At 33.2% G+C, this 72,089-nt stretch overlaps 1 protein-coding gene across 1 annotated transcript; it reads right to left on the bottom strand.

The window, feature by feature from the left end:
• Window positions 1-17,966: 17,966 nt before the first annotated feature.
• On the bottom strand, window positions 17,967-20,443 carry LOC139857995 (transcription factor bHLH79-like). The gene is made up of 6 exons (XM_071846846.1): window positions 20,075-20,443; window positions 19,505-19,720; window positions 19,355-19,420; window positions 19,214-19,282; window positions 18,959-19,030; window positions 17,967-18,319 (listed from the first exon to the last, which is right to left on the bottom strand). Exons 1-6 carry the CDS (start codon window positions 20,342-20,344, stop codon window positions 18,191-18,193), a joined length of 822 nt encoding a protein of 273 aa, XP_071702947.1. The 5' UTR covers window positions 20,345-20,443; the 3' UTR covers window positions 17,967-18,190.
• Window positions 20,444-72,089: the final 51,646 nt, after the last annotated feature.

Below are 72,089 nucleotides of genomic sequence, written 5' to 3' on the forward strand. Positions count from 1 at the left end.
ATCTAATTGATCTCTCTCAAGTTCTATCTTCAAGTTCTAAGTGTTCTTCATAAATTCCAAAAGTTCTAGTTTCATAAAATCAAGAATACTTCCAAGATTGCAAGTTTACTTCCAAGTTTTCTAAATCCATTCCAAGTAATCATCCAAGATCAAGAAACCTTTGTTACTTACAGTAGGTTATCTTTCTAATACAAGGTAATAATCATATTCAAACTTTAATTCAATTTCTATAACTATAACAATCTTATTTCGAGTGGAAATCTTACTTGAAATTGTTTTCGTGTCATGATTTTGCTTCAAGAACTTTCAAACCATCCAAGGATCCTTTAAAGCTAGATCTATTTTTCTCATTTCCAGTAGGTTTATCCAAGGAACTTGAGGTAGTAATAATGTTCATAACATCATTCGATTCATACATATAAAGCTATCTTATTCGAAGGTTTAAACTTGTAATCACTAGAATATAGTTTAGTTAATTCTAAACTTGTTTGCAAATAAAAGTTAATCCCTCTAAATTTACTTTTAAAATCAACTAAACACATGTTCTATATCTATATGATATGCTAACTTAATGATTTAAAACCTGGAAACACGAAAAACACCGTAAAACCGGATTTACGCCGTCGTAGTAACATCGCGGGCTGTTTTGGGTTAGTTAATTAAAAACTATGATAAACTTTGATTTAAAAGTTATTATTCTGGGAAAATGATTTTTATTATGAACATGAAACTATATCCAAAAATTATGGTTAAACTCAAAGTGGAAGTATGTTTTCTAAAATGGTCATCTAGACGTCGTTCTTTCGACTGAAATGACTACCTTTACAAAAATGACTTGTAACTTATTTTTCTGACTATAAACCTATAATTTTTCTGTTTAGATTCATAAAATAGAGTTCAATATGAAACCATAGCAATTTGATTCACTCAAAACGGATTTAAAATGAAGGAGTTATGGGTAAAACAAGATTGGATAATTTTTCTCATTTTAGCTACGTGAAAATTGGTAACAAATCTATTCCAACCATAACTTAATCAACTTGTATTGTATATTATGTAATCTTGAGATACCATAGACACGTATACAATGTTTCGACCTATCATGTCGACACATCTATATATATTTCGGAACAACCATAGACACTCTATATGTGAATGTTGGAGTTAGCTATACAGGGTTGAGGTTGATTCCAAAATATATATAGTTTGAGTTGTGATCAATACTGAGATACGTATACACTGGGTCGTGGATTGATTTAAGATAATATTTATCGATTTATTTCTGTACATCTAACTGTGGACAACTAGTTGTAGGTTACTAACGAGGACAGCTGACTTAATAAACTTAAAATATCAAAATATATTAAAAGTGTTGTAAATATATTTTGAACATACTTTGATATATATGTATATATTGTTATAGGTTCGTGAATCAACCAGTGGCCAAGTCTTACTTCCCGACGAAGTAAAAATCTGTGAAAGTGAGTTATAGTCCCACTTTTAAAATCTAATATTTTTGGGATGAAAATACATGCTGGTTTTATAAATGATTTACAAAATAGACACAAGTATGTGAAACTACATTCTATGGTTGAATTATCGAAATCGAATATGCCCCTTTTTATTAAGTCTGGTAATCTAAGAATTAGGGAACAGACACCCTAATTGACGCGAATCCTAAAGATAGATCTATTGGGCCTAACAAACCCCATCCAAAGTACCGGATGCTTTAGTACTTCAAAATTTATATCATATCCGAAGGGTATCCCGGAATGATGGGGATATTCTTATATATGCATCTTGTTAATGTCGGTTACCAGGTGTTCACCATATGAATGATTTTTATCTCTATGTATGGGATGTGTATTGCAATATGAAATCTTGTGGTCTATTGTTACGATTTGATATATATAGGTTAAACCTATAACTCACCAACATTTTTGTTGACGTTTAAAGCATGTTTATTCTCAGGTAAATACTAAGAGCTTCCGCTGTTGCATACTAAAATAAGGACAAGATTTGGAGTCCATGTTTGTATGATATTGTGTAAAAACTGCATTCAAGAAACTGATTTCGATGTAACATATTTGTATGGTAAACCATTATGTAATGGTCATGTGTAAACAGGATATTTTAGATTATCATTATTTGATAATCTACGTGAAGCTTTTTAAACCTTTATTTATGAAATAAAGGTTATGGTTTGTTTTAAAAATGAATGCAGTCTTTGAAAAACGTCTCATATAGAGGTCAAAACCTCGCAACGAAATCAATTAATATGGAACGTTTTTAATCAATAAGAACGGGACATTTCAGTTTGCTCAATCTGTTTTTTTCAGTACCAAATTTTCTATCGAGCGTTCCTAACACTCCCTTCTTTATCATCAAACTTTTGGCCGTTTAGACCATCTACAATTTTTCTGTTTCCTCTGCATTTAATGCTACGATATCTGAATCATCGGTTATCAATCCGAGGAGGTTTCAGGAGAATTGTGTTTTTAGATGATTAAACGCTGATGGTAATATGGTGGAATATAAAAGGTTTCCCAGTAACAATAAAAGAGCACGCATATATATCAAGGTTATAATAAGGTTGTTTCGAACGAAAAGTCGAAGTTGACTTGCTGGAGCTGTGACAAAACTGGCTATCTCGATCAGGAGTTGCAAAGTTATTTTCGGTAATAATAACACTAAAGGAATTAGCAAAGCTATGTGTTAAACGTTTACTCAGGTTCCGAGTGTTTTTTTTAGGTGCAACACTATATGCATCGATCTTTTCTTCCTTAAATGAAGTGCGGTTGATTCATCCTCTCTATTGAGGTGTTTTTAAGAATCATGGAAGGATTGCACACAGATTGTAATTGTCAAGATACAAACGAGGTTTAAGATGAAATCAAGTGGCAAACTTGAAGAATAGTTTAGTTTCATATATTATAATCAATATTTTAATTCATTTTAATTGTCCAATGTTTGTAGTCCACAGTCGATAGTCCACAGTTAACAGTCCAATAATTCATATATAGTTTAATTTATAATATTCGAATTAATTAATACGTATCGTGACCCGTGTACATGTCTCAGACTCGATCACAACTCAAATTATATATATTATTGTAGAATCAACCTCAACCCTGTATAGAGAACTCGATCATTACTGCATATAGAGTGTCTATGGTTATTCCAAATAATATATATAAATGCGTCGATATGATATGTCAAAACCTTGTATACGTGTCCCGATATTTAAAGTGCGTAAAATAAATAACAGAAATTAAATAACGATAAATAAAGTTGCGAGAATTAAATTGCGATAAAATAAATTGCGATAAATAAATTGCGATAATTAAATTGCGATAACTAAATTATGATAACTAAATTGCGATAAAATAAAATGTAATACAGAATTAACAGTTAGCTAGGAACAGTTAGCTAGGATCTTATTAGCGTGGTTTCTTAACAAAATTTCATATTGTTAATTAGTCTGTTTCTAATCAATTTTTATTGTGTCCATTATTTCTTCATTATGCCACTTGTTGGATTCTGATAGGTCAAAATCCAAATATGAAATTAAATGAAAATGGTTATTCTGCGGTGAACGGATTCGTATATCTGTGGATGTAAGTAGGATAGTAAACGACTGTTGAATCAGATTGGAAGAATGTACAGTGTAACTTATTAATGTGAAATCTAAATATTTCTAGGGTATTACCTACCCGTTAAAATATTCTTACCATTAACAGTTTGTACAAAAGTATTTTTGATTACAATCTTTATGAAAATATATGTACATATATATTTTCTTCAGATATAATCGTGGATTTAATGAGTTAATATGATATTAATCTCATTTGATTTATCGTTAGAACTAGAACACATAATCTCTAAAACATTAGAAATTATATAATCGTCACGTAGAATGAAGATAATTGATGTAGAATGATTCGTAGAACGAAAATTAATCGATATAGAACAAGGTGTAAAACAAAGATTATGCTCGAGGTACAGAATGAGATGTTGAGGCATGGATTGTTGATGGTACTGGTGCTGTTACTGATGGTACTGTTGGTGTCGGTGATGTTGCTGAAACTGGTACGTTTTTGCAGCATATTTTTCCAAGGCTACAACTCGGGTGCGAAGCTCGTTGACTTCTTCCATTATTTCGGGATGATTGTCAGCCGGAACTAGCGGATGAATAAGGTTTAGAATTGTGGATAGAATATAATCATGGTGAGATATTCGGGAAATGAGGGTGAAAATAATGATTCGGACTGGTTCACTGATAAGTGCTTCAGGTTCATCGCCAAGAGGTAAATTCGGTTGGTGAAAAGGATCGCCTTCTTCGCGTCTCCATTAATTAAGTCGACTACGAACTCATCAGATGAATTGGGGATGGATGATTGGTTGATTCATTCTGGTGACACTGCTTTCGGAGCTTAGGTGAATATCCATGTCGGAATAGCTGTCGGAATAACTATCGGAATAGCTATCGAAATCTGAGGGACTCGAACTGGTTGAGGGATTCATATCGTACGATCAGATGAAGGATTTTCGATAAGAAATAGATTATAGGATATAGATTAGTACCCTGCAATAGATAATTTATATATGCATATATAATACTAAAATCCCATAAGTTACGGAGGAATCTACGGAAACTGTCAGGCAAAGGTAACAATAACAGATACGCTAAGATATGAATTTATCTATACACTGTCTATGCAATAGAGGCACTAAGACGTGTCTAGACTTTAAGGATGATAAGCAAATAATTTTCGACACTAATGATAAGCAAAACTTTTGACATGCAGACACGGTCGAAGTCCAGACTCACTAATGCATCCTAACAACTTATCAGTTATACACACTAATGCAGACCTGGTTTGCTAAGACCACCGCTCTGATACCAACTGTGATAACCCGTCCTAATCCATTCGGACGAATACATTACATTTGGTTACATCACGAGGTACTTGACCTCTATATGATACATTTTACAAACATTGAATTCGTTTTTAAAAGACAAACTTTCATTACATCAAAAGTTGACGGCATGCATACCATTTCCTAATATATCAAACTATAAATGACTTGATAATAATCTTGATGAACTCAATGACTCGAATGCAACGTCTTTTGAAATATGTAATGAATGACTCCAAGTAATATCTCTAAAATGAGCAAATGCACAGCGGAAGATTTCTTTCATACTTGAGAATAAACATGCTTAAAAGTGTCAACCAAAAGGTTGGTGAGTTCATAGGTTTATCATAACAATCATTTCAATATATTAATAGACCACAAGATTTCATAGTTATAAATATATGTACACTCGCAAGTGTATAAAAGTATTCTATAAGTTGTAGGCACCCGCTAACAAGCCTTAACGTTCATGTTTTACCCTCTAAAGTACACCAGATCAGGTGTGTTTAATATAACTTCGAAGTACTAAAGCATCCCATAGTCAGGATGGGGTTTGTCATGCCCAATAGATCTATCTTTAGGATTCGCGCCTACCGTACTTAGACAAGTAGTTTAATGTTACCAAGCTAAGGGTATATTTCTGGTTTAAACTCACATAGAATTAGTTTTAGTACTTGTGCCTATTTCGTAAAACATTTATAAAACATCGCATGTATTCTCAGCCCAAAATTATATTTTGCAAAAGCAATTAAAAAGAGAGCAAATGAAACTCACCATACTGTATTTTGTAGTAAAAATACATATGACGACATTTAACAAGTGTAGGGTTGGCCTCGAATTCACGAAACTATAACAATTGTATATCTATTAATACGTATAATGTAAATCATGAAATTTCATTTATTAATATGTATTATTTATATGTTTATAGTTATATAGAATTTATACTAAATTCCATTTTAAAACGTATACTTATATTATATCTGAAGTTATATTATATATATATATATATATATATATATATATATATATATATATATATATATATATATATATATTGATTTTGTGTATATATATTTATGACGATTAATATTTATATAACTAGTGATATTAATATATCTATGTACCTATATATGTGATTAGTATCGTATTTATGAAATATCATTAGTTTGTTATTAATAAAATCCAAGTTTATGTTATAAATATATATAGTGTACAAAAGAGTTATTTGTTAAAATGATAATTTAGATGATAATGATTTACTACTACTAATAATAATAACTTTATTAATAATGATAATACTAATAGTGAAAATGAAAATGAAAATTTTTAATGATACTAATAATAATATTTATGAAAATAGTAATAACTTGTATTATTTTCATGATATTAGTAAATATATTAACAATCATAACCATAATAATAATAATAATAATAATAATAATAATAATAATAATAATAATAATAATAATAATAATAATAATAATAATGATAATGATAATATTAATCATAAATTCAATATTAGTAACAATAATAATACTAATAATAATAATAATAATTAATATCATGATAATATGAATGAATAAAATTTATTTGCAAGTAAAAATAACAATAATAATAATAAAGATTTTTGGTTTTGAAAACTACCTCCAAAGAGCTTTAAAAAAAATAGTTGCCACCCGCAGGAATCGAACCCAAGACCTCCTGAACCCCCACACACATGTCAAACCAGCTGGGCTACTGCCCATTTTCTAATATTTCCGGATTGCATTTAATTTTAACCCATTCTTATATGTTTCCAATTATCTTCATCTTCTTCATGTTTTATATTACTCCAACCATCATCAATAACTTTTAATAACGAAATTATGATTTTAATTGCAACTTGTAAACGACCATAAACTTATCAAGGTGCTCTCAAAAAAAATATATAAAACGAAAAAAAAAATTATGCAGTTATGCTGCTGTCGGTATTTTTTTTAAAAAAAAATATATACTTTTTGAATTCGAGCTCTTTTTAGATAAATGTTTGAACACGAAATATGTTTAAAACTATTACTAGAAGCTTTACAAACCATTAATTTATCTGAAAACAAAACAGGAATTTCGAATTTTATCGATGAACAAATGTTGACTTTTTGAAAATAAAAGTTTGACTCGTAAAATTTAAATTTGTTAAAACGAATTGGAACTTATATTTTGCAGAAAGATTCACTAAAACATTCCTAACAAAATTGCATTTTCAGTTTTTGAAATAAAACTCTAATTTGAAATTTTCGAAAATTAAAAAGAAACAGAGATGTCGAGTTTGTTTAATGGATATTTCTGTTTCATTTTCTCAAATAATGGTAGTTTATAGCATGTGTGTAATTGGTAAAGATAGTAGAAGATCAAATGATTTTTTTACTAATTTGGATTGATCGATTTTTATATAATGAAAGTGTGTGGGTATCGAGTGTTCAACACAGACAAGAAGTAAGGACAAGAAAAAAAACATAAATAAAATAAAAGTAGATCTTAATAGATAACATAATTCAATTTTTGCTGTGGTTGAATTTGATTCTGTATCACAATTCAGGGACAATAAACAAATCAATTACAGTGGTGTTAGGTACGCTTTATTGAATTTGCTTTCGAATGGTTTTTGTCAACACTAGGAATTACTCGATTATATATATATATATACATAATTGAATCCCATCAACAACATAAATAATTCAGTGGAAAGAATAGATAGAGTGATAGGGATTTTAAACAGAATTTGGATGTTTATTGTGAATTAAGTCATGGTTCGTACAAGGTTTGGTGATAGAGATATAATCAGAGTAAGTATAAAAATTACATTTAATAAATTTTGAAATTCTTTACCGATTCTGTATCAATTTTTATGTATTTATTAATAAATATAATTATAAATATATTAATATCAATCAAGTACTAATAATAATAATAGTAATAGATTTAAAAATAATATTATTAATATTATCAATAATATAAATGATAAGAATAATATCAATGTCAATAATATTACTGATAATAATATTATAGTAAGAACAAAATAATAAGTTTAATAATAATTATTAGATATATATCAACATGAACATAACGACTATATTGTAATTTAAGATTAAATATGTTACTATTATAATTTATTAACTAGGTAATATTTATTAATATATATACATATATATGTATATATATATATATATTTATTTACAACAATGGTTCGTGAATCGTCGGGCATAGTCAAAGGTCAATTGAATATACAAACAGTTCAAAAAATTTGAGGTTCAACAGGTTCAACATAACAGAGTTTGCTTATCGTGCCAGAAAAATATAAAGATTAAGTTTAAATTTGGTCAGAAATTTCCGGGTCGTCACAGATATGTTGAGTCAAAATAGGTTTTTAACCCGTAGCGTAAAATTGCATTTGAGTTCCCCGTATTTAACGCTTTAAAGAAAACACGGCGTAACTTACGGTGTCCCCAATGTGATATATCCCATCTTTCAAATGAAATCCTTTTATAAACAAAGGCATGCCTGGAACGTTATTCAAATGTTCTACAAACTAATTTTACCATAAATAATTGTGCCGACGAATTCTGACCGACTTTAGACAAGATTTCATCAATCATGTCTCCGGGTAGGTCTTCTAAAATTTTTGGTTGTCTATCCTTAACGTCCATTGTGTTTTTATACTGTAAAACAGACGAGAATTAGATTCGTAAAAGATAATTATCAAATAATACAAGCAATTTTCACATACAACAAGAAAAGTACAAGCACACTTATTTTACATATTTTACACCTCATGATTACAACTCTTTATTCCGACTTACTAGTTTCTTCCTCTTCGGACCTGTTTCGTTTTGCTAATTTTCTAGGGATATATGATGTTCCTCTAATACGAGCCGTTGTTTTCACAAATGGTTTAGAAAAACCTGGTGGCTTAGAGGTTCCCGGGTTATTGTTACAACTTAAAAAATACGGGTGTTGACGATACATATAAAGTTCATCGGGGTTGGAATCAGGTTTCTCTATTTTGATGCCCTTTCCCTTATTATTTTCTTTTGCTTTTTCAAATTGGGTCGAAGTAATTTCTATAACATCATCGGAATCCTCATCGGGATCCGATTCATCGGAAAATTGGTAATCTTCCCAATATTTTGCTTCCTCGGTGGAAACACCATTGACCATTATTAATTTTGGTCCATTCGTTAACGGGTTTCTTTTACTTATATGTTTTTCTGTGGTTCCTAATATTTCCTCCTCCGGAACCTCTTCTTCTTCCGGTTCCTCTTCTTCCGGTTCCTCTTCGAGAATTTGTGAATCTTTCCAATATATATTCGACTCTTCATTATTATTAGGTGAGTCGATGAGATTTGTACTAGAGGTAGACATCTATCACACAATATCAAACATGTTAAGAGATTAATATATCACATAATATTTACATGTTACAATTTGTAGTTTTTAACAAAAAAATATTAAGCAATCATTTTTAAAGAAAACACGGTCGAAGTCCAGATTCACTAATGCATCCTAACAAACTCGATAAGACACACTAATGCAAATTTTCTGGTTCTCTAAGACCAACGATCGGATACCAACTGAAATGTCCCGTTCATATTGATTATAAACGTTCCATATTAATTGATTTCGTCGCGAGGTTTTGACCTCTATATGAGATGTTTTTCAAAGACTGCATTCATTTTTAAAACAACCATAACCTTTATTTTATCGATAAAGGTTTAAAAAGCATTACGTAGATTATCAAATAATGATAATCTAAAATATACCGTTTACACACGACCACTACATAATGGTTTACAATAAGAATATATTACATCAAAAATAAGTTTATTGAATGCAGTTTTTACACAATATCATACAAGCATGGACTCTAAATCTTGTCCTTATTTTAGTATGCAACAGCGGAAGCTCTTAATAATCACCTGAGAATAAACATGCTTAAAACGTCAACAAAAATGTTGGTGAGTTATAGGTTTAACCTATATATTATCAAATCATAATAATAGACCACAAGATTTTATTTTTATAACACATCTCATATCAGGCATTTCGCAAACTGCATAGAGATAAAAATCATTCATATGTTGAACACCTGGTAACCGACGTTAACTTAATGCATAGAATATCCCCAAAACAGAACCTCTCGTCTGTATAATAATCTCGAAATACTAAACCATCCATAACCTGAATGGGGGTTGTTAAGCTCAATAGATCTATCTTTAGGATTCGCGTCAATTAGGGGCCATTTCCCTAATTCTTAGGTTACCAGACTTGAAGGGAGATATTTGGTTTAATAATCCAACCATAAAATGTAGTTTCGCATACTTGTGTCTATTTTGTAAAACATTTATAAAACTGCATGTATTCTCATCTCAAAAATATTAGATTTTAAAAATGGGACTATAACTCACTTTCACAGATTTTTCCTTCGTTGGAAATAAGACTTGGCCACTAGTAGATTTACGAACCTATAACAAATATGTACATATATATCAAAGTATGATTTAAATATATTCACAACATTTTTTATTACGTTTTTATGATTTAAGTTTGTTAAGTTAGCAGTCCTCGTTAGTAACCTACAACTAGTTGTCCCAGTTAGATGTACTGAAATAAATCAATATATATATTATCTCGAATCAATCCACGACCCAGTGTATACAAGTCTCAGGCTAGATCACAACTTAAAGTATATATATTATTTTGGAATCAACCTCAACCCTGTATAGCTAACTCAAACATTACTGCATATAGAGTGTCTATGGTTGTTCCGAAATATATATATAGATGGGTCGATATGATATGTCAAAACATTGTATACGTGTCTATGGTATCCTAAGATTACATAATATGTATAATAAAATATAAATTAGTTAGGATATGTTTAGTCTAGATTTGTTACAAAATTTTCGTAGCTAAAACTAGCAAATTTATCAAATTTTGTTTTACCCGTCATTTCTTCGTTTCAAATCCGTTTTGAGTGATTCAAGTTGCTATGGTTTCATAATGAACTGAAATTTATGAAACTAAACAGAAAAAGTATAAGTTTATAGTCTGAAATACAGGTTACAAGTCATTTTTTAAAGAGGTAGTCATTTCCGTTGAAAGAACGACATCTTGATGACCATTTTGAAAAACATACTTCCACTTTGAGTTTAACCATGATTTTTGGATATAGTTTCATGTTCATAAGAAAAATCATTTTTCCCAGAAGAACAACTTTTAAATCAAAGTTTATCATAGTCTTTAATTATCAAACCCAAAACAGCCCGCGTTGTTACTACAACGGCGTATGTCCGGTTTTACGGTGTTTTACGTGTTTCCAGGTTTTAAATCATTAAGTTAGAATATCATATAGATATAGAACATATGTTTAGTTGATTTTAAAAGTCAAGTTAGAAGGATTAACTTTATTTGCGGACAAGTTTAGAATTAACTAAACTATGTTCTAGTGATTACAAGTTTAAATCTTCGAATAAGATAGCTTTATATGTAAGAATCGAATGATGTTATGAACATCATTACTACCTTAAGTTTAGTAGTTAAACCTACTGGAAGTGACAAGAAATGATCTAGCTTCAAAAGATTCTTGGATGGCTTGAAAGTTCTTGAAGTAGAATCATGACACGAAAACAAGTTCAAGTAAGATTTCTGCTCGAATTAAGATTGTTATAGTTATAGAAATTGAATCAAAGTTTGAATATAAGTATTACCTTGAATTAGAGAGATAACCTACTGTAAGTAACAAAGGTTTCTTGATCTTGGATGATTCCTTGGAATGGATAAGAAAGCTTGGAAGTAATCTTGCAAACTTGAAAGTGTTCTTGATTTTATGAAACTAGAACTTATAGAATATATGAAGAACACTTAGAACTTGAAGATAGAACTTGAAGATAGAACTTGAGAGAGATTAATTAGTTGAAGAAAATTGAAGAATGAAAGTGTTTGTAGGTGTTTTTGGTCGTTGGTATATGGATTAGATATAAAGGATGTGTAAGTTTGTTTTCATGTAAATAATTCATGAATGATTTATAATATTTTTTGTAATTTTGTGAGATATTTCATGCTAGTTGCCAAATGATGGTTCTCTCATGTTTAATGACTCACATGGGCTGCTAAGGGGCTGATCATTGAAGTGTATATACCAATAGTATATACATCTAGAAGCTGTGTATTGTACGAGTACGAATACGGGTGCATACGAGTAGAATTGTTGATGAAAATGGATGAGGATGTAATTGTAAGCATTTTTGTTAAGTAGAAGTACTTTGATATATGTCTTGAAGTCTTTCAAAAGTGTACTAATACATCTAAATACACTACATGTATATACATTTTAACTGAGTCGTTAAGTCATCGTTAGTCGTTACATGTAAGTGTTGTTTTGAAACCTTTAAGTTAACGATCTTGTTAAATGTAATTAATTCATTGTTATTATACTTAAATGAGATGTTAAATTATTACATTATAATGATATTATGATGTATGAATATATCTTAATATGATATATATACATTAAAATGTCGTTACAACGATAATCGTTACATATATGTCTCGTTTCGAAATTCTTAAGTTAGTAGTATTGTTTTACATATGTAGTTCATTGTTAATATACTTAATGATATATATAATTATCATTTTATCATGTTAAATATAGTGTAACAATATCTTAATATGATACATATGTATTTAGTAAGACGTTGTTATAACGATAATCGTTATATATATCGTTTCGAGTTTCTTAACTTAGTAGTCTCATTTTTATGTATATAACTCATTGTTAATATACCTAGTGATATACTTACTTATCATAATATAATGTTAACTATATATATATATATATATATATCATCATATAGTTTTTACAAGTTTTAACGTTCGTGAATCGCCGGTCAACTTGGGTGATCAATTGTCTACATGACACTCATTTCAAATAATCAAGTCTTAACAAGTTTGATTGCTTAACATGTTGGAAATATTTAATCATGTAAATATCAATTTCATTTAATATATATATAAACATGGAAAAGTTCGGGTCACTACATTTAGCCCCAAATTGTTTGCCATTAATCTTGCTTTTTTTGAGTGAAGTTTCATGTCCGACTACGTGGTTGATCTCGCTAGAAGTATCAAAGGCTTGAGATAAATCGGGTGATTCTTGAATCCAATTAAGATTAGATGTTTTATTGCTTGCTTTCTTTTGCTCTATGAAAGGTTCATCGATTTTGTTATTGAGTAGGCATCTTTTCTTAACTTTTTCACATGAACTTTGACACTCATCATTGCACTCATCATTGATACACAGGTCATGTGTGCCCTGATTATCATAAACAGAAACGTTTTTTGCAAAAGAGACGTTTTTGTTTAGGAATGTAGGGATTTTGACAGAGGGAGAAACATTGGAAGTTGAAGGTTTGGATTTGTTTTTTGGTGAAGTATTTGAGAGGGTATGATAGTCTTTTAAATTGTAATTAAAAGGTGTCTTACTCTTATTGGGTGGAAGGAAATTGGCATCTGACTTTTTGTTGGAAAAGGGTGTTTGTTTGTACTTTGCTTTTTTTTGGATACAAAAGGGTCATTTTTAATTCATTTGCCGCTTTGCTTTTCTCTTTGCTCAGAGCACTAGTTACCTTTTCAATTGATAGATGTAACTCTTTAGTTTCATCTGTAACTATTCTGGTTGACTTTTTGGGGGTTTCGAAAAGTGTACCCTGCAACCCAACGGTTTGATTTTTCTCTCTAGCAACGGTTTGATTTTGCTCAAACTCTTCAGGTGGAGATTCCGGTATGAATTGCTCCGATTCCGGCGATGACGACTCGCCATTACCTTGATTCGATTTTCGAGTGGGTGTGTCGATCAGTTTATTGTTGTGATCTTTAATTAACTCATCGGATATGATTTCAATTATTGATTGGTATTGTGGGGCAATGCTTGGTGATCGGATGGAGAACTCGGATGGAGGACACGGATGAAAACGTTGAGGATGCCGAAGAAAGTTCATCATTGGATTTAGAAGGCTTGCTTTGGGTTATGACGGGTTTAACTCAGTTCAAGAAGGCTTGATTGGTATTAGACTATTAGCCTTTAAAGAAAGATAAACAAGAGTTAAGAATAACACAGTTTGCTAATTTTCATTATTAACCAATAAGCAATTGGTATTTTAATAATGATTAATCATTTTCAATAGAAGCCGCATTTTTCATGTGAGACGTTTAACCATGATTCCAACATTATGTTAAGAAAATACGGAGTAATAAGATACCAACTCTTATAAGTTTTTTTTTTTTTTTTTTTTTTTTTTTTGGGTGTAAAAATATAATAAAAATCACCAAAGATTGCGGAGCATGGAGAAATAGAAACACAACAATACAACTCGACAAAAATATCAAACCACAAAAATCAAAACACGTTTTGAATCAAGCTGTCTCATCTTTCATGATACGCTAACACCAAAACGCCAAACCAAACACTCAATCGAATATCAATCAGCAAACGTACACCATTCCATTCGAGACTGTTAACATATACTACGTATACTATATGGTTAGATTCAAATAAAAAATAGAAAAAAAAAAACATATTGGATAATACAGAAAACGTACAGGAAAGACAAAAACTCTTGGAGTTATATAATTTAGATTGTAGTAAATGTTTTGTAATTCCAGTTGTTGGTTTTGAGCTGCTATATCTGCATCTCGCTATCCTACTGGTTGTTACGTCCATATTCATGTTCCTTTTGAGCTTATTTTGTCATTCCGTTGTTTCATTTGTGTCAACTATTTAGTTCTGTGTTTTAATTTCGTGCAACTAAGATGCAGCTGCCCTTCTTGTATGTAGGGATGGCACCCGCGGGTCGTGAGTGCGGATCCACTACATCCATCACCCGCACCCGCGAATTTTTTTGAGGATCCATTAGCCCCTGGATCTTGGTTAACGGATTTTTTTTAGATCCATGCCCGTACCCACGAATATTCGCGGGTCGCGGGTTTACCCGCGGATCTTATTCATGAAGTATATATGTAAATTAAAGTATTCAAAAAAACAAAAATAAATATCGTTATGCAATTCAAAGTGACATGAAAAATATCATCCAATCATATGCCCATGTTTATGATTTAATACAATGAGAAAACGTATATTAATTACGCTTTTTTTTTGGTAATATATGTGAAGTAACAATACTCCGTATTTAATAGTAGCAATCAAAATTTAGTTGCTAAAACTAATCATACAGTAGGTTGGACGAATTACTAAAGTGATAGGTAAAAATTATATTTATTAAGATAGTCTAATAAATGAAACAATCAACAACATGCTTTGATTATATAATACATGTGATGTGCAGTTGTGGGATGCTATAGTTACTAAAAAGTTCGATATCACAATCATATAAGGAATGTAAAAACTTATACGGAGTAAATTATTACCTATTATCCATTTATTCAAGGTGGCGTTTTTCACATTTAGAACAGGTATATCCGCGGATTATTCAAACGGGTATTACGGATTTTCGGATCGGATTTTACCCGCAACGGATATATTACATCCATCACCCACCCGCGACCCGTCAGCGGGTACAAGATTACATCCATCGCCCACCCGCGGGTAAATTTTTTTGATTTTATCCGCCCATCACGGGTGCGGGTACCCGCGAATCTCGGATCTTTTTAGATCCATTGTCATTCCTACTTGTATGTTGTATTTCATGCCTGTACATATATTATATCGGCTTATGTATATATCAATCAATTGACTTGCTTCTCAAAAAAATAAATAAATAATAATAATAATAATAAAAATATTGCTAATGTATGATGAAACATAAAGAGAGTAAAGTAATTACAGTCTACTTAATACAACAACAACAATACCCAATCCCGCATATGCGAGGGTATGGGGAGGTGAGATGTAGACAATCATTTCCTGTACCCTAAAATAGAAGAGAAATCGTTTCTCTAGCCACGAGTCGAGAAAAAATTCTCCACCCGCAGGAAGAGAAAGTCATCCCGCTCTTTACTCTAGAGTAGATAGATTGCTTCTGTAAGGACCCCCGGCCTAAAAAAATAGATAAATATATAATAGAATAAAATAAATACATAGCACTAAAAACGACGAGAATAGAGCATAAAAAATATTAATAAAATAAATATATAAATAGACAAAAAAGAAGGATAGTAAAAAAAAAAGGTTAATAAAAATAAAAATAAATAAAAATATAAAAGATATAAAAAAAGTCGCCATGAGAATGGTAGAAATCAAATTTTCATAGGTATTAAAGTCTGCCTGAAAATAAAAAAGAGTCGACTTAATATAAACTTTATTTATAATCAGTAGATCAATAGCAAAGCCTGAAAAGTAACATGTATCATTAGAGTACTGGAAGTGGTGACTGAGGTCACTTGACATGTCAGGCGTGACTTGTTGAGTCAGGAAAAGTGGGGAGTGGTGACCTATGTCAGTTAGTGTGTTAGTTAGTGTGTTAAAATAATATTTTATTGTATTTAATAATTTATTCCTTTGAAAAAAAAAGCAAAAAGAAAAAAAATGGGATAAACTTGCGTCGCCCCTGTGACTGACATGGGGTATATTTGGGAGACTGACATGGGGTAACATGGAGTGGGGAGTGGGGTGACTGGTGACTAGGTGGGGGACGGAGCAAGTGACGAGCTCCACTCCTATTGCTCTTAAGAATGGGAAAAAAATCATTTTCCTGATTATTTTTGTAACTTGGTTATGGTCAAAACTCAAATAAACCTACCAATACTATTTATATTAGTTAAGTAATTATGATTTTTCTAATAACAGTCCTAAAGACGGTCATTAACACGTTTGAATTCTATATAGCAGTTGGTTATTACTCCGTAATATTATGGTGGTGGTGGTAGTTATCTGAATGTACAATTTTTTATTCGTGTTAACGAGTTAGATAATTTATAAAGTGTCATTAAACTGGCCTTGTGCCTATTTTATTTTATTTATTTTATTTTTTGCGAATAAACATAGATTTTAATTGACACTAAAAAAACTGGCCCTCTGCTGCTACATAATTTACTAACAGCATAGCACTTGAGCAAGGCCATATGTATTACCTATTAACAGTTCAACAAACACATTTTGCTAATAATTTATTGAGTTTTTCTAAAGATAGCCCCCTAAGGCTATCTTTAAGACTTTATAACATGCTTAAATGGCACGTAACTTACTAGTAACTACCCAATTAACTTTTTCAATAACCATCTTCCGTCACTTACCTTCTGTCAGTTGATGTGGCAAAATTACCGAAAGTTGACGGAATATAACATGGCGTCAGTTAGTCAATTTGGGTACCGGCAGTTATGTATGTGACGATTTGAAACCGTTCATGACTTCCTTCAGCAACTAATCATTGATTTTTTTACTTATTAAATATATATTTTTAATTATTAATTTATTTTCCCACTCAATTTCTAATCAGATTTTACTACATCACTCTACCCAATATTTGACACATATAATGACACAACGGTTAAAAATGTCAGAAATTGACATTGTCATGTAACATGCACTTTTTGGCCAAAAAGTGAATAAACTGCTCGTGACGTCACATTCACGGTTAGAAATAGTCTAAGAGCTATGATTAGAAAAACTTAATTTATTAACTGCACAACAATGTTTTCTATATATAAGGTCAATTTTAAGTTTTTAACACATGATACTTTAAGAATTCTAGCACATGCGCATTATAATATCTTGTACCTAGTAAACAATTTGTAGTCATTAATATAAGTGACGATATAGTACTCTTCAAAATGCTTTAATTGTATGCTATTTAACTAAATGTAGAACCAACATGATATATGGTCAAATATAGTACATTTGTATCCATTAATGTTGAACGACCAAGATCGCGAAGTAGCATCCATTGATCCAAATCAATAGTAAGCCATGTGAAAAATATATGAACTCGTTTTAAGTACCATAATATTCAATTCAATTATGAGATTAATTTTAGAAAGTCCAAGTACACTTGATCTGCTAATAAGATAGATATAACTCTGAAATGCATATTTATACAGGTGGTATAGTACAAAGCCCTTATGTATATCAATAGTATTCTGATTCTGATATAACTTTTCTATATATATATATATATATAATATATATATATAAAGGAAGTACCTCAAGCAATCACACATGTTCATTAATACAAATGCTGTGGTTCCCTGATTCGCAAATAACGTGTACGGTGTTGGGCTTTCATGTCGTTCGACCAAAGCTATTGCCTAACTGCATATGAAGCCATTCGGGTTGGGACCCATGTCCATAATGTCTTGTTGCTTGTGGGCCAAATAAGAGTGCGGCTGCATCGAGTGGTGGTGGCCCAAGCTGCAACATAGGTTGTATCAGTTGAATGGCATGTATAGGGACCCCAATTTCATTTCATATATAGTTCAGAAAGAAAGTGCATTTGTATAAAAAGTTGAAAGAAGAACAAGGAATGAAGTTTTAAATATTAGGGGAACCTGTAGTCATGATTTTTTTTAGAACGGCTGTATTTGCATCATCCAGAGGGGACTTAACCACCTTCGCGATCATATGCCACCCACTCACACGTTAGAATGAAACTCCTCACACACCATTGCGCAATGCGTACCCGGTGTGCTTTGGGTTAAACCGAGTGACTTACGGCATGCACCTTGTCACCACAACAGAACCCTGGAGAAAACCTCCCCCTAAGGATTCGAACCTGCACCGGTTTTTTCACGGATACGGGCCCGCAAACAACATGAGGCTTTTTGCCACTCGGGTACTAGGTCGGTGGGCTACATGTAATCATGATTGAGATCAACGGACCAATATCTATTCACATTAGTTATATTTCAGGGTACCACAGTTTGGATTTCAAGTAGTGTCAAAAGACTAAAAAATAACATTTTCTTTTAGGAGATTTTCAACTTAATTAAAAATTCAGACTTCAAAAAGTTTTAAGGAATTGTATGTGAAAAAATATGCATCAAAACTTACATCTTTGGTAGGAAACCCGTCTACAGGCGAGTTCATTCTTGTATTTACAGCTTCAAGCTTCATAGACAAGAACTGCAAAAAAAGGGTGATGTGTCAAATGCATCATAGATTTGCATAGAATAGAATAAAAAGAAGGATTTACTAACGCCTTAAGGGCTGTTGTTAACGTGCATAAATGGATAGTACATGACGGTTATTATTGATTTGATTGACCTTAACGAGAGCCATAGTTAGAAAAACTCTAAAAAGAATTACCTCAACTTGATGTTGCAATGACTGGATGTAATTAATAATTTCATCAAGAACAAGTGCTTTTCCTATAACCTGATAAACAGTACCGAATCAATAACCTTCATTGCAAAACAGTATACCACACAATAACACTATTACGCGTACCTTGTTGCATCCCGGCACCAAATCTTGCAAAATTCTCATTCTTTCGCTGATCTTTTCTCTCCTAGCCTGTAAACAACGGTTACAAGTTATCAAAGAACTATAGAAAAAGGGGCTAAAAAATTTAGAATTTTGATAAGTGATGAGAATTACTCTCTCGGCTAGACTATGGCTATCAGTGGCTTGACCTCTTCTTGCTCTAACATGAATGTAGTCTTTAAGTGGTTCGGATTGTTTAGGGGCTTGACTTTGACCAACAGCAGGCTTGCTAATGCTAGCCAACCCTGACCTCCCGTCTCGATCTATTTTTGAACCACCCAATTCGTCTTTGGTACCCAATATCTTCACTCTTTTACCATTCACCTTGGTCTGCCAATTTGATTCATGCTTCTCATTTCAATACAAAAAGATTTATATCTCCCATGAATGCTTAAATTAAAATTCGTTATTATTCACCTAAGTTTTGATAATTCAATCATCATGAAAATACCTAATTTAAACAAATCACTCTTAAGATCAAATAGCAATTCATTACACTTTAATACACATCAAAAGCAAAAAAAGAACACCACAAAGCTCAACAGTCCTCCAATTCCATGGCTCAGAAATCAAAATTGAGCAAAAAAGATTAAAACTTTTCAATCAAAACGGCTCCAAATTCAAATTCAGAACATAATTTTTATATATTTACAAGAATAATTTAACACAGATATAAAAAATTACCAAATCATTGCAACAACTAGTAGACACAATCTTTGAACATTCACTTTCAAATTTAGCATCCTTCCTTTTCCGGTCACCGCCGCTATGCTCCGTTACCGACGATTCATCATCTTGGTAATTATTGGGTTCTCCAATTTGAGTTCCCATTTTGAGCCCTAAATTTTCAATTTTGCCTCCATTAACGGAAGAAAAGGGCCAAATCCCAGTTAAAGTGTAAGAAGAAGGATTGGCTGCTAAGAAAGAAGTTTCATTGATAATGGGTGGATCCATAAAGATTAAAGAACAATGTATGTGGGTGGGTGTGTATATAAAAGTGTAGTGAGGGAATTAATGGGGTGTTAGGTTTAAGGCTAAAGATGGATACTTTGATTTGGATTTTGAATAAGTTGATCTGGGTTGATTCCTGAAATTCTTGTTTCTTTGTAGAGTTGATAGTTAATAACGGTAAAAAGACATTATTAGAGTGATCAATTGAGTGTTGGATAATAAGTTAGTCACGGTTTGGGTCCATTAGATTTCTAGGGTTTCTATGTAGTGTCTAACATTGAGTACATACTTCCCGAGTACATACTTCATTCAAGTATATTAGCGTCACATCAACACTTTCTTCTTAAGACTAGGCATGAGCAAATGGGACTGAAAACCCGAAACCGATCTCATACCGAACCGGTACCGGTACTGAAAACCGTACCAAACAGTAATCGGTATCGATTTTGGTTCCAGGATTTTACGGTTCCGGTTTCGATATTTACACGGTATTTCGGTACTAGATACCGAACTTATACACATACTGTAAATTAGAATATTAGAATAAGATAAATCGTAATCAGCAATCAATAAAATCCTAGTACGGTGTCGACTTTTTCTAATAAAAAACAAAAACCTACAGAAAACCCTATTCATCACCTAACAAACCTACGAAACAAGCCTACGAAACTTTTTCTTCCTTCAAGATTTATTCATCGTCATGGTTTCTCCACCACCTTCATCAGCAAACCCTAGTCAATGTCGTAACACAACTCAAGTGAGTTTGATCATGTTCAATGGCAACATACCTTTTTTTTATGAACTCAAGTAAGTTTGAGTTCAAGAAACAGTTAACAATTTGTTGTTGTTAAAGAATATTTGCTTGTTAATCTCTGTAACGTTAAACTATTCATGTTATTTAATTTAGAATCATATAACAGTTACTTTACGTGCATGATTAATCAAAACAAAAAGGGAAAAGAGAAGACAACCTCCGAAGCTTAGTTAATTTTTTTTTGTTAAACTTTATTTAGACGAAGTTTACATGAATTTTTTCAATTTTTTTATAGACGCTACATGTATGCAATTTTTGTTTCAGCAATTTTTTTTTCGTTTATCTTATATTTGTTTATCGCATGTTCATCTTCATCTTATTTATATATCATTGTTCTTTAATGAATTATCTACACTATATAAAACGAAAAGGATAACGTATGTGTACATACATCATACCACGTCACTTGTGTTATCTACACCATTGTCAAAAAATTACGGTACCAAGTGGGTAAAATACCGAAAAATACCGGTCTCGTAGCAGTACCGAAACCGGTACCGTATTAAAATTTCGGTACGGTTTCGGTTCTCCATTTTACCAAATTTTGGTACAGGTACTAACCAGTTTCGGTACGGTTCGGTATGGTTCTGGAACCGATCTCATCCCTACTTAGGACTAACTCAAGACTAAAAACAATCAACAATGACATACTTCCTAAAATAAATTAGGAACCACTATATTAATTAAATATTGTGTGGTACAAATATTAAAAACAAGTGTACATGTCACTAAACCCTTTCTTCCCTATGTACCCGTCCAGCAACATTTCACAACAAGACATGACATTGGACGGAAAGGAGGGCGGTGCTGTGGGCGGATGCATGGACGCCTTGCTGCCATCGACATCTAGGTAGGCGGAGCTATGGGCGAAGGAGAGGAACTCACTATTGGGAGCGCTCTTATACTACGAAGTACAAGTAGCTTTTTATAGTTTTTGAAGAGTTTTTTCTTTTATGAAAAACTACTATTTAATAAATAGCAAGTAAAAAGTTTCGCTTGGTTAATATAGTTTAAAATTTTTCGACGGATAGAATAAATTAATTGAAGTAGCATTTGAAAAAAAAAAAAAAAAATCAACCTTTTGTCATTTAACTTTTTTTTTTTTAGAGAGAGTTTCAGATACTCTATCAAACACCTAAATACATATCAAAAGACTAACAGCTACCATGTACAAGTACCAGCTAACAATCACAATATACATAAAACTTTTTGTTCTTGACTTCCAATTGTAATTGTCTATATTAAAGTTGTCCCTTTGTATTATACCGAATAAAAATTTCGTGTAACCCTAAGTCAATGTATATGATCAAAATACGTTATCACGAAAGTGATTACATAATTTGAAATTTCGAAGGTTTATTATCCGGATAGTCAAACCATATAATAAACATAACTTTCATATTATCTTCTACCATTATACTTTATACTATATGTCTCATTATATATGTTAAATTCTTTTAAGTTTTTAACCGATCAAAATAGATTTTAATAGGTATTGAAAAGATTCTATCAGTAAAACCAAAATTAGTGAAGAATTATAGAATTCTATACATAAGGAAACTAGTAATATTATGTCAAATGTTCAGATAAGGTGATAAATTATTTGTTTGGTGAAGAATTATAGTACGTTTTTATGATGCCCTTGTCATTTACTAACTTATTTAACAACTGTTGTCATTTTAACTTGATATATACTGTATCTTTTATCAGAGTTAAATAATTGTCACAAAAAAACTACTATGGTTAGTACAATTATTAATTCACACCATTACTAAAGCTCATTGCAATATAAGTGAGTCTTTGATTTCTGGGGTGGAAGCTCTTTATCGAATATCAAACAGTAAATATAAATAAATAACTTTTTTAAAATAGCTTACAATGTTAAACTTGAAGTTGAAATACACACTGAATTTTGCATTAGACCACCCATTCTCCTATTAGAGCACGAAGGATAATATTGATATGAACCACATGTCATATTTAACATTTTGACTAACATTATATATCAAAACAATGTGAAAGTGAATGGTATCAATATCAAAACAATGTGAAACTGGACCACTATTCAATTTTGGACCAATGAAATTGTAAGTGAGTCATTCTACCACTAACATTTTTTTCAACTATGCAACTCACACGTCTCATACAAGAATGTGATACGTGCACGGGTGAGGCCACTGAATACACACAAGCAAAATGGACAGTTAAAGATGGAACCAAGTTGGTGTATTGTAGTTGACCAAAAGTAATTGTTAGTAGAAATATTGTGAATTAAACGTGCATATTACATGCTCCACGTTGCATGTATGACATGGATATGTTCACATGGCTTCCTTATCTACTTAGTAGTTTATTTCATGTAATTAGTTTGCTTAATTATAGGATAGTGGGTTTAGTTGCAGTTTCAATTTCTAAGAGTAGTTACGGGTTAAGTAGTATAAATATGTATCTTGTTTATTTAATGAAGGAGGAATGAAAAGTATTGGTTTATAGTCAAAGTCTCTCTTCTTATTCTATTTTCTTTGGAGATTAGCCATCTCGAATCGGCTTTATCCTAGGAGTTCACGGTCAACTCGAAGAGACCGTATCAATGGTGCTTTCATTGAGTCAACGTGAGTCCTTTGCGACTTTCGTTGAAAAAATGAGTATTCTTATCGACAAGTTGGTCATTGTGTATGAAACAAGGAACACTATCCTCGAATCCACGAACCAAAAGCTTGAAGCTATTAACAAGTTAGCTACGCTAACCACGGTCGGTGATCCCACACCCGCACCCTTAACATCAACTCCATCGTTTAACCCACCAAACTTGGTATTATTAAAGACCACTAAAACCATTCCCACCACCAACGAAACTACCCTTTCTGTTGATATAAACCATCCTAGCCCTCATCACAACCCTCCCACAGCCCTCTCGCAGCCAACACAAACCAAACCATTGACAAAGATTGATACACCCGAACCTCCTGAAATTGTGTCTACCATTTCACCTGCCAAAATTGCACCCACTAATGATAATTTAACCGTTACAGACCCTTTTATGAGTTGCCCGAAATTATTTGATCCTGATCGATCCCATTTACAACCGCCAAAATTTGTGGTTCTTCAAACTACAAATGAACCATCGTGGAAGATTCCGATGATTTTATGGTTCGACGGAAAGCAGTGGTTTGACGAAAAGCAATGGCCGTTGGTTGAGAAGGGGTGCTTGTTTATACGACCACCCCGAAAACCACCGTGGAAGATCTCTCCAACCTTGAGGACAAGGTTGTTTTTGAACCCGAGGGTATTGATACGTGCACGGGTGAGGCCACTGAATACACACAAGCAAAATGGACAGTTAAAGATGGAACCAAGTTGGTGTATTGTAGTTGACCAAAAGTAATTGTTAGTAGAAATATTGTGAATTAAACGTGCATATTACATGCTCCACGTTGCATGTATGACATGGATATGTTCACATGGCTTCCTTATCTACTTAGTAGTTTATTTCATGTAATTAGTTTGCTTAATTATAGGATAGTGGGTTTAGTTGCAGTTTCAATTTCTAAGAGTAGTTACGGGTTAAGTAGTATAAATATGTATCTTGTTTATTTAATGAAGGAGGAATGAAAAGTATTGGTTTATAGTCAAAGTCTCTCTTCTTATTCTATTTTCTTTGGAGATTAGCCATCTCGAATCGGCTTTATCCTAGGAGTTCACGGTCAACTCGAAGAGACCGTATCAGAATGTTTACACGAATATATACATAGTAACTCCAAAGTGATATAGTCGTATGGTCAAAACATTTATGGATCGAGTATACCTTTCTGGTGCATTATATATTATGTTATTCATATTCAAACTTTCAAGCTATAGTAAGAGATACAACACTTGGATCATTTCAAAGTACGATGTACAGTGTATATTACAATAGAAAAAAGGAAAAAAGGGACACAAAAAAGTACAAAATTTGGTACAAGTAATGAAAAAGGGCCCTAAAATGCCAAATTGGTTTGTAAATTAGAGAAGTTATAACAAACCTAAGCTTCCAAACAAAAGATGATAAGATATGGACCATTCTTTGCCTAACTTTCCACTCTCACCCTTATTACTTCAAGTTAAACAAACGAGGTCATTATAAAGCTCAAATTCAACAATGCCCAAAATGTTAATTTCCCGTTTTAGTCTCTCTCAGGGCCTATCTTATGCCTTAATGTGTGCTTTAATGAAATGAAGAACAATTACAACATTGACACACTCCTAATATCCATCCACTACTGCAGAAACGGGAATTCAAAACCGGTTTTTAGGAGTTTCGAAACCGGTGGTAAAACCGGTTTGCATAGTAAGGGGTTTAGAAACCTCAGACCGGTTTTAAAATCGCTCCCGAAAGCTTAGATTCGAAACCCGTTTTATAACTATCATTGTCTGAATCAATATTTTCTTCCTTGCACGAATCAATATTTTCATCATTAACATCATCACTACTTTCATAAGTAACATTATTGTTGTTATTTACTAATGTTTCTCCATGTCATGACCAACATTCTTACTCATCCAAAAAGCCGTTTATTATTAAATGTTGGCTAATTAAACTAAGGTCCGCGTAGATATTGAAATTTTGACATTTTTTACACGGACATGGGGCTTTCTCTTTTTGGTTTTTCACTCGATCCGCGTCGACAAGTTTTATAAATTCGGACAACTTTAAAAGATACTTATGACTATGAAGTGGTATCTCGTACATCCATTTTCTACGTTCCATCTATACATATATGATAAATCATAGAATGATTGGGTCGGGTTCGGTCCATGCTTGACATCATTAAGAGGGGATTTAAGGGTCAATTTGTAGTGACCCGAACTTTTCCATGTTTATATATATTAATTGAGATTGATGTTTACATGATTAAATGTTTCCAACATGTTAAGTAATCAAACTTGTTAAGACTTGATTAATTGAAATAGGTTTCATATAGACAATTGACCACCCAAGTTGACCGGTGATTCACGAACGTTAAAACTTGTAAAAAAACTATATGATGACATATACATGGTTATATATATAGTTAACATGATATTATGATAAGTAAACATATCATTAATTATATTAACAATGAACTACATATGTAAAAACAAGACTACTAACTTAATGATTTTGAAACGAGACATATATGTAACGTTTATCGTTGTAACGACATTTAATGTATATATATCATATTAAGAGATATTCGTACATCATAATATCATGATAATATAATAATTTAAAATCTCTTTTGATATTATAAACATTGGGTTAACAACATTTAACAAGATCGTTAACCTAAAGGTTTCAAAACAACACTTACATGTAACGACTAACGATGACTTAACGACTCAGTTAAAATGTATATACATGTAGTGTTCTAATATGTATTTATACACTTTTGAAAGACTTCAATACACTTATCAAAATACTTCTACTTAACAAAAATGCTTACAATTACATTCTCGTTCAGTTTCATCAACAATTCTACTCGTATGCACCCGTATTCGTACTTGTACAATACACAGCTTTTAGATGTATGTACTATTGGTATATACACTCCAATGATCAGCTCTTAGCAGCCCATGTGAGTCACCTAACACATGTGGGAACCATCATTTGGCAACTAGCATGAAATATCTCATAAGATTACAAAAATATGAGTAATCATTCATGACTTATTTACATGAAAACAAAATTACATATCCTTTATATCTAATCCATACACCAACGACCAAAAACACCTACAAACACTTTCATTCTTCAATTTTCTTCATCTAATTGAACTCTCTCAAGTTCTATCTTCAAGTTCTAAGTGTTCTTCATAAATTCCAAAAGTTCTAGTTTCATAAAATCAAGAATACTTTCAAGTTTGCTAGCTCACTTCCAATCTTATAAGGTGATCATCCAACCTCAAGAAATCTTTGTTTCTTACAGTAGGTTATCATTCTAATATAAGGTAATAATCATATTCAAACTTTGGTTCAATTTCTATAACTATAACAATCTTATTTCAAGTGATGATCTTACTTGAACTTGTTTTCGTGTCATGATTTTGCTTCAAGAACTTTGAGCCATCCAAGGATCCATTGAAGCTAGATCCATTTTTCTCTTTTCCAGTAGGTTCATCCAAGGAACTTAAGGTAGTAATGATGTTCATAACATCATTCGATTCATACATATAAAGCTATCTTATTCGAAGGTTTAAACTTGTAATCACTAGAACATAGTTTAGTTAATTCTAAACTTGTTCGCAAACAAAAGTTAATCCTTCTAACTTGACTTTTAAAATCAACTAAACACATGTTATATATCTATATGATATGCTAACTTAATGATTTAAAACCTGGAAACACGAAAAACACCGTAAAACCGGATTTACGCCGTCGTAGTAACACCGCGGGCTGTTTTGGGTTAGTTAATTAAAAACTATGATAAACTTTGATTTAAAAGTTGTTATTCTGAGAAAATGATTTTTATTATGAACATGAAACTATATCCAAAAATTATGGTTAAACTCAAAGTGGAAGTATGTTTTCTAAAATGGTCATCTAGACGTCGTTCTTTCGACTGAAATGACTACCTTTACAAAAACGACTTGTAACTTATTTTTCCGACTAGAAACCTATACTTTTTTTGTTTAGATTCATAAAATAGAGTTCAATATGAAACCATAGCAATTTGATTCACTCAAAACGGATTTAAAATGAAGAAGTTATGGGTAAAACAAGATTGGATAATTTTTCTCATTTTAGCTACGTGAAAATTGGTAACAAATCTATTCCAACCATAACTTAATCAACTTGTATTATATATTATGTAATCTTGAGATACCATAGACACGTATACAATGTTTCGACCTATCATGTCGACACATCTATATATATTTCGGAACAACCATAGACACTCTATATGTGAATGTTGGAGTTAGCTATATACAGGGTTGAGGTTGATTCCAAAATATATATAGTTTGAGTTGTGATCAATACTGAGATACGTATACACTGGGTCGTGGATTGATTCAAGATAATATTTATCGATTTATTTCTGTACATCTAACTGTGGACAACTAGTTGTAGGTTACTAACGAGGACAGCTGACTTAATAAACTTAAAACATCAAAATATATTAAAAGTGTTGTAAATATATTTTGAACATACTTTGATATATATGTATATATTGTTATAGGTTCGTGAATCAACCAGTGGCCAAGTCTTACTTCCCGACGAAGTAAAAATCTGTGAAAGTGAGTTATAGTCCCACTTTTAAAATCTAATATTTTTGGGATGAGAATACATGCAGGTTTTATAAATGATTTACAAAATAGACACAAGTACGTGAAACTACATTCTATGGTTGAATTATCGAAATCGAATATGCCCCTTTTTATTAAGTCTGGTAATCTAAGAATTAGGGAACAGACACCCTAATTGACGCGAATCCTAAAGATAGATCTATTGGGCCTAACAAACCCCATCCAAAGTACCGGATGCTTTAGTACTTCGAAATTTATATCATATCCGAAGGGTGTCCCGGAATGATGGGGATATTCTTATATATGCATCTTGTTATTGTCGGTTACCAGGTGTTCACCATATGAATGATTTTTATCTCTATGTATGGGATGTGTATTGAAATATGAAATCTTGTGGTCTATTGTTACGATTTGATATATATAGGTTAAACCTATAACTCACCAACATTTTTGTTGACGTTTTAAGCATGTTTATTCTCAGGTGATTATTAAGAGCTTCCGCTGTCGCATACTTAAATAAGGATAAGATTTGGAGTCCATGCTTGTATGATATTGTGTAAAAACTGCATTCAAGAAACTTATTTTGTTGTAACATATTTGTATTGTAAACCATTATGTAATGGTCGTGTGTAAACAGGATATTTTAGATCATCATTATTTGATAATCTACGTAAAGCTTTTTAAACCTTTATTGATGAAATAAAGGTTATGGTTTGTTTAAAAATGAATGCAGTCTTTGAAAAACGTCTCATATAGAGGTCAAAACCTCGCAACGAAATCAATTAATATGGAACGTTTTTAATCAATAAGAACGGGACATTTCAGTTGGTATCCGAGCGTTGGTCTTAGAGAACCAGAAAATTTGCATTAGTGTGTCTTATCGAGTTTGTTAGGATGCATTAGTGAGTCTGGACTTCGACCGTGTTTTCTTTAAAAATGATTGCTTAACATTTTTGTTGGAAACTATATATTTTTAACATATGAATATTATGTGATATATTAATCTCTTAACGTGTTTGATATTATGTGATAGATGTCTACCTCTAGAACAAGTCCCATTGACTCACCTAATAATAATGAAGAGTCAAATGTAAATTGGAATGATTTGTGGACTGATTCACAAGTTCCCGAAGAGGAACCGGAAGAAGAGTCGGAACCGGAAGAAGAATCGGAACCGGAAGAAGAATCGGAACCGGATGAAGAAATAGAACCAGTGGGAGAAATAATAAAACGGTTAAGTAAAAGAAAATCCTCAACCAACCGACCAAAGTTAATTATGGTCAATGGTGTTTCCGCCAAGGAAGCAAAATATTGGGAGGATTACCAATTCTCCGATGAATCGGATTCCGACGAAAATTCCGATGATGTTATAGAAATTACCCCAACTGAATTTAAAAAGGCAAAAGAAAATAATAAGGGAAAGGGCATAAAAATAGAGAAATCTAATTCCAACCCCGATGAACTTTATATGTATCGTCAACCCCCGAAGTCCTTAAGTTGTAACAATGACCCGGGAACCTCTAAACCACCAGGTTTTTCTAAACCAATGTGGACAACGACGGCTCGTATTAGGGGAACATCATATATCCCTAGAAACTTGGCAAAACGAACCAAAACCGAAGAAGAAGAAACGAGCGAGTCGGAATAAGATAGTTGTATTCGTGTGGTGTAATATATGGAATATAGTGTTCTTATGCTTTATGATATATGTAAAAATTGCTTGTATTAATAAGTATTTTTTTTATGAATCTAACTCTTGTCTATTTTACAGTTTAAAAACACAAAATGGATAGACAACCCAATATTTTAAGAGACCTACCCGGAGACATGATTGATGAAATCTTGTCTAGAGTCGGCCAGAATTCTTCGGCACAACTATTTAAGGCGAGATCAGTTTGTAAGACATTCGAAGAACGTTCCAAGAATGTCTTGGTTTATAAGAGACTTTCGTTTGAAAGATGGGGGATATCACATTGGGAAACCCATAAGTTACGATGTGTTTACTTTGACGCATATATTGCGGGGAACCCAAATGCTATTTTACGCAACGGGTTAAGAAATTATTTTGACTCAATATATCCGAATATTGGACTTCGTGATTTAGAAAAAGCGGCTAACATGCAACATAAAGAAGCATGTTATGCTTACGGATTAGTAATGTTCGCTTCTCACCAAAGTGAGAACAAGAACATCGGGCTACAACTATTAAACAAAACGTTTCCACAAGTGACGGAGTCGGTAATTGGGGTAAGAAATGAGGTTTTTAGATTATTACGGGACTGTTGGACATTACGTAACCCTCGTCCCTTTGATGACGTTACAACACGCTGTCTTATCAACGGCCATAACGGTTATGTTGCACAAGACCAAGGATGGGAAGTAGTCCTAGTAAAACCAGAATGCATGACTTGTTTCTGGACGTATGAATTACGTGTCTTTATTGCCTTTGCTGAACGACTTGTGTACTAGCTAGAATTGTCTTCACAACTATCTTGTATCAAAGTTATTGTGTGCTATATTTCATGCTTTATGTAAAATAAGCGGTATTGTAAGTTTGTAAAATATTGTATAAAAGTTTGAACGCGAAATATTATTATAATCAGTTTTTCATATAGAATTGTAGTAGTTGAATTGTATATTAGCTACTAAGTATGAACTTAACGGGTAGGTACTACCCGAATTTAAACTTATAAAACGCTAATATGAAGAAAAAGCTTTTATAAATGAGTTCATATTATACTACGAAATACTATTAACTACTCTTAATATTCTGTATGATTAACTTGTTCCATTTAACTATTTTGAAGGAAATGGCACCGACTACTCGACACACTGTGAATATGAATGAAGAGGAATTCCGTACTTTTCTAGCTTCAAACATAGCCGCAGTACAGGCTGCGCTACATACCAACAATAACCTTGGATCTAGCAGTACAGGAAATCGTGTAGGATGCACCTACAAAGAATTCACTGCCTGCAAACCTTTGGAATTTGATGGAACCGAAGGACCGATCGGATTGAAACGGTGGACCGAGAAGGTTGAATCGGTGTTTGCCATAAGTAAGTGTACTGAAGAGGACAAAGTGAAGTACGCTACGCATACCTTCACAGGTTCTGCGTTAACATGGTGGAATACCTATCTAGAGCAAGTGGGACAAGATGATGCGTACGCACTACCGTGGTCAGCATTCAAGCACTTGATGAACGAGAAGTACCGTCCCAGAACCGAGGTCAATAAGCTCAAGACAGAACTTAGAGGGTTACGAACCCAAGGATTTGATATTACCACGTACGAAAGACGATTCACAGAATTGTGCCTATTGTGTCCGGGAGCATTCGAAGATGAGGAAGAGAAGATCGACGCGTTTGTGAAAGGATTACCGGAAAGAATCCAAGAAGATATAAGTTCACACGAGCCCGCCTCCATACAACAGGCATGTAGAATGGCTCACAAACTAGTGAACCAGATTGAAGAAAGAGTTAAAGAACAGACTGCTGAAGAGGCCAATGTGAAGCAAGTCAAAAGAAAGTGGGAGGAAAACGGTGATAAGAATCACCAATACAACAACAACAGCAATTACAACAATAATCGCAACAATTATCCCAACAATCGCAACATCAATCGCAACTACAACAAACGGCCCAACAACAACAACAACAACAACAACAGCAACTACAACAATCATCCCAACAACAATAATAACCGCAACAACAACAACAACAATCAGAAGCAACTATGCCAAAGGTGTGAAAAGAATCACTCGGGGTTCTGCACCAAATTTTGCAACAAGTGTAAAAGAAATGGTCATAGCGCGGCGAAGTGTGAGGTCTACGGACCAGGGGTTAATAGAACGAAAGGAACAAATGGTGTCGGAACGAGTAATGGCGGAGCAAGTAGTGTCGGAGCAAGTTATGCCAATGTAGTTTGTTATAAATGTGGAAAACCAGGCCACATTATTAGAAATTGCCCGAACCAGGAGAACACGAATGGACAAGGCCGTGGAAGAGTTTTCAATATTAATGCGGTAGAGGCACAGGAAGACCCGGAGCTTGTTACGGGTACGTTTCTTATTGACAATAAATCTGCTTACGTTTTATTTGATTCGGGTGCGGATAGAAGCTATATGAGTAGAGATTTTTGTGCTAAATTAAGTTGTCCATTGACGCCTTTGGATAATAAATTTTTACTCGAATTAGCAAATGGTAAATTAATTTCAGCAGATAATATATGTCGGAATCGAGAAATTAAACTGGTTAGCGAAACATTTAAGATTGATTTGATACCAGTAGAGTTAGGGAGTTTTGATGTGATAATCGGTATGGACTGGTTGAAAGAAGTGAAAGCGGAGATCGTTTGTTACAAAAATGCAATTCGCATTATACGAGAAAAAGGAAAACCCTTAATGGTGTACGGAGAAAAGGGCAACACGAAGCTACATCTTATTAGTAATTTGAAGGCACAAAAACTAATAAGAAAAGGTTGCTATGCTGTTCTAGCACACGTCGAGAAAGTACAAACTGAAGAAAAGAGCATCAATGATGTTCCCATTGCAAAAGAATTTCCCGATGTATTTCCGAAAGAATTACCGGGATTACCCCCACATCGATCCGTTGAATTTCAAATAGATCTTGTACCAGGAGCTGCACCAATAGCTCGTGCTCCTTACAGACTCGCACCCAGCGAGATGAAAGAACTGCAAAGCCAATTACAAGAACTTTTAGAGCGTGGTTTCATTCAACCAAGCACATCACCGTGGGGAGCTCCTGTTTTGTTTGTCAAGAAGAAAGATGGTACATTCAGGTTGTGTATCGACTACCGAGAGTTGAACAAACTTACCATCAAGAACCGCTACCCACTACCGAGAATCGACGACTTATTTGATCAACTACAAGGCTCGTCTGTTTATTCAAAGATTGACTTACGTTCCGGGTATCATCAAATGCGGGTGAAAGAAGATGATATTCCAAAGACTGCTTTCAGAACACGTTACGGTCATTACGAGTTTATGGTCATGCCGTTTGGTTTAACTAATGCACCAGCTGTGTTCATGGACCTTATGAACCGAGTGTGTGGACCATACCTTGACAAGTTTGTCATTGTTTTCATTGATGACATACTTATTTACTCAAAGAATGACCAAGAACACGGTGAACATTTGAGAAAGGTGTTAGAAGTATTGAGGAAGGAAGAATTGTACGCTAAGTTTTCAAAGTGTGCATTTTGGTTGGAAGAAGTTCAATTCCTCGGTCACATAGTGAACAAAGAAGGTATTAAGGTGGATCCGGCAAAGATAGAAGCTGTTGAAAAGTGGGAAACCCCGAAAACTCCGAAACACATACGCCAGTTTTTAGGACTAGCTGGTTACTACAGAAGGTTCATCCAAGACTTTTCCAGAATAGCAAAACCCTTGACTGCATTAACGCATAAAGGGAAGAAATTTGAATGGAATGATGAACAAGAGAAAGCGTTTCAGTTATTGAAGAAAAAGCTAACTACGGCACCTATATTGTCATTGCCTGAAGGGAATGATGATTTTGTGATTTATTGTGACGCATCAAAGCAAGGTCTCGGTTGTGTATTAATGCAACGAACGAAGGTGATTGCTTATGCGTCTAGACAATTGAAGATTCACGAACAAAATTATACGACGCATGATTTGGAATTAGGCGCGGTTGTTTTTGCATTAAAGACTTGGAGGCACTACTTATATGGGGTCAAAAGTATTATATATACCGACCACAAAAGTCTTCAACACATATTTAATCAGAAACAACTGAATATGAGGCAGCGTAGGTGGATTGAATTATTGAATGATTACGATTTTGAGATTCGTTATCACCCGGGGAAGGCAAATGTGGTAGCCGATGCCTTGAGCAGGAAGGATAGAGAACCCATTCGAGTAAAATCTATGAATATAATGATTCATAATAACATTACTACTCAAATAAAGGAGGCGCAACAAGGAGTTTTAAAAGAGGGAAATTTAAAGGATGAAATACCCAAAGGATCGGAGAAGCATCTTAATATTCGGGAAGACGGAACCCGGTATAGGGCTGAAAGGATTTGGGTACCAAAATTTGGAGATATGAGAGAAATGGTACTTAGAGAAGCTCATAAAACCAGATACTCAATACATCCTGGAACGGGGAAGATGTACAAGGATCTCAAGAAACATTTTTGGTGGCCGGGTATGAAAGCCGATGTTGCTAAATACGTAGGAGAATGTTTGACGTGTTCTAAGGTCAAAGCTGAGCATCAGAAACCATCAGGTCTACTTCAACAACCCGAAATCCCGGAATGGAAATGGGAAAACATTACCATGGATTTCATCACTAAATTGCCAAGGACTGCAAGTGGTTTTGATACTATTTGGGTAATAGTTGATCGTCTCACCAAATCAGCACACTTCCTACCAATAAGAGAAGATGACAAGATGGAGAAGTTAGCACGACTGTATTTGAAGGAAGTTGTCTCCAGACATGGAATACCAATCTCTATTATCTCTGATAGGGATGGCAGATTTATTTCAAGATTCTGGCAGACATTACAGCAAGCATTAGGAACTCGTCTAGACATGAGTACTGCCTATCATCCACAAACTGATGGGCAGAGCGAAAGGACGATACAAACGCTTGAAGACATGCTACGAGCATGTGTTATTGATTTCGGAAACAGTTGGGATCGACATCTACCGTTAGCAGAATTTTCCTACAACAACAGCTACCATTCAAGCATTGAGATGGCGCCGTTTGAAGCACTTTATGGTAGAAAGTGCAGGTCTCCGATTTGTTGGAGTGAGGTGGGGGATAGACAGATTACGGGTCCGGAGATTATACAAGAAACTACCGAGAAGATCATCCAAATTCAACAACGGTTGAAAACCGCCCAAAGTCGACAAAAGAGCTACGCTGACATTAAAAGAAAAGATATAGAATTTGAAATTGGAGAGATGGTCATGCTTAAAGTTTCACCTTGGAAAGGCGTTGTTCGATTTGGTAAACGAGGGAAATTAAATCCAAGGTATATTGGACCATTCAAGATTATTGATCGTGTCGGACCAGTAGCTTACCGACTTGAGTTACCTCAACAACTCGCGGCTGTACATAACACTTTCCACGTCTCGAATTTGAAGAAATTTTTTGCTAAAGAAGATCTCACTATTCCGTTAGATGAAATCCAAATCAACGAAAAACTCCAATTCATCGAAGAACCCGTCGAAATAATGGATCGTGAGGTTAAAAGACTTAAGCAAAACAAGATACCAATTGTTAAGGTTCGATGGAATACTCGTAGAGGACCCGAGTTCACCTGGGAGCGTGAAGATCAGATGAAGAAGAAATACCCGCATCTATTTCCAGAAGATTCGTCAACACCTTCAACAGCTTAAAATTTCGGGACGAAATTTATTTAACGGGTAGGTACTGTAGTGACCCGAACTTTTCCATGTTTATATATATTAATTGAGATTGATGTTTACATGATTAAATGTTTCCAACATGTTAAGTAATCAAACTTGTTAAGACTTGATTAATTGAAATAGGTTTCATATAGACAATTGACCACCCAAGTTGACCGGTGATTCACGAACGTTAAAACTTGTAAAAAAACTATATGATGACATATACATGGTTATATATATAGTTAACATGATATTATGATAAGTAAACATATCATTAATTATATTAACAATGAACTACATATGTAAAAACAAGACTACTAACTTAATGATTTTGAAACGAGACATATATGTAACGTTTATCGTTGTAACGACATTTAATGTATATATATCATATTAAGAGATATTCGTACATCATAATATCATGATAATATAATAATTTAAAATCTCTTTTGATATTATAAACATTGGGTTAACAACATTTAACAAGATCGTTAACCTAAAGGTTTCAAAACAACACTTACATGTAACGACTAACGATGACTTAACGACTCAGTTAAAATGTATATACATGTAGTGTTCTAATATGTATTTATACACTTTTGAAAGACTTCAATACACTTATCAAAATACTTCTACTTAACAAAAATGCTTACAATTACATTCTCGTTCAGTTTCATCAACAATTCTACTCGTATGCACCCGTATTCGTACTTGTACAATACACAGCTTTTAGATGTATGTACTATTGGTATATACACTCCAATGATCAGCTCTTAGCAGCCCATGTGAGTCACCTAACACATGTGGGAACCATCATTTGGCAACTAGCATGAAATATCTCATAAGATTACAAAAATATGAGTAATCATTCATGACTTATTTACATGAAAACAAAATTACATATCCTTTATATCTAATCCATACACCAACGACCAAAAACACCTACAAACACTTTCATTCTTCAATTTTCTTCATCTAATTGAACTCTCTCAAGTTCTATCTTCAAGTTCTAAGTGTTCTTCATAAATTCCAAAAGTTCTAGTTTCATAAAATCAAGAATACTTTCAAGTTTGCTAGCTCACTTCCAATCTTATAAGGTGATCATCCAACCTCAAGAAATCTTTGTTTCTTACAGTAGGTTATCATTCTAATATAAGGTAATAATCATATTCAAACTTTGGTTCAATTTCTATAACTATAACAATCTTATTTCAAGTGATGATCTTACTTGAACTTGTTTTCGTGTCATGATTTTGCTTCAAGAACTTTGAGCCATCCAAGGATCCATTGAAGCTAGATCCATTTTTCTCTTTTCCAGTAGGTTCATCCAAGGAACTTAAGGTAGTAATGATGTTCATAACATCATTCGATTCATACATATAAAGCTATCTTATTCGAAGGTTTAAACTTGTAATCACTAGAACATAGTTTAGTTAATTCTAAACTTGTTCGCAAACAAAAGTTAATCCTTCTAACTTGACTTTTAAAATCAACTAAACACATGTTATATATCTATATGATATGCTAACTTAATGATTTAAAACCTGGAAACACGAAAAACACCGTAAAACCGGATTTACGCCGTCGTAGTAACACCGCGGGCTGTTTTGGGTTAGTTAATTAAAAACTATGATAAACTTTGATTTAAAAGTTGTTATTCTGAGAAAATGATTTTTATTATGAACATGAAACTATATCCAAAAATTATGGTTAAACTCAAAGTGGAAGTATGTTTTCTAAAATGGTCATCTAGACGTCGTTCTTTCGACTGAAATGACTACCTTTACAAAAACGACTTGTAACTTATTTTTCCGACTAGAAACCTATACTTTTTTTGTTTAGATTCATAAAATAGAGTTCAATATGAAACCATAGCAATTTGATTCACTCAAAACGGATTTAAAATGAAGAAGTTATGGGTAAAACAAGATTGGATAATTTTTCTCATTTTAGCTACGTGAAAATTGGTAACAAATCTATTCCAACCATAACTTAATCAACTTGTATTATATATTATGTAATCTTGAGATACCATAGACACGTATACAATGTTTCGACCTATCATGTCGACACATCTATATATATTTCGGAACAACCATAGACACTCTATATGTGAATGTTGGAGTTAGCTATATACAGGGTTGAGGTTGATTCCAAAATATATATAGTTTGAGTTGTGATCAATACTGAGATACGTATACACTGGGTCGTGGATTGATTCAAGATAATATTTATCGATTTATTTCTGTACATCTAACTGTGGACAACTAGTTGTAGGTTACTAACGAGGACAGCTGACTTAATAAACTTAAAACATCAAAATATATTAAAAGTGTTGTAAATATATTTTGAACATACTTTGATATATATGTATATATTGTTATAGGTTCGTGAATCAACCAGTGGCCAAGTCTTACTTCCCGACGAAGTAAAAATCTGTGAAAGTGAGTTATAGTCCCACTTTTAAAATCTAATATTTTTGGGATGAGAATACATGCAGGTTTTATAAATGATTTACAAAATAGACACAAGTACGTGAAACTACATTCTATGGTTGAATTATCGAAATCGAATATGCCCCTTTTTATTAAGTCTGGTAATCTAAGAATTAGGGAACAGACACCCTAATTGACGCGAATCCTAAAGATAGATCTATTGGGCCTAACAAACCCCATCCAAAGTACCGGATGCTTTAGTACTTCGAAATTTATATCATATCCGAAGGGTGTCCCGGAATGATGGGGATATTCTTATATATGCATCTTGTTATTGTCGGTTACCAGGTGTTCACCATATGAATGATTTTTATCTCTATGTATGGGATGTGTATTGAAATATGAAATCTTGTGGTCTATTGTTACGATTTGATATATATAGGTTAAACCTATAACTCACCAACATTTTTGTTGACGTTTTAAGCATGTTTATTCTCAGGTGATTATTAAGAGCTTCCGCTGTCGCATACTTAAATAAGGATAAGATTTGGAGTCCATGCTTGTATGATATTGTGTAAAAACTGCATTCAAGAAACTTATTTTGTTGTAACATATTTGTATTGTAAACCATTATGTAATGGTCGTGTGTAAACAGGATATTTTAGATCATCATTATTTGATAATCTACGTAAAGCTTTTTAAACCTTTATTGATGAAATAAAGGTTATGGTTTGTTTAAAAATGAATGCAGTCTTTGAAAAACGTCTCATATAGAGGTCAAAACCTCGCAACGAAATCAATTAATATGGAACGTTTTTAATCAATAAGAACGGGACATTTCACAATTGAGTTTAACTCTCTGGTCCGAAGTACCGTGAATAACCCCTCGCGAGATGAGGATCTCAACAGGGGTGGTTAAACGTAGACCCACCATCGGCGGGTAGACCGGACATCGATGGCTCGCGCTAGGTTATAGGGTTTTTGTTCATGGAACGTTACCTGTATATCAAGAATGTCTAGTGTAATGCTATGAGTCCAGTAGCGCGGGTATATTCACGCTATGCGCTGCTGTTCTTAGAATGTATGTGTGTGTGAAAGTGAAATTCCAAGATCCTTTGTTCTGTAGACGAAGTCTTGTATTTATAGGATAACCTTTCTTGTCTTCTATCACCACGTAATAAGGTTAAAAGGATCGTGGCCTGCAAATAGTACGTCTTCAGGCGAGCTGATCCGACAAAAGTAAAAAGTGTTCTTGTCGGCTCTGATTCTTGTCTGCCAGGTGTCCTCTGCCAGCTACAGCACCGCCTGACATGTAAACGCTGTCAATGCGCGCCAATGGGGCTGTCGCATGGTTGCAAATATAGCGCTCCGTGCCTTAGCGCGCCATTGTAAGTCCTCGTGGCGGTGCTATTTGATGCGCTTACACGAACTGATCGAGTATGCGTATCATTAATATACAAATAAATTAATTAACAAGCTAGAAGCATATATGTCATGTATACGTAATTCCTGTAGGTGGCATTACATATGATAGTATATGAACTTAATGCTAGCAACAATCATACATGAATGACTTAAGTTTTAAAGAAATATGTACAATATGTTTGTTTAAGATTCAAGGCGACGAGCCAACGAGAACTTTAAACTTCAACATGATGCTAAATAATCTTCAAATGGCTATATCGAAATCAAAAAATTAAATTTTAAACTATTAACACATTCAAAATACATACTACTTAAATAAATAAATAACATTAAAATACAAAGAATATTAAAAATATGCATAATAAAAGGGAAATGGAGTACACCTTAATAAATCTCTTGAAATGGAATTTATTGTTGTTAAAAGTATATAATTGAGTAAAATAAATGAATCTGTAAGTTGATTGAGAATGAAGTAAATTTATGTGTAAATTGAATGGGAAGTTAGAAATTTAATGATGATGGTGTTTGAAATTGATTGCGGAGTAAATGTGTGTGTTTATTGGGAATGAGAAGCATTAAAAGTGGGGTTGAATAGGATAATGGTGCAGATACAGTACTGTGAAGTAGCCGTTACAAAATTTTAGATCGAAACCGTTTATACAAAAACAGGTTTGCAAACTGAAACCGGTTTTTGTAATGAAACCGGTTTGGAAAATTGACATTCGGAACCGGTTTTTTGTAAAAATTGGTCTCCAATTTCCTTATCCAATAAAATTGGTCTCAATTCTCTTTTGAAACCGGTTTTATTCCCAAATCTAAAAAACATGTTTCGATAAGGGGTTTGCATTCTTATTTGTGTAGTAGTGATCTAAACTCACCCTTCTCAATTAATATGTGATTTGCAATATGTAAGTTTATTTATCTCACGTTAACTAACGGCAAATCACTAACTTTTCATATATGAATGATGGTTGATGTTGATCCATCTCAAATCGATCAAAGTGTTTATCGTGATCGCTTTTTATCGTACATGTTTGTGAAGTCGAGTAGGCTTCTCATGAATAGTCCCAAAAGGGATCGTCAAAAAGGCATTGATATCCACCATTGTTTTTACTAAATCTATAATAACTGTGTATTAACAAGTTGTACAACACAACATGTTAATACATAATTTATTATGGATATATTAAAAATGGTAGTGAATATATATCACTACCCATGTTGAAAAGAATTTTTCTAACTTCGGCTGAAAAATAAATTGTTAAAGTTTATTAACATCCATTTAAAAAAGGGAATATTGTTTGAAAATGCATCGAACTTTCACCAAATTCCTATTGTATGCATTCAACTTTCAGATTTTCTATTGTATGTATTCAACTATTTAAATTGTTCTTGTATGTAGTTAACCTGTTATAACAAACTTTCAGGTCACCTCAATTTAAAAATTACATCAGGGGTCCCTCATATTTGTCTTGAATTAATTCGACTCTCAATGAAAGCATCACTTGATCATGCATATATTTTCCATAGGGTCAATATGCATGTTCAATACGTAAAAAGGGGGGTTTAAGGATCTTAGAACAAGGCTCTCCGGTCCGGCTACCGTGAATAACCATGGCCAACACGATGATGTCGGCGGGGTGGCCAAGTGATTAAGTCCACCTTCGATAACGGTCGTTGATCAGAAGGCCCCTAGCAAGGTTGTAGGTGCTAGCTAATAAGAAACTAACCTGTAAACCTTGAGAAGATGAACGATGATAGCTTGTTACGTAGGATGTGTAGTAGGTGGTGGTTACGTAATGTTGGTTGTCTCTAGAATGATAATTAGGGTTTGTATATATAGACAAACCCTAATTCTAGAACCATCCAAGATAATGATAATCTGGTCCATAACTAACTCCCCCGAATCACGGATATAATTATGGAAAAGATATCGACTTGATGACCAAGTAACCGCCGTACCGGGAACAAAGGCATTCGATACATCACCGCATGCCGCATACCGCATACAAGGTACACGCATACGCATGCTAGCGAGTGCCCGCATACGTATAGAATGCGCATGCGGGTTGCGGTATCATTACATCATTTGTTTATTCTAGATAAAATTGCATCATTGGTCCCTCACATATATATTTTTTTTCTTTCATCTTCATCTTCCCAATATTATAAACCTAAATTTACTCCGTATGTTTTTATGAAATCATCAAAGAACCTAATTAAATGTTTCATATATAATCGATTCAAGCTCTACCGCAATCATATTCTTCAAACTCTTAACATGTGAAAACGCTTTTGGTAATTTCTTAGTCAACAATGCCTCTTCAAACCCAATATCAATTTGACTTTCTCGAATAATACATAAAACTTGGGAAAATAAATATTAAATCTACGCTTCAATTTTTGATATGTTGAAACATAAGTTAATAAGATCAACCAATTTAATTAGAAAGGGTGTTCTCTAATAAAAAAAAAAAATATATGGCGGATGTTGTTTTTATTTTATATTTGCAAAGAAAGACTTGTACATCATGCTTGAAAGCTTGTACTTTCTAATATACCCAAAGAAAATTCAAATATGAAACCCAGATCTTGCTGGACACTGTGATTACGGCGATGGATGCACCAGATCTGTTCGGTTAAACCCTCAATCATACACCCTCTAGTTCCAGTGAGTCACTAAACATTTGCAACTGAAACCCGTTCATTTGCAATTGAAAGCGTTGGTGTAATTTAGGGTTTTTTTATTCGGGTTCTTAGGTCCCGTTTGGCTCGTGATTTTTTTTTAGATAGAATGGAACGTGTCAAAGGAATTGTATTCCGAAAGAATTGGAATTGATAAATTCCATGGAATATGAAAAAATGTGTTCTATTTGACATGGAATTGAATTGAACATCATTTTATAAATAATTAAAAAGTTATAAAAAGAATTACGTTTTTAAATTTTGTGTTCATTTTCAGACTCACTTTTTTCAAAAAAAAAAAAAAATAGATTCGCGATTTGAGAACGCGTGTCGAAAACGCGCGTTTTCTGATAGGCTGCAAAACGCGATCCGAGAAAGAGTTTTTTCCGACGCGCTGTGAAAAAGAGCGTTTTCGGCGCGTTGCAAGATCGCACGTTTTCGGACGCGCTGCGAGATCGCGTGTTTTGTATGCGCTGCGAAAATACGTTTTTCTGGACGCGCTACGAAAACGCGCGTTTTCGCAAGGGATCCGGAAATCCGCGTTTCTGGATGCCCTACGAAAAGCGCGTTTCCGGACGCCCTGCGAAAACGCGCGAAAAATTCTTGACGCCCTGCGAAAACGCGCAATTCCAGCGCGCTGCGCAGACGCGCGTTTTCGGACGCCCAGTGAAAACAGCGTTTCCTAACGCGCTACGGGAACGCTCGTTTCCGGACGCGCTGCGGTAACGCTCGTTTCCGGACGCGCTGCGGGACGCACGTTTCCAGACGCCCTGCGGGAAGGAGCGATTCCGGACGCCCTGCGAAAACGCGCGTTTCCGGGACATCCTGAGAAAAGGCGCGATTCCGGACGCCCTGCGAAAGGCGCGTCTCCGGACGCCCTGCGAAAATGCGCGATTCCGGGCGCCCTGCAAAAACGCGCGTTTCCGGGCGCGCTGCGATAACGCGCGTTTCTGGACACCATGTGTAAACGCGCGTTTTCGGACGCCCTGCGAAAACGCACGTTTTTGGACGCCCTGCGAAAACGCGCGTTTTCGGACGCCCTGCGAAAACGCGCGTTTCCAGACGCCCTGCTATAACGCTCGTTTCCGGATCCCTTAGAAAACGCGCGTATTCGGACTCCTGCGAAAAAAGCCTGCTTCCGGACCCCTGCAAAAACGTGCATTTCTGGATCCCTGCGAAAACACGCGTATCCGAACCCCAGCTAAAAAGGCCTGCTTCCGGACCGCTGCAAAAACGCGCTGCAAAAACTCGCGTCGAAACACAAGTTGAAATGTACTTAAAAATTCTAAACGTAAACATTCGAGGATTTTTGATAATTTCATAGATTAAATGTCAGAAGGAATTCAATTCCATCAACATCTCGAATGAATGAACATTCCATAGATGAAGGAATTAAAAGATTCCAAGGAATTTAATTCCTTCCAAAATATGTGAGTCAAACGGGACGATCTAAGGAATTCAATTCCAATTCCATCAAATTCCTTTGGGATTCCACGAGCCAAACGGGGCCTTAGTGATGAGAATGAAGATGTGAAGGAGATTCAACATATTCGCTTGTAGATCTGTAGTTCATATGGCTTAAGATTCTGATGGTTGTTTCATTTCCATGGGATGGTGATGGTTATCGTAAAGAGACATTCTGATGGTTATATTTTGGGTTTTTATAAATTGATGAAGATGAATACAAGTTCAGATTTGAATAGGTTCAAATGGGTGTTCTTATGTTGGTGTTCATGTATGTTTTTATAGATTTGGTTTTTTTAAAGATTCAATTGTTGTTCATATATATAATTTTGGTAGTTAGAGAATCAAAATGGTCGATGATTAGAATGAGGTTAATACGATTAGAATCTGAAAATTTGTTTTGATTTTAAAAAAAGTTATGATATGATTACCAAAGAAGATGATGAATATGATTGAATTTAAAAAGGTGGAGTGAATTTGTTATGATCTTGAAGTTTAGGGACCGAATAAAAAAATAATGTAAATCATAAGGACTATTTCAGTAATTATTTATACATATTAATCGAATACCTGGTGTACAAGTTACATAATGCATACAATAGAACAATTTGAATAATTGAATGCATACAATAGGAGATTTTAAAGTTTGATGTGTACAATAGAAATTTGGTGAAAGTTCAATGCATTTTTAAACAATTTTTTTTAAAAAAAATATTACACGCATAGTTATGACTAGTTGACTTACCTCAAATTAGCACGTCTAATAGAGTTTATAGTTAATAGTTAATTATACGAGTAGTAAACTAGTAATAACACATAAATGTTTTATGTGAAAAACCTCTAAAGGAAAAGTAACGAGGAAAAGTAATGACGACGATTTGATCGCTAGAATACTTAACATGTTTTGCTAACGTGCTCCTATAACACACATTAAGCTATATTAATAAACTCGAAATTTTTATATTATCATTTGATACTAATTAATTCAATAAAATAGTTTTCTTTAATATTTATGTATGTATGTATTAGTGTATTACTTACATTTTTTGACATACGAGGAATATCTGACTTCATTAAATACAGTTTAACTTGTGTCATAGAAACACACGTTATCAAATCCCATTTTTATAATCATTAGAAGTTGAAGACGCTTACACTCGACACTCTTAGATGTGAGCGCATAAATTTTAACAATAGATTACAACAATAAAATACACCGTCGTCGTAATTAAATCACTGAAACTATCTTTTTCGCTAAAACTTGCTCATCCAAAGTAATGGTGTATCCTAAGGGATACACGCATAAAATCATTGTTTCTATACAGAAAAATGGATTGAAGAGCATAAAAGATAACAATATTTGGCAGTTTCTAGCATTTGCCGTCCAGTGTTCAGCAGGCCGCCCAGCGTCATGCGTAAGCCTTGCAGGCATCTTCTATGCTTAAGCCCTTTTACTAGGCGCTTGAGCGGCACGCAGCCACGTCAGCCACGCCAAAGTCTATTCCAAATATTTCGCATAACATAATTAATCAGCGTTTGACACGTGTTTTCCGAGAATTTCGGACATTCTACGCCTATAAATAGACCCCTTGGGTCACCACATTTCACATATAATCTGAACTTCAGTCAGAGAGAAGTACATTTTCTCTCTCACAAAGTTCTTTCTCACTCTAAAACGTTAACCGCTTAGCAACAAAACGCTAGACGGATCAATTACAGACTGATCCAAAGATTGATTGAGGCCACCCCACAGATCTCTCATCCGTGTTCCGGGTCTGCAGGGATTACTTCCCAAGGGCAAACATCAATCGACAACAATTTGCTCAACGCTAGGCGGCTATTGTTCTGTATTGGTACCTTACACATGTTATACGAAAAATAGTACCAACACAAAGCTCACAACTCCTCATTAAAGAGGCAAAACCAAACTTGTTCTTCAAGTTAATTTGCTACCAAATTATATATATATATATATATATATATATATATATATATATATATATATATATATATATATATATATATATATATATATATATACTATATTTTTACTATTCACTACATTATTTTATTTCTAAAGGGTATTTCGGTCTTTTAACTTCTTCCAAAATGGTTCCAGACTCTTCGCCGCACACCATACACTAGTCTATCCTCTATCCATCTGTATCTCTCTCACTGTCTCACCCTCCTTCGATATCACCCTCGACAAACACCCACCTTTCTTCCACCAACTTCCACCTTATCTCTCTAATTCCCCTAAAAATATTTTCGTAGATGGAGTTCTACGTTTTGTGGTGTTGTCCATGGTTAACATAATTTTCAAATCTTCTTATTTAAAAAAAATATGATCATAACTTACAGAAATAATAACAACCGTGACTAACATTTTAATTTTTAAAATTACAATACCGATTACTTAGTATTTTCTAACAACTAAACTCGATTAGACGTTGAAAACAACTACAGTACTATACTTGTATTGTTGACACGTTCCAATATTCTTGGACTTGCGTATAATGTTACGTGGCAACTTTAATTTCACTATCGAAATAACCATCAACGTCACATTGACATAATCGCACATGGAGTGACACCATTGTTTTTTTTCTAGTGAATAAAGACCATTGTGAATGGTGCATTATAACTTTTATTTTACATATGTTTTCTTGTGTCAAAAATTTATTGGCTATCATTAAATATGTTGAAAATGCCTTATCATAAGTTACCCAAAATAGAAACCCACTAACTCAAGTTCCAATTGGCTTGCTAATTGTGGCAACTCATGTAATTTTGTTAAGATTCTTAACTACTCAAATAAGAAACTCAATCATATATATAATTGTTAATGTTAATGCTTATGCTTATATTACTAATTTTAACAATAAATCACTAAATATATATGTTTTTTGTCAAATGGCGCGAAAAGGTAACATAAATTACCAAATTTAACAATCAAGGTAACCCCCAAATCGCATAAGTCCGAAAAGGATTTCAATTTAATTTTTGCGCAAGAAAAAAATTACGTGTTCAAAAAAATTTAAAATTGGAGTACTCTTAGTCAAAATCATTAACGATCGTTAGTAAAAAATACACATTTGGTCCTTGAAATTTCTTAAAAAATTGCAACAAAAATCCTCTTTATCATTTTCATTACCATCTTCACCCTAAAGTTCAATTCAAGTAAACAACAAATCTACATCAGTATATTAATATATTATCAACTAAAATCTGTTTGTTTTATCTTAACATCAAGATCATATCACTGTTATAGCATAAAAACACCCACAACACCTGTATTCTTAATGTGACACGATCTAAGAACTTGAACACGAAATTGAGCTAGAAAACTTTACCTACAAAAAATCGATTCTTATAAATATACAACAAAATAGTAAGATCTAAGGATGGTGATTCGATCACTCTTAATACTGAAAGGACCCGTTCATATACATTATAAACGATTCACAATAGTTGATTTCATCGCGAGGTATTTGACCTCTATATGATACATTTTACAAACATTGCATTCGTTTTTAAAAGATAAACTTTCTTTACATCGAAAATTGACATACATGCATACCATTTCATTGTAACACCCCAGCTTAACATGACCACAATATTGTCCGCTTTGTCCGCAGGCGCACGGCTTTTTCTTGGCGACCACACACGAGAAGCACTTTCCCAGGAGGTCACCCATCCTAGTAGTGCTCTCGCCCGAGCACGCTTAACCACAACGTACTCGTACACCTGCTCTGCCTGTGGTCCCAAAACGCGTTGTGTCATTTAAGCGTGCGTATTACCTTATAATCCCATGATCACTCATGTTCGTGGGCGATGTGGGATTTGCCTAGGGTGTTACATTCACCCCCCCTTAGGAACTCATCGTCCTCGATGAGGTTTGCCCCACCACCCCCAACGACACATGAGTGGCTCTGATACCATTCTGTAACACCCAAGCTTAACATGACCACAATATTGTCCGCTTTGCCCACAGGCGCACGACTTTTTCTTGGCGACCACACACGAGAAGCACTTTCCCAGGAGGTCACTCATCCTAGTAGTGCTCTCGCCCGAGCACGCTTAACCACAACGTACTCGCACACCTGCTCTGCCTGTGGTCTCAAAACGCGTTGTGTCATTTAAGCGTGAGTATTACCTTATAATCCCATGATCACTCATGTTCGTGGGCGATGTGAGATTTTCCTAGGGTGTTATATTCATAATACCCACTATCCAACTATAATTGACTTAATAATAATCTTGATGAACTCAATGACTCGAATGCAATGTCTTTCGAAATGTATGCCATGAAAGACTCCAAGTAATGTCTTTAAAATGAGCTAATGCACAGCGGAAGATTTCTTTAAACACCTAAGAATAAACATGCTTTAAAGTGTCAACCAAAAGGTTAGTGAGTTCATTAGTTTATCATAATCATTCATTTCCATCATTTTAATAGACCACACGAATTTCATTTTCAGTTCTCATAAATATACGTCCCATGCATAGAGACAAAAATTATTCATATGGTGAACACCTGGTAACCGACCTTAACAAGATGCATATAGAATATCCCCTATCATTCCGGGACTCCCTTCGGACATGATAAATTCGAAGTACTAAAGCATCCGGTACTTTGGATGGGGCTTGTTGGGCCCAATAGATCTATCTTTAGGATTCACGTCAATTAGGGTGTCTGTTCCCTAATTCTTAGATTACCAGACTAAAAAGGGGCATATTCGGTTTAATAATTCAACCATAGATTGTAGTTTCACGTACTTGTGTCTATTTTGTAAAACATTTATAAAACTTGCGCATGTATTCTCAGCATAAAAATATAAAGGGTAAAAAGGCAAATGAAACTCACCTATTGTATTTTGTAGTAAAAATACATATAACGTCATTGAACAAGTGCAAGGTTGGCCTCGGATTCACGAACCTTGTAGAGACCCGTCCTAATCCATCCGGAAAAAGTCCATATCGATTATAAACGATTCACAACAGTTGATTACATCGCGAGGTACTTGACCTCTATATGATACATTTTACAAACATTGCATTCAATTTTAAAAGACAATCTTTCTTTACAACGCAAGTTGACGGCATGCATACCATTTCATAATATATCCAACTATAATTGACTTAATAATAATAATCTTGATGAACTCAACGACTCGAATGCAACGTCTTTTGAAATATACCATGAATGACTCCAAGTAATATTTCTAAAATGAGCAAATGCACAGCGGAAGATTTCTTTCGTACCTGAGAATAAACATGCTTTAAAGTGTCAACCAAAAGGTTGGTGAGTTCATTAGTTTATCATAAACGATCATTTTCATCATTTTAATAGACCACAAGAATTTCATTTCCAGTTCTCATAAATATACGTCCCATGCATAAAGACAAAAATAATCATTCATATGGATTGAACACCTGGTAACCGACATTAACAAGATGCATATAAGAATATCCCCTATCATTCTGAAAAATCCTTCGGACATGATAAAAATAACATCGAAGTACTAAAGCATCCGGTACTTTGGATGGGGTTCGTTAGGCCCAATAGATCTATCTTTAGGATTCGCGTCAATTAGGCATGCACTAATTCTCAAAATTAGTGATGTTCCCTAATTCTTAGGCTACCAAGCAAAAAGGGGCATATTCGGCTTCGATCATTCAACCATATAATTTAGTTTCAATTACTTGTGTCTATTTCGTAAAATATTTATAAAAATTGCGCATGTATTCTCAGTCCCAAAAATATATATTGCAAAAGCATTTAAAAAGGGAGCAAATGAAACTCACCATACTGTATTTTGTAGTAAAAATACATATTACGATATTGAACAAATGCAGGGTTGGCCTCGGATTCACGAACCTATATCATTTGTGTATTCATTAATATATATATAATCGTAATCGAATAAAGATATATATAATCCTTTTAATTATATACTTTTTATATTAATAATATATATGTTTCATATATTCATTTTGTTATTTAAAATATTAATTTTAGTTATGTTATATGTATTAAATATATTTTTAACATATATATATATATATATATATATATATATATATATATATATATATATATATATATATATATATATGTATATATATCATTTGTATGTTAATAATAGTATTTAAATAAAACCAAAATAATATTAATAGTGGTAAAAATGATAGTAGTTGTAATACTTAATATTACTAATGAGATAATAATATTAATGATTCTATTAATGATAATAATAATTATATTAATAATTATATTTGTAAAATATTAATTTTTCTGTTAATAATAATTATGCTACCGATTTTAGTAATTTACATAATAATACTTGTGGTAATACAAATAATAATACTTATGTTAATATTAACAATTCTACTATTTATAAAAAAAAGTTTTAATGCTAATATTAATGATAATAATAATAGTCTGTGTTATTTTCGTAATAACAATAATAATAATAATAATAATAATAATAATAATAATAATAATAATAATAATAATAATAATAATAATCATACTTATATCCATGATATTAACAATATTAATATTGATACTTAGTGATATTTCATAATAATAACTAAAATGATAATAATAACAATCATAATATTCATATTAACATATCAATGCAATAATTGTTAATAATACTCATAATATCAAATATAATACTAATAACGGTTATGATACTTATAATTAAAATGATAATAATAATCATAATACTAGTAATAATGATATAAATATTAATTTTAGTAGTGATAATAATATTTATAACACTAATGATAGTAATAATAATGATTAATCATAATAATAATAACAATAACAATAAAATTAATGATAATAATGATAATAATAAATAAAAGAAAATAGGCTACCTTATCAAATAAGCTTTTAAAAAAATAACTGCCGCTGCCCGGGCTCGAACCCGAGACCTCTCGGTTACACCAAAACTCCCAAAACCACTCCTCCGTTTCATTACTTTCTGATTAAAACAGACTCCATATAGTTTTAAACCGTATTTTCTGATTCTTATTTTTTTTTCTTCATTCTCATAACCATAATCGACTAAAACTCATAAGTTAATCATAAGCATAAATTAAGTATTATTTTCAGAATACTAAACTGAAATATAAATCAAATGGTTGTGTTTGAAATTAATTAAAACCAAAAAAAAAAAAAAAAAAACCATACAGCTCGCTGATGGGTATGATGAACCCCAAATCGATTATCAATTTCTAGTTCGTTTTAAATGAAACTTTCAACATGAAAAAGTCTGGAAATCCTTCCTAGAAACTTTCCGAATCCTTAATTTCAACAGAAACCTTAAAATGATTACGAATTTGGGGATGAACACAAACTTTGACTTTTTAAAAGCTAAAGTTTGACTCCAAAATTCTACCTCAATTTGTAAAATTAGGCCGTGCAACTTTTCAGATAGTTTTATCAAAGGATTCTTAATAATACTACGTTTGTAGATTTTTAAATTGATTCGATATCAAACCTTTTTGAAATTTTGGATGCGAACAGAGCAGGTAACCTTATTCTTTGTTTTATTATTTTTTTTTATAAATTAAAAGCTGTAAAAGGTGAGTGCAAGTGATAGTTGATATTATGAGTGAATTAGCTTCTTTTAACAACTGGAATGGGGTGGATAAGAATTTGCTGTCAACAGATTTCAAGACCCAGTACACAAAAAAATATAAACAATTAAATGGAGAAAAAGATTTCTAACTGAATTTGTAGTCTTGTGTTTGTTTGGAATCAACTTGTACTGTTTTCAGACAGAAATCAAAATTACCAATAGTTTGAAAATGAATGAAAAACTGGATACGTTCCATTCTGTTCTTATATAAATGTATATCCAGTGTTCTTATATTTTTATATATCTGTATATGTAATTATGTAAATACAACTGTATTTTGTGTATGTATTGCGTGTACTGTATCTGTATAATTAGTATATATGTATATCAGTATGTGTGTCTGCACTCATATATAGTATATGTATATATATGTTTTTATATATAATCGATTTTTATATATATTCATTTATATATATTTGTTTATATGTATATATAATTTAAATCTAATTAATTTTAATAATTACCAATGTAGTAATGGTAATACCATTATTAACATTTATTTTGATAAGAATACTAATATTAATACTAATAAATGATAATAGTAAAATAATAATAATATCTTTACTAAAATCATAGATTATATATTTTAAATAAAAATACAATTAATAATTTCTATAACACTGATATAATAATAATAATACTAATAATAATACAACTTATAATTAAGATATAACAATTTACATATTTCCATTTTTATATACAAATATTATTACTACAGATATTGATATTAATAAAAACAATTATAACAAATATATTTTTAACTTGTAATTTACATTTAATTATAAATTTTATATGATATTATATATTAAATATTTAATATTCATACGTTTTTATATATTACCATATAATAGTAATTATTGATAAGAATCATACATATATAGTTTCATATCATATATATGTATATATATATTCATTCTAATATTACTGAATTATTATTATTATTTTATATTTTTAATTACACGTAATTATTCGTGAATCGTCGGGCATAAGTCAAAAGTTAAATGAGCGTATGTAAACAGTTCCAAAATTTTGAGACTCAACTTTACAGACTTTTCTTATCGTGTCGGATCCATATAAAGATTAAGTTCAAATTTGGTCGAAAATTTTCGGGTCGTCACAGTACCTACCGGTTAAAGAAATTTCGTCCCGAAATTTGATTAGGATGGTCATGGCTGACAATAAATATGTTTTCATGACGCATACGAGCTGAAAATTAAGTTTTTATCTTAATCGAGTAATATGGATAATATAAGTCGATTATTCGAAGAGTACAAATGAAGCTACCACAAAAGAGTGAATTGAATAAATGCAGATTCGTCTTGTCTGGTGACGTAGTCACGGTTGATTTCTGAAAATCAAGGAATTTAAAGAAAATCTTCGAAATCTAAAAGATTTGATTCTTCGGCGAGTAAGGAAATTAAGATCTCTATAGTTAAATATGATGATCTGCCTCGATTACTCTATCTGATATTTCCATTATAAATCAAACTCTTCCGTTCCATTATTTTCACCATTCCTATATTTTCTTTCTTAGTTCATATATCCAAAAGATTGTGAAAATACTTAATCCCGTTCTAATCCTTGATATTTTTCTAATTATCATTTATGTCATCCTTCTTTTCAATCTTCTACCAGAAAAATTTGTTTTCTTCTACTATTACCTTGGGGTGATACTATTCTTAATTATACCGTGTCTTTATATTGCTATTCGTATTAATATCCACGGTTTGTAACCTCGGTGTTGTTATTGAGCTTTATACTTTCTCTTATATTTTAGAGCTCTTTGCCTTTTTATTCTCTTCTCGAACTCTAGTAAAGCGAGTAATGGTCCAGAATTCGTAAGTATGAAGTTTCAAATGAACTTAATGTTCTAAACGAGAAAGAACGTAATAGCACGATTTGATTTGTCAAATTACCAGAATCATTGAGAATAGAACTATCAAGAATATATTTTCTTGATATATTCAGAAGTTAATCAGAATGAAAGAGTTATGTAACATGACACATGATGACGTTATAATCTGTGAATCATCATGTTCCATTTAGAAACTCAGCATGACTTACTGTAATATAATCACATTGATCAAGTGTCATTATATTATACTAACTCATGCATCAATTCCCAACATTACTTCAATAACATTCATATTTTAAGTTCGAAAGTTCACAGAATATAGAAACTAACAGTTTCTATATGATGTTACACTGATATCACGAAGAGATTAATGATTTCAAATAAGAATAGTTATGAAAATATCTTCAGAAATATGGAGGATATTTATAATGAAAGATACGATGATATCTTGGAATTTCTAATATCGAAATATGGTGAAGAAAATTTGTCCGCAAGAGTTTGGAGTCAGAAGCAAGGTATTCGCTAAAGATTTCATCAGAAACAGAATCATCGGGATTCTTAATGTACAAGTTTAGTCCTTGTGATTTGTCCATATTCTCCTTCATGATTTGCTCAATCCTTTTTTTTTCAGTTCCAACTTTTCTGAACTTTTCCAACATACTATTCTTTATTATCAAACTTTCGACGGTTAAGGTCGTATACGGCTGTCTACAGTTTCTGCTACTTCATTCAACTTTTTCAAAAATTCAGAGTATTGATTCGTAGACTGGTTGATTTTCAGAGTTTCGGAATTCAAGATCATAATCCTAAGAGACAACTGTTATATGTATACATATAACTGTTAATGTAGACATGCTGCAAGATTTCAAAATACTGATTGCTGACGCTCGGTAATTGGTATGGCAATTCTCATTATAAGGTGCGGATGAGTATATGACAGGGTTTCAATGAATATAATGATTTTTCGAAAAGTCAAGGATCAATGATGTTGTTGGTAAGTTTACTGCTAATGTGGTGGAATATAAATGTTTCTCCGGTAACGATGATGAAGGGCGAACTTATGTATCAAAGTTGTAATAGAGTTTATTCGGAAAAAAAATTGAAGTTGTCTTGCTGGAGCTGTGACAAAATTGGCTAATTTGAAAAGGAATTGCAAGGTTATTTTCGGAAATAACAACGCCAAAGGAGCTAGTACAGATATGTGTTAAATGTTTACTCAGGTTCCAAGTGTTTTCAGATGCATAACTATATGCATAAATCTTTCCTTCCGTAGATGAAGTGCGGTTGGTTCATCCTCTCGATTGAGGTGTTTTCAAGAATCATGAATGGTTTGTACGCAGATTGGAATCGTCAAGATATAAATGAGGTTTAGAATGAAATCAAGTGGCAAACTTGAAGAATTGTTTAGTTTCATATGTTATAATCAATATTTTAATTCAATTTGATTGTCCAATGTTCTTAGTCCACAGTCGATAGTCCACAGTAACAGTCCAATAATTCATATATAGTTTAATATATAATATTCGAATTAATTAATACGTATCGTGACCCGTGTACATGTCTCAGACTCGATCACAACTCAAAGTATATATATATTATTGTAGAATCAACCTCAACCCTGTATAGCGAACTCGATCATTACAGCATATAGAGTGTCTATGGTTATTCCAAATAATATATATAGATGCGTCGATATGATATGTCAAAACCTTGTATACGTGTCTCGATATTTAAATGCGTAAATAACAGTATTTAAATGATGATAAATAAAGTGCGTAAAATAAATAACAGAAATTAAATGACAATAAATATAATTGCGAGAATTAAATTGGGATAAAATAAATTGCGATAAATAAAATGTAATCAGTTAGCTAGGAACAGTTAGCTAGGAACAGTTAGCGTGGATTCTTAACAAAATTTCTCATAATTAATTTGTTTGTTTCTAATAAATTTTATTTTGTTCAATGTTTTCTTCATTATGCCTCTTGTTGAATTCTGATAAGTCAAAATCCAAATATGAAATTGAATGACAATGGTTATTCTGTGGTGAACGGATTCGTATATCTGTGGATGTAAGTAGGATAGTAAGTGACTGTTGAATCAGATTTGAAGAATGTACAGTGTAACTTATTAATGTGAAATCTAAATATTTTTAGGGTATTACCTACCCGTTAAAATATTTTCACCATTAACAGTTTGTACAAAAGAATTTTTTTTTATTGTAACATCCCGTTTTTCCCGTACGTATTGAAAGGTACATACTTAATCATTTGTACGTTTATAACTCATTAGCTTACGGGTAAATGTATGAATATATGCATATATATATATATATATATATATATATATATATATATATATATATATATATATATATATATATATATATATATATACTTGATAATGTGTGCATAAGCAAGTCTATATGTGGGTTTTGATAGCGTTAAGTCTTGCGAGACTATAGTTGAAGGTTAGGTGTGAATAGAAAGCGGGTTTGAAATGTACAAAATTAATTAATGTTGAAATTTGTTTAAGATGGTCGAGCTGCTCAGTTACAGCCTTAGGCCACGCCGCGACAAAATGGTCCGCGCCGCGGCATAACAAGCAAACCAGGAACAGAATGAGGGTTAAGAAGGGTCGATTTTCATGTTGAATGTAGCGCAGCGACGAATTGGGCCGCGCCGCGGCAGTCCAGCTGGACAGAATCCGGACTTAGCTCATTTTAAGGGAATTTAAGAGGCAAATTGGTAATTTGACGTGTAAGTCTGATGGGAGCATTAAATCTCATCCACTTGTTCATTTAATTGAATTTCTTTTCCCTTTTCTTTCTATTTTCTCTCCCAAAACTTAAAACCCAATTGAATTAAATGTGAGATTTGAGAGTGAAGGATTGAGGGTTGATCTTTGGAGCAAGAATTAAAGTTGTTCCTCTTGTCTCTAGCTACCCGTTGATAGTCTCGGTAAGTTTTAACTCTAAGTTTTGAGTTTTAATTGGTTAATGGCTAGGATTTTGGTTACTAGAGACTTGTATGACCCATTTGGGGTTAAAATGGGTGAACTTGGGTTATGTGGGTGAAAGGAAATCTTAAATAGCTATAACCTAGGGTTTGGCCTTATGATTTAAGATTTGTAAGTATTAATGGTGTTGTTAAGTTTTAAAACACTTGTTTAATGTTGAAAGAGTGTTAAAATGGGTCAAAAGGGGTAATGTTGACCTAGTTTGGGTGAAATGGGTATGAATTACCCTAAGTTGTGATTAATTAATGTTAGTAGACTTAAATCACTAGCTTTAGTGATTTAATATGAGTCTTGGTCATTTATGGGCGGTTTTGAGGTAGGTGAGCTATTTAATGCAAATGCGTCATTAAATGCTCAAGTGATATGTAGTGTGGTAAGTTCCACTAGTTGTGTAATTAAATGTGTACTTATGTATTAGGTACGTTGCCTTGAAGTTTCGGAAGTGCATAATCATCACCGAAGTGTTAAGGTGAGTGGAATAATTATATGCGTGCATATATGATGTAATTGTTTGTGTAGTTGAGTTGTGAAGTGTCGACGTGTTAAGACACCACTCCTCACGTAGCGAGTGAAGTGTCGATGTGTTAAGACACCACTTGGGAGTGAAGTATCGATGTGTTAAGATGCCACTCCGAGAGATGTAACGAGTGAAGTGTCGATGTGCTAAGACACCACTCGGGGTGAAGTGTCGAAGTGTTGAGGCACCACCCGGGGTGAAGTATCGACGTGTTAAGATGCCACCCGTGGGGTTAGTGTACGAAGTGTTAAGTGAACTAATGGTTGTTATGAACTCCGACAGTCTTTAAACACCGTTCCCTCGTTCGATTGGTTAACCATGGTTGTGTGTGGATTGTAGCATATTATATTGTTTAAACTATATGCTATTGTTATGCTAGCTCGTATGGTAGAAGGTTTGGTAATATACTTGGGATGGTATGATTATTTATATTGCTAGCATGTATGCGGTAAATGTGCAAGTGATTGCAAGTAAGTAGGTTGTATATGTAAACGTATAATAGTTGCACTCACTAAGCATTAGCTTACCCCTCTCGTTATTTATCTTTTTAGATGCAGGTGTGGACAAGGGCAAGGGGGTTGTTGGGCACTAGGTGTCCCTTGATGATGTTATGTTAGAGCTTTTGGAAGTTGGCCTAGCGTTTGGGTAGTTTAGTCCCAAACCATGCTCGATGTGTTGTTTGGTTTAAAACTATCATTTTTGTATTGGTCAAACTTGTATCACATTCCTTAATGGCCTTTGTGCCTTTTGTAAACACTAAACTTGTTGTATGTTTTAACGAAACATGTGGAATGGTTTACATATTTAATTGGCACGTAAATGCGTATTATTTTTTTAAAAAAAAATTATCGTATGGAATACGGGTTGGGTTGTTTCAAGTGGTATCAGAGCATGGTCTAAGGGATTTAGGCAACTTGAGATAGGTGCCTAGACTTAGACTTTATTGTGCATGCGCTTTTATGCGGGACTTGTAGGACTTTGAGTCTAATCGGGAATTGTTAGTGCTTTGGTTATGTGAACTAACCTTGTGCTAATTGATTTGTGTTGTGTTTAGCAATCATCAAGCGAGATGGACGTTGTACTAGCAAGTTAATGCGACGTGCTCGCGTAACAATGATTAGCTACCATTGTTACGTGTGCAAATCGTGTCAAACAAGTAATGTACGACGATTGTTGAGTAAGATGGAGAAGTGTGGGGTATACGTATAGGCATACGTGTTATGTCCTTTTGTTTCATTCGTTGTTTAATCTTTTCCGTTTTATAGAATGAAGATGAGAAACGGACACGACACCGAAAATGGGGGCACTAGTGAGGACGCCGAATTGACGGCCAAGATTGAGGCCATCCTTAAAAGTCAAAAGGCGGAGTACCTTGTGGATATCAAGAAGATGTTCCTAGACTCAATTGATGAACAATTGGTCAATGTAGTCAAAGAACAAGTTAAAGCCGTCCTACATGAAGATAATGTGGGAAGACGTGACTTTTTCTATAAGAACTTTAAGGATGCTCAACCACCTACTTTTGAGGGTGAAAGAGACCCGTTAAAGAGTGCCCGATTGAATGGAGGGGGCCTTTCGAACTTGTGAATGCCCGATTGATAAAAAGACAAGGTATGGTTGTAGCATGCTAAGAGGTGATGCGAAGCTATGGTGGGATGCAAAAATCCAAGTTTATGGTGAAGAACAATGCATGGATTTTACTTGGGATGAGTTCAAAACGGAGTTCTTCCAAGAGTACCGAACTTCGGCCGATCTTACTAGGCTTAAGGACGAGTTACGTTCCTTGAGGCAAGGGTCGATGGATTTGAATACTCTTAAATCCGTTTACTTGTCGAAAACTCAATTTTGCCCGGAGTATGTCGGGAATGATAAAATGTTGAAGGAAGACTTTTACCGAATCTTGAATGATAATTATCAAGAGAAGATAAGCGTGAATGTGGTGAAGAGTTTTGATGAGTTGTTTGATATGGCCAAAGGTTTCGAGTCGCTCATCTTGAGAAAGAGTGGCTTTACCTTCGGCAAAAAGAAGTTTGAAGCTACTAGTCATTCGAACTTTTCTAACAAGAAGCACAAGAAGGGCTCCGAGAGTGTTGGTAGTATTAAGAAGGGTGCTTCCGGTGATTTTACTTATGCTGGCTACAATTTTGGGCAAAGGGGGCACATGGCTCGTGAGTACCCTAAATAATCAACTACAACCAAGCTCACTTGTTTTAATTGCGGTAAAGAAGGGCATAAGAGGCCGGAGTGTCCCGACTTGCGGGGTGATCATGTTAAGAGGTTAGAGAAGGCGGCGGGCATGGCTAAAGGGCGGAATTATTTGATGACCATTGATGAGGCCAAGCATTCCAATGAAGTTGTCTCAGGTACTTTCATGGTTAACTCTAATCCGACAAAGATATTATTTGATAGCGGTGCTAATTTGTCTTTTGTATCACCTCGATTTGTGTCTAAGCTTAATAAACCGCTAGCTAAGTTAAGTCATCCGGTAGAAGTTGAAATAGCGGATGGTAAGACGGTGCTAGGGGTTGATGTGTGTAAAGATTGTAATGTTGTGTTTGGTACCGAAACGTTTAAAATCGATCTCATTCCGATGACTTTGGGTGAGTTTGATATTGTTGTTGGCATGGATTGGCTCGATCGTAATAGAGCCGATATTGCATGCCATGATAAGTTCATTCGTGTGAGGACCTCAAGTGGGGGAGAGTTGATTATTCATGGTAATAAACGAAGAAGACTCGTACCATTATGCACTTATGCACGGGCACGACGTTTTCTCAAGAGTGGTGATGTATGTTATCTCGCTCATGTAGTTGATACTCGTGATGAGTCACCACCCATTCGTAAAATTCCGGTGGTTAATGAGTTTGAAGACGTTTTTCCGGATGAGTTACCGGGTGTTCCGGCGGAAAGACAAGTAGAATTTCGCATTGAGTTGGTTCCGGGAGCTACTCCCATTGCTAAAACTCCTTATCATTTAGCGCCAACGGAAATGCAAGAGTTGTTAAATCAAACCCAAGAGTTGCTTGAGAAGGGTTTCATTCGACCAAGCTCCTCGCATGGGGTGCTCCGGTTTGTTTGTGAAAAAGAAAGATGGAAGTATGCGGATGTGCATCGATTATAGGGAGTTGAATAAAGTGACGATCAAGAATCGTTATCCATTACCTCAGATTGACGATAATAATGCTAAAAACGAACATATATTTCATAGCATTATTCCTCAAGAAAGACAAGCTTTTAGTTGCAATTGTCCTATTTACAAGTAATATTCGGTTAAATAATAAAAGGTGAAGACAAAAGATAGATTCGACGAATTGAAGACGCAAACGACCAAAAAGCTCAAAAGTACAAAATACAATCAAAGAGGTTCCAATTATTGATAAGAAACGTCTCAGAATTACAAGAGTACAAGATTCAAAACGCAAAGTATAAGATATTAAATTGTACGCGACGACGTTCGAAAATCCGGAACCGGGACCAGAGTCAACTCTTAACGCTCGACGCAACGGACTAAAAATTACAAGTTAACTATTTATATAAATATAATATAATATATAATTAATTATATAAATTATATATATATATATATATATATATATTATATTTATATATTAAAACCGTCGGCAGAATAGGATCCAAACTTGTGTGAGCTGGATTTACGAACTCCGCGACTCGCGGAGTTTGTAGTGCAAAAAGGCCGCAACTCGCGGAGCTGTCCTGGACAAAAATGCCTATAAAAGCTCGCGCATTCTGAACGTTTTAAATATCCATCCATCAATCTCTCTATCTATATTATACGATATATATATATATATTTTAATTTTAATTTTAATTTTAAATCCTAATAATAAGGGTATGTTAGCGAATGTTGTAAGGGTGTAAGTCGAAATTCTGTCCGTGTAACGCTACGCTATTTTTAATCATTGTAAGTTATGTTTAACCTTTTTAATTTAATGTCTCGTAGCTAAGTTATTATTATGCTTATTTAAATCGAAGTAATCATGATGTTGGACTAATTACTAAAATTGGGTAATTGGGCTTTGTACCATAATTGGGGTTTGGACAAAAGAACGACACTTGTGGAAATTAGACTATGGGCTATTAATGGGCTTTATATTTGTTTAACTAAATGATAGTTTGTTAATTTTAATATAAAGATTTACAATTGGACGTCCCTATAAATAACCATATACACTCGATCGGACACGATGGGCGGGGTATTTATATGTACGAATAATCGTTCATTTAACCGGACACGAGAATGGATTAATAGTCTATGGAATTATTAAAACAGGGGTGAAATTATGTACAAGGACACTTGGCATAATTGATAACAAAGTATTAAAACCTTGGGTTACACGCAGTCGATAACCTGGTGTAATTATTAAACAAAGTATTAAGACCTTGTTACAGTTTAAGTCCCCAATTAGTTGGAATATTTGACTTCGGGTATAAGGATAATTTGATGAGGACACTCGCACTTTATATTTATGACTGATGGACTGTTATGGACAAAACCAGACGGACATATTAAATAATCCAGGACAAAGGACAATTAACCCATGGGCATAAAACTAAAAATCAACACGTCAAACATCATGATTACGGAAGTTTAAATAAGCACAATTCTTTTATTTCATATTTAATTTCCTTTATTTTATATTTAATTGCACTTCTAATTATCGTACTTTTATTTATTGTTATTGTATTTAATTACACTTTTAATTAATTGTACTTTTTAATTATCGCAAGTTTATTTTATCGCACTTTTATTTATCGCAATTTCATTATCGTTATTTACTTTACGCTTTAAATTAAGTTATATTTATTTTTAATATTTTACATTAGGTTTTAACTGCGACTAAGTTTTAAAATCGACAAACCGGTCATTAAACGGTAAAAACCCCCCCTTTATAATAATAATATTACTTTTATATATTTTTGTATTTTTATAAAATAAAACTAATATAGCGTTAAGCTTTGTTTAAAGATTTTCCCTGTGGAACGAACCGGACTTACTAAAAACTACACTACTGTACGATTAGGTACACTGCCTATAAGTGTTGTAGCAAGGTTTAAGTATATCCATTCTATAAATAAATAAATATCTTGTGTAAAATTGTATCGTATTTAATAGTTTTTTCGTTGTAAAAATAAAGATATTTCATATACACCTCTGCGCACATCAAGAATTTTTGACGCCACTGCCGGGGACTCAATTTCTTGCTTAAACGCCGGAAGTGCAACGCTATATAAAAAAAAGATTTTTATTTTTAGTTTACTTTTATAAAAAAATACGCTTTTGTAAAAATACGTTTTAAAAATTCAAAAATATAAAAAGAAAAACAAATATTTATATATTTTAAGAGTTTATTAAATATATAAAGTTTTTTTATTTTTTTATTTTAGTTTATAAAAATATAATTTTTATTTAATTTATATAAATATTTTATATAAATATTAAAACAAAAAAATATATAAAATATAAATAAAAAAATAAAAAATATATATATAAATCTGAACCTGTTCGAATTTGAACCTGTTTCTGAACTGAAACTGCACCCTCTGCGACCCGCAGAGTTTTTGAACTGGGTTCACCGCAACTCGCGTAGCCTCCCTGACAGACAGGCCACATAACCCTAATCGCATTAATTACAGAGTATTATTAATTATTATTATTAATAAACCCTAAATTAGTTTTATTATTATTCTTATTTAGTTTAAGTTTTTAAATTAATTAATAATATTAAATTATAATTAGTTTTATTTATATATAAAAAATTAATACTTTTATAAAATAAATAATATAAAGATAATATTTTTATAAAAATTGTACTCTTTATCAATTTTAAGCCTATTTTTATTTTTGTAACTTTTTAATCGTTTATTCGTAATATTTATATTTTTCGCTCGTAGCTAGTTTTAAGTTCTAGTATTTTGCCGTAGCTTATTTTTATTTCTAGATTTTTAGGCTTTGCCGTAAAATCCCTTAAGTGCTTTTTCTTTAGACTAAGATTTAGGTGCTTTAGAATTTTGTGACGACTTTTTAAATTTTAGTACCTTTTTAAGATATTGCCATTTGGGATATAGTTTTACTTGTAAGCTTTAATATTTTTAGACGCAACTTTTAATTCTTAGTTTTTAGTTCTTTTTTAAGTTTCAACGCGCTACTTTCTTATTTTTATTTTTCGACGCCTTTTACCTATGTATCAATTATCACTCCAATTAGTAATCTCAATTTGCAATTTTAATTTTAAGTTAGTGATAGTAATAAGGTTGGGTTAGTCGAGTGTTTTAAAGTTTTATAAGTCACTCTTTTTGTTTCTTATTTTTCGACGCCTTTTATTTTTCAACCCTTTTCTTTTTCGACCTTTTTCGACGCGCTCTTTTTCTTTCTTATTTCTCGCCATTCTAGTTTTTAGGACTTAGAATTTTTCTACTTCTTCTCTAAATTTCTTTAAATTACGAAAATTTATTTTAAGTGGTTAAATTGATAGACATCAAAATTTTCTGGTTCGTAGTAATAGTTGGATTTGTACGTGGACCGGGTTATTGGAGCCAAACAGTACTCAATTATATTGAGACCAGACGAATCCTGCCCCTCTGCTGCATCTTTTGGCTATTCGAAACGTGGGCAAAATAAGAAAAGTCTATTAATTAGATAACTTATATAATTTTTCTTCCTTTTTTAAAAACTAATAGGATATTCAGTGAATGCACCGAGCGAGACGTTCACCACCTTTTGTACGTTCACCACCTGTAACCAGATCAAGACATCTAGCTAATATTGTCGCCATTGATTTTTCTTTAGAATCGTCATCCAGTCGACCAAGTACTCCAATTCAAATTTCCGATAATCCATTTTTTTGAACCCGAGCTCACATTTGAGAATCCGGAGAATATTCAGGGACGATTCATAGATCCTGAACCACTAATTTTTCCTCCGGAACCATCAATCATTCAAACAGAGATTGTTGAGGAACGAACCATTAAATCAGAATCCTCTAGTGATTCAGATTCAACAAATTCAATTATGGAGAATCTGAAACCTTTAAGTATGGAAGACCGAATGAGAGCTAAACGCACTGGCCAAGGTCATGCAATTACTCATCCAGACATTAATGCGCCAGATTATGAAATCAAAGGACAAATTCTACACATGGTAACTAATCAATGCCAATTTAGTGGTGCGCCGAAAGAAGATCCAAATGAACATCTTCGTACCTTTAATAGAATCTGCACACTATTTAAAATAAGAGAAGTTGAAGATGAACAGATATATCTCATGTTATTTCCCTGGACTTTAAAGGGAGAAGCCAAAGATTGGTTAGAATCGTTACCTGAAGGGGCGATTGATACATGGGACGTTTTAGTTGAAAAATTTCTTAAACAATTCTTTCCGGCATCTAAAGCCGTAAGACTTCAAGGAGAAATGAAACTCTATATGAGGCATGGACAAGATTTGAAAAGTTATTAAGAGGATGTCCGCAACATGGTTTAGACACTTGTCAAATAGTACAAATATTCTACCAAGGATGCGACATCACTACAAGGAAAGACATCGATATAGCAGCTGGTGGTTCTATTATGAAGAAAACCGAAACTGATGCTTACAAAATTATTGATAACACTGCTTCCCACTCACATGAGTGGCACCAAGAAAAAGATATCGTTAGATCATCTAAAGCAGCTAGAGCCGATTCTAGCCATGACTTAGATTCCATTTCCGCAAAGATAGATGCTGTTGAGAGACGAATGGAAAAGATGACTAAGGATATACACTCAATACGAATTAGTTGTGAGCAGTGTGGAGGACCACATTTGACAAAAGATTGTCTTAGTATTGAGCTAACAATGGAACAAAGAGAGAATATTTCATACATAAACCAAAGGCCTGGAAATAATTATCAGAATAATTATCAACCGCCGAGACCAATTTACAATCAAAACCAGAATTATAACTGAAATATTTCATACAACAACCAACAAGGTCCTAGCAATCAACAAGTATCCAATAATACTTGCAATCAGCAAAGACCTAATTTTCAAAACAAACCACCACAAACCGATGATAAAAAGCCAAATTTAGAAGATATGATGACGAAGCTAGTTGAAACTCAAACACAGTTTTTCACATCTCAAAAACAAACCAATGAACAAAATGCTCAAGCATTTAGAAATCAACAAGCTTCTATTCAAAATCTGGAACAAGAAGTAAGTAACCTAGCAAGGTTAATAGGTGAAAGAAAACCGGGAAGTTTACCTAGTGATACAAATGCTAACCCCCGGAATGAAACAGCTAAAGCCATTGCCACAAGAAGTGGTACAACACTTAAACCACCTAAAATACCTGCAATTTCTGATGAAGCTATTCCTACTCCACAAGAACCACAACCTGAACAAGATAAGAAAAAAGAACCGGTAGTTGAAAAGGTTAATGAAGATAACGCAGTTAAGGCTAAACCTTATGTTAAACCATACCAACCACCACTTCCTTATCCGAGTAAAATGAAAAAAGAGAGACTTGAAGCCGAGCAATCCAAATTCTTGGATATGTTTAAACAGATAAATGTAAATCTTCCTTTCATTGATGTGATTTCAGGAATGCCTAGATATGCTAAATTTCTGAAAGATCTAATCTCGAATAGAAAGAAAATGGAAGAAATCTCGGCTGTTACTATGAATGCTAATTGTTCAGCAGTGCTGTTGAATAAGATACCAGAAAAATTATCAGATCCAGGAAGTTTCACAATTCCATGTTTTCTGGGTAGTCTTAGTTCAATAGAAGCATTGGCAGACTTAGGTGCTAGTATAAATTTAATGCCGTTTTCACTATACGCTATACTAGACCTTGGAGAATTGAAACCAACAAGAATAAGCATACAACTAGCTGATCGATCAATAAAATATCCTAGAGGGATAATGGAGAACATGCTAGTTAAAGTTGGTACTTTAGTATTTCCAGTAGATTATGTTGTTCTGGTCATGGAAGAAGATTCACAAGTTCCTCTCATATTAGGAAGACCATTCTTAAACACGGCTAAATCAATGATAGAGACGTGTTTGGTAAGAAATTGACCCTAAGTATAGAGGATGAGAGTGTTACCTTTTCAGTTGATAAAGCAATGCAACAACCGCAATCTGCAGATGATACATGTTATTATATTCAAACTATAGAATCACATGCAGAATTATTAGAAGAATTTCCAGAATTACAAGGAATAGGAGAATGTTCTTTAGGAGAAGGAACTGAACCAATTGATGAAACTGAAATGTTAGCTACACTAATGGCTAATGGATATGAACCAACAACAGAAGAAATTCAAATGCTAAAAGAAGAAGACAGATATCGATACAAATCATCGATAGAAGAACCTCCGACATTAGAGTTAAAGCCACTTCCAAACCATTTGAAATACGCTTATTTACATGGTGAATCTTAATTACCTGTAATAATATCGTCTTCTCTTACTGAAAATGAGAAATCACAACTCATTTCTGTGTTGAAAGCTCATAAACCAGCCATTGCATGGAAAATTCATGACATTAAAGGAATAAGTCCTTCGTATTGCACACATAAAATCCTTATGGAAGAAGGTCATAAAACGTATGTGCAACGCCAACGAAGACTAAATCCGAATATGCAAGATGTTGTTAAGAAAGAAATTATTAAACTGCTAGATGCAGGTTTAATTTATCCAATTTCTGATAGTCCATGGGTAAGCCCAGTTCAATGCGTGCCTAAGAAGGGTGGCATGACTGTCATTACAAATGAGAAAAATGAGCTTATTCCTACTAGGACTGTAACAGGATGGCGTGTTTGTATTGATTATAGAAAATTAAATGACGCCACCAGAAAAGATCACTTTCCCTTACCTTTCATTGATCAAATGTTAGAAAGATTAGCCGGAAATAGTTACTATTGTTTTCTTGATGGTTTTTCCGGATATTTTCAAATTCCAATAGCACCCGAGAACCAAGAGAAAACCACATTTACGTGCCCTTATGGTACTTTTGCTTACAAACGCATGCCATTTGGACTTCGCAACGTCCCTGCAACCTTTCAAAGGTGCATGATGGCGATTTTTCACGACATGTTAGAAGAATGCATGGAAGTTTTCATGGATGACTTTTCAGTCTTCGGTGATACTTTTAAAACATGTCTAACTAATCTTGAACGAATGCTTATTAGATGCGAACAATCAAATCTAGTACTTAATTGGGAGAAATGCCATTTCATGGTTAAATAAGGCATCGTTCTTGGACATAAGATTTCAAAGGAAGGAATTGAAGTGGCTAGAGCTAAAGTAGATATAATTGCTAAACTTCCACATCCCACCAATGTTAGAGGAGTTAGGAGTTTTCTAGGGCATGCCGGTTTTTACCGACGTTTCATAAAAGATTTTTCTAAAATTGCCACTCCTATGAATAAACTCCTAGAAAAGGATGCTCCATTCATCTTTTCAGATGAATGTATCAAATCTTTTAATATTCTTAAAGAGAAACTCACTAATGCGCCGATCATGATAACACCAAATTGGAATCTACCGTTTGAACTAATGTGTGATGCAAGTGATTTTGCAATGGGAGCCGTTTAGGACAAAGGATTGAAAAACGATTTCAACCTATTTATTACGCTAGTAAGACGTTACAAGGAGCACAAACAAATTACACAACTACTGAAAAAGAACTCCTTGCTATTGTCTTTGCTTTTGACAAATTTCATTCATATCTCGTTCTAGCTAAAACGGTGGTCTATACCGACCATTCTGCTCTTAGATACCTATTTTCGAAACAAGATGCTAAACCAAGATTAATCCGTTGGATCTTACTCTTACAAGAGTTTGATATTGAAATCCGAGATAAAAGAGGAGCAGAAAATCTCGCCGCTGATCATCTTTCTCGTCTTGAAAATCCTGAATTAGAAGTTCTAAATGAATCGGCCATACAAGACAACTTTCCTGATGAATATCTATTGAAGATAGATCATAATGAAATTCCATGGTTTGCAGACTATGCAAACTACTTAGTATGTGGATTTCTTGAAAAAGGATTGTCGTACCAAAAACGAAAGAAATTCTTTAGTGATATAAAACACTATTTCTGGGAAGATCCACATTTGTTTAAAAGTTGTCCCGATGGAATAATACGCCGATGTGTATTCGGAGATGAAGCTAGTAAAATTTTAAACCATTGTCACACAGGACCAACAGGAGGGCATTATGGGCCTCAACTAACAGCAAGAAAAGTTTATGATGCTGGATTCTATTGGCCTACAATTTACAAAGACGCACACATTCTTTGCAAATCCTGTGATGCTTGTCAAAGGGCCGGAAAAATAAGTCAACGTGATGAAATGCCACAAAATGTCATTCAAGTATGTGAAGTATTTGACATTTGGGGTATTGAATTTATGGGTCCATTTCCAAAATCTCATAATAATCTCTACATTCTCGTTGCCATTGATTATGTATCTAAATGGGCGGAAGCACAAGCTCTCCCAACTAATGATGCACGAGTTGTAGTCAACTTTTTAAAACGTCTTTTTGCAAGGTTTGGAACACCGAAAGCTTTAATAAGTGATCGGGGTACTCATTTCTGTAATAATCAACTTGAGAAAGTTCTTAAAAGATATGGAGTAACTCATAAAATCTCCACCGCTTATCATCCACAGACGAGTGGACAAGTTGAAAATACCAACCGAGCTTTAAAACGTATTCTAGAAAAAACCGTAGGATCAAATCCGAAGGAATGGTCCATTAAGTTGGAGGATGCACTCTGGGCTTTTAGAACAGCTTACAAAACTCCAATTGGTACCACACCTTTCAGACTCGTTTATGGAAAAGCATGTCATCTTCTAGTAGAAATTGAACACAAAGCATTTTGGGCTTTGAAGACATGTAATCTTGATTTACATGAAGCTGGACGTCTACGGTTAAGTCAACTAAACGAATTAGAAGAATTAAGACAAGAAGCATACGAAAATTCGTTAATCTATAAGGAAAGAACGAAGAAATGGCATGATAAAAGAATCAGAAGTTCAAAAGAATTTAAAGAAGGAGATAGAGTTCTTCTTTTTAATTCACGATTCAAGCTATTTCCTGGAAAATTGAAATCAAGATGGTCTGGACCATTCATATTCAAAAGAGTTTTCCCATACGGAACAGTAGAATTAATAAATTCAAATGGGATTAAATTTAAAGTTAATGGTCACAGAGTTAAACATTACATAGATAGTCCAATGGAAGTTGACAACGAAGTTAATCACAATTTTGATACCACAGCTAACTAAGTGTGGGGAGAATCAAGTCATTGAAGGATAATATGTATTTCTGTTAGAGTTAGATTTTCTGTTTTCGTGTAGTTCTCGAAAATGAAACCCGAATGGTCTTTCCCTAGCAGACCCTAAAGAACTAGTCTTCTCCCCCCATTCTGAATTTTTATTTTTTTTTAGGTTTTTACGAAATGAAGACTTCCTGTGAACTAAACCATGGTCTAATGCTACACGCTTTGATCACTAAACGTAATAATGACACACTTCCGAGTGAACTGGTATCATTAATCAGAGAAAAATTGGACGGAGTAAGAAAAGAATCCAGATGCGAAGATAATAAGTTACAATTTGGTAAAGGAAAATAAAATCCGCAGCGAAAAGAAGAGCACGACACCTTGAAAAATGTCACAAATGCGGAAAATGGTCACACGAAGGTAAATGTTCAAATAATCAAACCTATTCAAACACCGAATTTGTTACTTTATGCAGAGATGGACCGCTCATATGTTTAGAAGAAAAAACATTAAATGCTCGAGGTTACGCCTATGTAGCCATGGAAAACCAATTAGTCCGACTATCTTATGAGTGGGCTAGAGCATATCACTAAGAAATATATTTCACAGGTAAGTCTGTACAGTTTTTATTTTTATTTTTATTTTTTTTAACCTTTTGATAATAAACGCTAATTTGTTCGCTATAAAGTATTAAATTGGTATTCAATAAAATTAGGTCTTGTGACCGAAATTATTAATATCATACAAAAATTTATTACATCACTGTGAAATTTAACGTTTATTCTTAAGGTATAAATATCTTTAATCAATCAACCCAAAATATTTCAAAAATTCGTCATGAGTTAAATTAGGTCATGGAACCGAAATTAGTTACCGAAAAGAGGGGAGCATATTTTTGATAATATTTGATTGATTAAAGTGGAATAAAAGCCAAAAAGATTTTTAATTTTATTTTTACCATGTTTTTTTAAAATTAATATATAAATATTAATTTAATATTGTAAACTTATTTAAAATTGTAAATATTTGAAAAATTAATATAAGTTTGTATGTATAAAAACAAAAATATAATTTAAGTTTGGTGTGAATTTTAATAATATGAATTTTTAATTTTATGCATTTTAAATTTAAGTTTGGTGTGAATTCAAAAAAAAAACAAAATTTACTTTATTTTGATAAGTTAAAAATATGATTTTTAAAATTCGTCGTAAGTTGAAGACTAGGTCGTTGAACCGAAATTGCTTTACCCAAGGGAGGGACGAGAACTTTTATTATCATTATTTTTAATCTTATTGAATTAAAGTATGCCAAAAACATTAAAAAACCCAAAAATCTTTACTTTTAAAATCGCGCTTTGAATTGACAAATTTTAAAATTTTGTCGAGGGACGGACTAGGACATTGTTCCGAAACACCCTCATCCTAAAAAGAAACAAAATTTTAAATTTAATTAATTATATGTTCTAAAAGTGTAAGGTTTTATAAAAAAAAAAATGAAAAATATATGTGAAATAACAACAAGACGGAATGAACAAATGATGTGCATCATTTATCATTCAGCAAACAAACGCCAATATGTTTAGAAACTTTGGTAAAATTTAATCATTTTTCTACGCTAATCACCCTCAATAATTTAAATTGTTACTGATTTCTTGCAAATGAGGGCATTGCAAGATCTTAAGTGTGGGAAGGGGTTAAATTCTTTCGGATTTTAAAAAAATTTTATTTAAACACTTGGTTACCATTAAAAATACTAGTAACGCAGTAGTTGTATTAGAATCTAGTGCTCTCTGATAATAAAGAACAGCCCTAGTCTTATATACTGACTACCCAATTCTAGTAAAAATTTTCAAAATTTTCAATTAAATGAACTCAAAATCATGTTTATACATATTTATGAACGATAAAACTAGGTGTTAATACCGAAATTATTGTTACCTCGGAAAGGACATAAATTGAGAAACAAACAAAAATGTTAGAATTCATTTAAAATGGAATAGTGAAGAACAAAAAGGAAAAATAAAAGTCAAGTGTGGGAAAATTCACCAAGTTATCTTAAACATATGTCACATATTTCTGTAACAAATAATTGAAGATACTTTTATTTTGGACTAATCTAATCAGTTTTACCCGATTTACTGTAATATATTTGAAAGAAAGATGGATCTACACGATGAATCAATTCCATCATTAAAAGGAAGTAAAGTCTTCCGAAAAAGAAACGCGCTTCTTGATTTAGGTCATGAAGTTGTCGTCCAGACCAGCTGTAGGTTGACAAAAAATCTCGAAAAGTCATCTCTAAAATCAGCAGGAAATCCACGGACCTCAGCATCAAACAGGGTCGCCAAGTGGTCAGATTTATCCTAACCATGAGAAGGATTTATCTCGTACAATGGGGGGCACCGTGCAAATTAGCTTGATAAGACTAATGAATCAGATCCCCAGAAAGAATAATCTCCTTAAAAGATCAAAAATCAGCTTTTAAGACTGATATTACTCAATCCTTGAGATTGACCTTAAAGATTGAGAATTCAAACTCATGGAATTCAATGATATCTAAACTCGAGCTTGAACGAGAAAATATTTTGATCAAAAATTAAAACCGATTTGTTTTTTGAAAACCCATTTCAATGCGTTCATTACCATTAAACGTAAAATCCTAAGAATTCACCTGAAATTCATTAGGTCACCTGAACCAAATCGGGTGTCAACCGTAAGAACGGTGGTTGCATAGCATGGTCAAAGACAGGACCTTGTGCCAGACCGAAAAATTATAAGGGTGAGCTTTACTATTGCTCCTACAAAGGATAGTAATTGCATCCGACACGTTATAGACCATAATTAAAAGCATGTCAGGGGACATTGCCTTAACAGTTGCTTGTTCAACGCTTTCCTTTACAACCGGATGGTAGTTTATCGAAAGGTAATATACGG

This window comes from Rutidosis leptorrhynchoides, chromosome 7 (genome assembly GCF_046630445.1).
Source record: "Rutidosis leptorrhynchoides isolate AG116_Rl617_1_P2 chromosome 7, CSIRO_AGI_Rlap_v1, whole genome shotgun sequence".
In the NCBI taxonomy this organism is placed as follows: domain Eukaryota; kingdom Viridiplantae; phylum Streptophyta; class Magnoliopsida; order Asterales; family Asteraceae; genus Rutidosis; species Rutidosis leptorrhynchoides.

Coding starts and splice junctions, on each gene's coding strand:
- LOC139857995 (XM_071846846.1), bottom strand. CDS start 20,344: ATGGATCCACCCATTATCAATGAAACTTCTTTCTTAGCAGCCAATCCT. Junction 19,421..19,504: donor GCCATAGTCTAGCCGAGAGA/GTAATTCTCATC, acceptor CGTTGTTTACAG/GCTAGGAGAGAAAAGATCAG. Junction 19,031..19,213: donor CATTGCAACATCAAGTTGAG/GTAATTCTTTTT, acceptor CTTTTTTTGCAG/TTCTTGTCTATGAAGCTTGA.